The sequence below is a fragment of the Aristolochia californica genome, unplaced genomic scaffold, assembly GCF_029961685.1.
Source record: "Aristolochia californica isolate CCGP_79_NKW_82.1479 unplaced genomic scaffold, dmAriCali1.0.hap1 SCAF_13, whole genome shotgun sequence".
NCBI classification, from domain to species: Eukaryota; Viridiplantae; Streptophyta; class Magnoliopsida; order Piperales; family Aristolochiaceae; genus Aristolochia; species Aristolochia californica.
In genome coordinates, this window is record NW_027181804.1 from 7,413,986 (window position 1) to 7,484,339 (window position 70,354).

The window sequence follows — 70,354 nt, forward strand, 5'->3', positions numbered from 1 at the left end:
AACAACCGCTCTGTTCGGTATCGAGAGGAGGATGAAGGCACTGTTGAAGAATTAAATGTTTTCCTAAGTTAGGGAACATTTAATCGGCTCACTGGTTCTGCCGATCGACCCTGTTCTGTTCCATCGGGTTAACCCAACGGGCGGGCACTAGACTCAATCTGTTCCGATTAGGTTAACCCAGTGGGTTGGGCCATCTCGGATCGAGTCAACCCAGTCTGGATCAACTCGTCTGTGTCAACCCGACTGGGCGCACTTATTTTTTTGCCTAGGTATATGTGTTTGGGTCCCAAATTTTATACATATTTCTTTCACGACTCGGCTATATTGGTGATACATAACTCGGCACGACTCGTTTTTCTTTATCTCCGATTGGAGTATCGTTTTTCTTTAGTCAGTATTATTTGGTGCTGATATTCGCATCAGGTTATTTAATGGGTCCTTTTACAAGGATTTTTATTTTGGTTCATGTTATAAGGGCACATGCCCATTTTAGCTACCACTATTATGTCTCTTTGGGTGAGACATTATTATTGAAGGACTTCACAGTTGCTGATTTTTATCAGCATTGGCTATTCTGATGTATGACGAAAGCCAAGATGGCCCCAAAATATTATCTTTCGGATAATTACCTGTTACCCCCCCTTAATTGCCATTTATTACTCCTACCACTTGAGAGTTGATGTCTAGGGTTTAGACACGGTGATGGAGGAATTTTATTAGACTTCTGAGCATTGCATATAAACCCACTACCTACAGAAGATTGGTGTGTGGCTTACATCCAGTATGGGTTATAACTGGAGTATGAAGCAATGTCATACGGCTTAGAGTGACTTTACTCTCACTTATCGTATGTCAGTTGGGCCTCATGGAAGAGACCACTAGCGTGAGGGGGAGTGTTGGAAGATATGGAGGACTACTATTTTATACAAGAAGATCCTATACGTCATTTGCAGCAAGTTGGGAGTTCATGATGTTCTCTCACCCCTTGCTTGAAGGGGAGTGTTATGCCCATACGATATGGAACCACTATGATCACACGAGCTGGTGGGACCTACCATGATCACGTGAGGTGGCATGATGAGTCATCACACGAGCTGGAATCCTTATCACATGAGTTGGAAGATTTAGCACGATTTGGAATCCTTTTCACATGAGTTGGAGGATTTGTCAAATCTTCCTAGATTAATATAATTGATTTATCTTCCCTTGATTTTCAGGACTCCATGGATTTAGCTCATGGAGAAAAAGAGAAAAACACCCATTAGGAGAAAAACAACAAGAAGAAGAGGGTATGGACTGATCTCCTAACTCTTCTCCTGAAGCTCTATTTATAGATTAATCAAACTATAGTATTACAATTATGCCCCTGGAACTTAAACCTAATTACCTCAATCATGATTATCCAAATCTACATAAATCAAGGGAAGATAAATCAAATACATTAATCTAGGAAGATTTGAAAAATCTTCCAACTCATGTGATAAGGATTCCAAATCGTGTTAAATCTTCTATTATGGTTTTGGGTTAAGTACCTATGTCTTCCGCTCCTAACAGGCCGGTCTTTTGGGTAGTATTGGCTAGGTGCTTAACATTTGGTATCAGATCGGGCTTCCACGTCACGAGTTCGAATCTCGGAGGGGGTGACCTAGAGGCCAGATTAAATTTACTGGTAGGCTGTAGGAACTTAACCCGGGTCCGGCCAGTGTCGCTAGAGTGGGTCGTCGCTAGAGTAGGTCGTCGCTAGAGTGGGTCACCGTGGTCATCGGCTCGCGAAGGTGGGGTGTGATATTATGGTCCTGGGTTAAGTACCTATGTCTCCCGCTCCTAACAGGCCGGTCTTTTGGGTAGTATTGGCTAGGTGGTTAACATCTTCCAACTCAAACATATCTCCTCACAAGGGCAAGTTGCAGAAATTCTCACCAAACCAGTCACTCATAAGATCTTGTCCACCATCTACAGCAACTTGGGCATTTATGAAGTTTTCTCACCTCCAACTTGAGGGGGAAGTATTACAAGGTGGAACCAAACCCACCATGACCACACGAGCTGGCATGATGAGTCACCATATGAGGTGGGATGATGAGTCATCACACGAGTTGGAATCCTCATCACATGAGTTGGAAGATTTGGCAATCTTCCTTGATTAATGTAATTGATTTATCTTCCCTTGATTGATGTAATTTTGTTAATCATGATTGATGTAATTATGGATATTAGGGATCCTAATTGATTGAGGAGTTTCCCTAAATATGTAATGAAAATAGTATAAATAGGGGTCTTGGTTAAAGGATTTAATCAACCTCTCCTCTTCTCAACATTGGATCACCAATTCCAGCGTGATGTGGAGTCTTCTTCAACATCTGAGATTAATCTCTCTCCTCCGACCAACCACTAACCCGTGGAGACTAATCAACTCTTTTCCATCTTCTCCTGTTGTATTTGGCCCACCATATGACACCAGACCAATTGCCCTTTATAGATAACCTTGGACCACCGCTCCTAGACACCATCTAACTCTTATGCCATTGGTAACTACATTTCCACAGACCGTCTATTAGAATCTTGTGTTTCATTCTTTCCTACAATGTTGTCCTCCTCCATTCCTAATACATATTATGAGGCATTACTTGATCCAAGAAGGAAAGTTGCCATGGATGAGGAGAAACGATCTAAGGACTTGACAACCTTACTTGAGATTTGACTTCCCATCCAAAATGATATACATGAGTACATAAGAATAAAGAGAAAATTTATATTATTTTAATCATTAGTTGTCAATCTAATTGATATACATAGATTGTTATGACATTTTTTTGTAACTTTTGTGTAGTTTCATTATTTATCATTTTCTATTCCTAGCCCATGTACTTAACCTAAATTTGTTCCTGCAATAGTTTGTCATGAGGTGGGAATGAGGTTGGATTTTCAACCTTATGATGGGTTTTGATAAGCAGGTTTTAAGATCAGGTTCATAGGGTCTTCGTAATCAAATTTTTATACCATGAATGAGTGAATGAAGAAGTGCAGAAATGAGAGAGTTTCAACGCATTCAAGACTAAGGGAGAGAGCCAAAGTCAAGGGGACAAATTTTTTATTTACTTAATGAATGAATATAGAAGAGTTACAAGTAGGGGTGGCATCGAGCCGAGCCAAGTCAAGTCCGAACCTGCCTATGTTCGAGTCAAGCCTATCCTCGAGCCTAAAATTGTTATCGAGCTCGAGCCCAATAATTTTAACCGAGTTTGAGCCGAGTTCAAGCTTCAACATTCATTTAAAACTTTTCAAAAATTACATGTCTTGATACATTTAAAACTTTTCAAAAAATGTATGTTAAATAAATTGTATATAAAATTATACATACATTTTACTTAAAAATTGGGCATACATTTTACATAAAATTGGGCATGACCTCTACTTAAAATTAAGCATAAGGGTAACATCGGATCCAGCTGAGTCTAAACCTTCTTATGTTCGAGCCGAGCTTGATTTAAAGATTTTGAACTCGAGCTCGAGCCGACCTAGCCTTGAGCCTAAAATTGTAATCGAGCTCGAGCCTAATAATTTTAACCGAGTTCAAGCTCGAGCTCTAGCCGAGTTCAAAGTTAACCTACATTTAATACTCTACATAAAATATATGTCAAATAAATTATCTATAAAATTATGCGTACATTTTTAAAAAAAGAATGATAGGGGAGGTTCGGGATTGAATATCGATAATAGATTAGAACCTACCAATATTAATCTTTTTAACCCCAAATGTTGTCTAGATTATTTTGTAACTTTTGAATCTGGCCATAAATTTACTATGGCCTCCGTAGTGCCCTGATTGAAAATTTATATTCTAAGAAAAACTAAAAATATTTTTCCTAGGATACACATTTCCAAAAAACTTTTAAATAAAATCCTATTACTATTAGAGACTTACTAGAAAATTACAAGGTTTAAAAATTTCTTAGGAAAATTAAATGGACATCTTATTGCCACTTATAGGGAATTAAATAAAAATTAATAATCAATCTAATATATTACTATATTTATCGATAAATTTTTAATCAAATAAAATGTCAAACACAAAATTGCTATGAAACTATTATAGCATCAACTGTTAAATACTTATTCAAAATTTTCTATACGGTTTTCTAGCCCATCTTGGCAAGAAAATCTTACTTAGAAAATTATATGATTTTTTAATAAAAATTTCTAATTAAAACAATGTTTCCAAAAAACCTGAGGCACTAATGGTCCCTATATTTCTACTAAAAAAAATTTCAACATTTATTGAAAAAACCACTAATAGTCTCTAGAAACATATTTCTACTAAAATGTCATTTCAATTTCTTAAAGAGCCAAGAGGAAGAGATATAGAGTTTTTTTTTACTTGTTTATAATCTCGCACGTGTGACTTTCACACGTGCAAAATCGACTTCACGCAGGGGTGGGAGAAATTATTTTCTCCAAACTTAGGTATCTCTCTGTACTCTGGTTTTTTGCCGAGAAGATGCAGAGCTAAGGCGCGGTGCCAGCGAGGACCTGTCGTCGGCAACAGAGGCAATGGCGGCGATGGAAATAGTGGAGGTAAAGAAATCAGAGGAAGAGGAAGAAATCGAAGGGAAGGGGATGTAGCGGCTAGCGAGGAGTTGTCGACGGAGACAGAGGCGGCCAGAGCAGTGGACGAGAGGGGCACGGTGTCCCCCCCCCCCCCCCCCCCCAGCTCAAGAGATATTGAATCGAACCGAGCCGACACTGAGTCGAACTCAAGCCGGTTCGGTTTGAAGCCACCCCTAGTTACAAGGGTTTATATAGGTTTTGTCAAACCCTTAATTGAGAAATAAATTTTCAAGGTCATCCTCTAGCTAGGTGACATCTAGGTATCTTGACAAAATTACATAAATCAATACAAGTCAATGTTTAATCATTCATTTATTCTCCCATTAATTTTGGATCTTAATTTCTTTCACGTACTTGATTTATTTGGCTTTGATCTTCTTCCTTTGATTGAGTGATTTTGAGATAATTTGTCTCTTTGATTGATGTGGGTAGATTGGCCATGATTTATAGGAGATCCTTAAGTAGTATCGGAAGGTTGTAGTAAGACTCGTATATGAGTGTTCATAGGGATGAATTTGTCTAGAACCATGCATGGAGGCGTCGTCTTTGCATGGATGAAGTGGACTTCACCCTTGCAAGGTTTTGCATGGGCGATGTGTCCCATTTTGCTTCTTATGCCACCTTTGTTTGATCTTGGTGTTCCATTGTATTTATGGTTTTTTATGTAGCTTGGAATTATATATTCTCTCATGCATGTCTTTGCGTTGGTATGTCTTTGTTGCTTATCTGTGATAGGTTTTCGTAAGCAGGTTATAAGATCATGTTCAAAGGGTGGGAATGAATGTCGAAAAACCTGACTTAAACCTAACCCACACTTATCCAAACCCGATTTCATTTTCATTACTTCAATAAAGTTTTTCTAAGCTTAAAAATGTTATGAAGATTGATGTTAAAGCTAATTTCGGTACTAGCCCAATCACTGTTGCAATGTTTCAATAAAAAGCAAGGACGAGATAACAAGATTTGGTTGAGACAAATCAAGGATATAAAGATTTGGTAAGGATGGAATGGAAAGTATTTGTGGCTAAGTGAAAAATAGTGTTGAAAATCCAAGCTCATCATATGTTTTTACATAGACTAGTTTTAAAACCTGGTTCAATATGAAAAATCAGATTTTTGAAAACCTGATGAGAACATTAGATCTACTTAGTCCATATATACTAACATTTGTCAAGCCTCCTCCAACCATATAGAGAGGATGAAGACTTATGTTCATTACAACTCCACTCATTGCAAATACATGTAAAAGCAAATCACAACTCCACTCATGCATATTATTCCTCGCCAATCACCATCGTGTTCATGACTTGGGTCGACCCAGACGCTTACCGGCCCAGTCCGCTCTCATAAAGAAATCGGAATCGCAGGCAAGTTCAAGCATCGTCGCTCGCCAACCTTACGTGAGTCTCTCACAGACCTCTCTTATTTTAACCAATTCGACATCGCTTTTCTCAGTTGTTTAACGTCGTTGCCTTCCTTTTTTATTTCCGATCAGTCCTTCTTTTTCCGCACAACCCCAGATATTAACGTCTGGAATTTGTACCTCACAGTTTGAAATTTATCTTTTCCTGCGTTGAAAACTACGTGGTTCTGACTCTTTGCTTTCTTCGAATCGATCATTCGGCAATGTTGATTTTTTTTGAGGTTTGATCAGGGCTGTAACAGCATAGAAGAAGAAGACCCATAAATAGAAACGAAGAGGAAGTTTTTGGTTTTAACAGTATCGTCTCTTTCTCCTTGACTGGCGGAAGTCTTTGTCGTCTTCGGGGCTTCTGGGCTTCTGGTTAACCTAAAGTGTTTGTTCCCTTCTCCTTCGGAAAAAGAAAAAAGAGTTTACAAGAGCAACCGGAGAAGCTAACGTCCTTTTCTTTATAACATCTGCGGAAATAATCTTCTCTACGTTGATACTAAAGATGTCATCTTTGATTTCATTTTTTATGGAAGAATAATTAAACCAAGAAACGAACAGTGGATTTACGTACTCGCCCTTCAGTTACAGTTGAAGCTTCATGAGCAATTTCGTGACTTTTGTCATCATCGGATGAGTCTTCCTCACGTCCGAAACAAGGACTCAGAAGCCCAGCTCTGCGGAGAATCATCCGTAACCTGGCGAGCTCCATCATCGAGTCAGCCTTCATACCAGACATCCCTCATCCAATTACAGGGGTGCCACCCGTCTTTTCTCTTCGTCCGTCTTTTCGGCAACCTTCCACTCTCTTGGAATCTAATTAAATAGATAGAAATTTTGAATTTCTCTTATTCTTTCTTCTTCTTCTTCTTCTTCTTCTTCTTGTTTCTTTTGTTTGTTTGTTTTTTTTTCTTTTCTTGTTCATTTGTGAATCAGTGGTTCACCAACCGTAGAACCAGAGAGGAAGAATTCTCATAAGAAGGTACAAATTTAAACAAGGCAAAGAATGAACCTTGCCCAACGAAACTGCATAGGTTTTGTAGGATTAAAAAAAACGACAAGAGATAAAAACCCACAAAGGAGGGAAGCTTTAAAAACATTCTCTCCCACCATCGCTACTGTACGATCGATTCTTTGTAACAAAGACATGGTTCCGTTATCTTTTTCCTCTGTCATCCCTCTCTTCTTAATATCTGTCTCAGTGTTTTTCGGGGTCAGTCTTCCCGCCAGAACTGCACCGATGGAGAAGAACACGCAAACGGCAGCCATCTCCCAGGTGGAGATTAGCACCACGTGGGGTGATCAATTCAAACAGTTGATAGACACAGAGCGTGGGAAGGAAGTCACCGGCATCGCCGAGCTGAAGAAGTATCTCAACCGATTCGGATACATCCGGCCGCTTCCGGGGACGAATTTCACAGACGCGTTCGACGACCGATTATTGTCCGCGGTGAGCAAATACCAATCCAACTTCGGGCTACCCGTCAATGGCCGTCTTGACTCCGAAACGATATCGTCTATAACCACCCCGCGGTGCGGCGTGAACGATTTCTCTTTGGCTGGCCCACTCCATACCACACGTCGATACCACTTCTTCCCGGGACAACCACGATGGACCCACTCGAAGCTTACGTACTCCTTTTCCCCGACGAACACGATCGACTATCTTGACACCTCCGACATCCGGAACGCCTTCCGGCGTGCGTTCTTCCGGTGGGCCGACGCCATCCCGGTCACATTCGTGGAGACGCCAGACTACCTTTCGTCCGACATCAAGATCGGGTTCTACAAGGGTGACCACGGGGACGGTGAGCCGTTCGATGGCGTTCTGGGGGTGCTGGCGCACGCGTTCTCTCCGGAGAACGGGCGGTTTCACCTGGACGCGGCGGAGAAGTGGACGCTGGACTTTGGGACGGAGAAGTCCAAGTCGGCCGTCGACTTGGAGTCCGTAGCGACGCACGAGATCGGGCACGTGCTGGGACTGGCCCATACGCCTGTCAAGGAAGCCATCATGTACGCCAGTTTGAGTCCTCGGACGAAAAAAGTCGATCTAACGGTGGATGACGTGGAGGGGGCGCAGTTTCTGTACGGCTCGAACCCCTACTTCAAACTCTTCTCCCTGGCAGCGCCCGATACATCGAATGCCGGTGTATACATGGTCGCCGTTGCAAGAATCTTGTCAGCTGTTTTGATGCTGGTATTTTGCACGGCAACGTAAGGAAGCAAGCAAGCAGTGATTCTTTAATTTATTTCTGGTTTTCACTTTTCATTGACATACACTGAAGCTTGATGTATAATACATTCACGATCAAATGACCACAAAACTTGTCAAAGCGCAGAGTAAGTGGCGAGTGAAAATAAATTACCTAGTGATTACAGTTTCACTCGTTTTGTTTAGTAAAATCACTTTTTAAGGCTAATGAATTCATTTTCATTACTCTTATTAATTTGTTCATTATGCCCTTTCACTCTTGCATTTGGATATTATAAAAGTAAATATTAGTTTAAGTGTTTTATTTTATATATTTAATTAAATAAATAATTTAATTTAATTTTAAAATTTATTTATTAATTCAAACAAGTTAAATTTTATCTTAGTTTATTAATATAATAATTAAATAATATTATCTAATAAAATCTAAATCTATCAAAATAATTTTATATAATAAAATACCCTCATGCCTATTTATATAAATTTATAATTTTAAAATTATATTTGATTACTAATTTAAGAGTAAGAATTTAGATTTTGTAAAAGTAACAGTTCGATTAAGTGCTTGGATATTATAAAATTAAGTATTTTTAATCATTTTTTTATATATCTAATTAAATAAATAATCTTATTTTATTTTAAAATTACTTATTAATTTAAAAAAATTAAATCTATCTTAGTTTAGTCAAATAAAACTATCTTATGAAACTTAAATATATCAAAGTAATTTTATATAATAAAATATCTTTTTTTATTTATATAAATTCAAGATTTTTAATATTATATTTAATTACTATTTTAAGAGTGAGAATTTAGATATTGTAAATGTAACAATTTGATTAAGTATTTAAATATTATAAAAATAAACATGTTGACATGTCTTTGTTCATTCCAATATACCGGTTTTCAATTAGTAAGGACTAGAGCATGGTTCTGAGTTCATTCCAATGGCTTAGAGAGGATGATGGAGTTACTTCCCCCTAGTAACTGGTTGGGACTAACTTGTGTTCATATACTAAAAACTCTACCTTTAACTCTTGTAGGCATAAGATCATTTGAAAGTACTTTATACACCACTCAAAAGTAATATTAGTTTTAAAGGTTAACCAAATTCTATTATGTGAGGGTGGTAACATCGTCTTGAGATACTAGTTTGTAACTCTAGTCACTTGTCTTAAGGTTCTTATATCCCATTATTTGGGTCCCTACATGAATGGATGGCTTTGATTTGATGTTATACTAATTTTTTTAACTCACTTTAATTTACATTAATTTGGAGATTTATTCCCCCCATATTTAATCTGGTTAGGTGCATGGGAGCGAGGGAGAGAGGATTGGATCATGGGTGAGTCAGGGTGTCTAGGGTATTATGGCCCTTTTTTTCCAAGAAAGGGATGATAATAGGGTCAATGTGGTAAAAGTTGGGCTGGAGGGAGCCCCTGTTCCCGACCAATTGACCACCCAGCCGGTAAGGGTATGTTTGGAACCCCTAGAAAAGAAAAGAAAAAAAAAGAAGTAAATCATAATTATTTCCAAAAATATTTAGTGAAAATGAGATAATGATCAAATTCACTTTTTCACTAACTATTTTTGTGAATAATAACGGTCTAATTCTCTTTTTTATTTCTTTTTCATGGGTTCCAAACAGAGAAAGCATCAGAGTCAGACAGTTTGGGACGTATCTCCCGATTCAACATCACAAGCCTACCCTTTGCCTTTTATTTACCAAATTGCCACCCACTAACAACTTGATATGGGATTCGGTATTTTGTCCTCCTTTATCCGAGTGGCGAACCGATCGAGTCACTTAAGAAGTTGGATTGATGATATATGGGAAATGGACCAGGTCTAACTTAGATCAAGATGGGGTTAGACACAGGGTTAATTCAGTTCTTTCCAACTTGAATAAGATCAAGAGCCAAACTTTCAATTTTGGCAACCCTATATCACTAGAGAGTTTGTGGATATCAAATCATTTTGATATAGGGTCACAAAAACCATGATTTTATTCTCTCTCTAGTCTCCACCCAAGAAGTCAAAAACCCAAGAAGCAAAGTGGAACTGATTCCACTCAATTAACAGCTCCATCAAGAACCATCTAACTTAGCTTCTCATCATACATAAACCTTAATTTTTTATCCTTAATTGCATTAATTTGTTTTTTTTACCTAATAAAATTACATATACATGACCTCCAAAGGTTTTGATTGTTAGTATGTATATGGATATATTGGTGATAAACAAATGGTAATGGAAAATCTTTCCCTATTTTATATGGAATAAATATCATGATAGGTGTAAAATGAATGGAATAGGTAATAAAATCTATGTTACCTTGTTACACCCCTATTAATGCCATTGAAATAAAAAAACATATTTTAAATTTTAACTTTCATTTTTATGTTTATTAAATCTAACAATACATTAAAAAAGTAAAATAAAAATGTAGATATTTCTCTTATGTAAAAAAAAAAAAGTAGATGCACAATAACCTGGAATTTAAATACAAGTCACTTTTAAAAACAGGGTGTAATATGTTTTACATAAAATGAGTAACCCTAGTTTGGAAGTATAAAGCTCCTAGACTTTGATAGTATTAAGGACATGGAAGAGTTTTCACTGGGTAGTTTTATTTTTTTGCATTAGGAGAATTAACCAATGGAAGTGTGATGAAAAGGCAACAAAAAGGGAGTAAAAGGGACTTAATTAGCTCTAATGAGTAACCCCTAAAAAACATAATTGATCCAATACGAAAAGTCATTTGATGCAAAACATGCGAAACAGCTATCTTAGTTGTTTGATCATGATTGGACTGTTGAGATAGTCGTTGACCAGACGGTTGTAATAGCCATTTATCGGACGGTTGAGATAGTCATTGATCATGATCAAATGGCTGACATAGTATTTCGTATATTTCACACCAAATTATTTTTCGTATTGGATCAGCCATCTCCTAAAACCCCATAAAAGTTCCTAAAGAAAAGCTAAGCCAACAAAAAAGAAAAGTCCAGTTTAACTTAACCTAATTATTTCATATTAATACTACAATTATTAGATGTCGTAAACTACAATAAGAAATAAACAAAAACTGCACATAGAATAAGCACTTAATTTAATTTGATGGATCTGATCAAATTTTCAATCTAGATACTTTAACATTTGAATCTAAAGCAATATTTGCTGGGTCTATTAATCAAATTTCAATTATATGGCCAAAGATGATGAACATACAAACTACAACATGCCTCTGACTAGAGGGGTTTCATATGTAGCTTCTCTTTTAAAGGGTGGGAATGGGTTTTTTAATGGAGGTAACTTATGAGGTATGTATTATCTATATGAATATTTCTTTTGTAGTTCCTAATTTTATTTTAAAAAGATATCTATATATAAAAGATAGTATCAATCAATTGAAGAATTCATATTCAACTTTAATAAAACATTATATATATATATATATATATATATATATATATACATAAAATACGAAGGTGACCCAATTAGATCCAATCCAACCAATGATTGAATTCGGTCTTAACCCAATTGGATCAAAACCAATCATCCTACCAAAATATATATATATATATATATATAAATAAAATATGAAGGTGACCCAATTAGACCTAGTCCAACCAATGATTGAATTCGGTCTTAACCCCATTAGATCAACACCAGTCATCCTACCGGTTTGATAGTTGGTTCAGTTTAATAATATTACTTTTAGATTATTAATAAAGTTATATATGTTTTTATTTAATATTTTCATTAATTTTTATTACTATATTAAACTTGATATTTAAGTCTGGTAAATAAAATATAGTTAAAGTATGCATTTGATTAATTAATTAATTTTAATTTTGTCAAAATATATTATTAATTAATACCATGTAAAAATTCCATCTTATGTTATTAATAAGATACTTTTTTATTTATTAATCATATTTATTTTTTTAATTACTCTATTGTATTAGTGATTTAATAATGGTAATTAAAATATTGTTAACTCAAGCACTTGGTTTAATTAACTAATTTTTATAATTAATAAAATCAATGGTTTTAAATTTAACTGAAAAATATTATTAATTAATAATATGTAAAAATATATAGTGTGTTAAAGTTAGCATTTGATAAATTTTTTCTGTATAATCATGACTTTTTTATGTTAAAGAGTACCATATATTATCAATAAATTAATAACTAAATGTATTAAATTCGTTTATAACGTTATTTTTTTATAATTAATCATGTGCACAATTAATTGACTCGCGTAATTATTGTATTAATGTACAATAAACGGTAATCATTAACTAATATAATATATAATTCAATTATTTAGTATATTAATATATTTTAGTTATACATTAAATTAGTTATTCGTGTAGTAATAACGTTTGTTTTACCTAATTTAATGTTTAAATATTATATTTTAATTAAATATACTAGTACAAGTTACTAATTCTCTAATTTTCCGCATTTTTCTCATTTGGGGGCACTAACACAGGAAACTGTTTTCCAGTGCATATGAACTCGTCCACACTAACACCCATTTCAAATATGAAGTTCATGTAGATGAATGAAATGAAGATGAACTTCAAATATTATGTTTGTTGGCTAACCCCTTTATATATTTTTAATTTACTTAAAACTTACTCAATTAGGATGGAATCTAATTAAATTGCCTTGTTAAAAGTGTTTATTAAAGATTATTAAAACCATGGAGGCCCGAAAAAATTTCTCACCAGACCCATACAGGAGAATTCCATCTGTTTGGAGGAGTTGTAGCAGAGCACTCACTTCACCAATGGGATGGGATTACAGGAAATGCAGGTAAACAAAAACTAGAGACCTACTGTGGAGTCGTTATAGCAGAGGTAAGGTTGAAAATGGAAGGCTCAAGGTTCAACAAGATTGTCATCTCTTTCACCAGATTGTGGACAAAATTGTAGCATTTGGGTTTAGGAGAAATTTTGAATCTTCTGCCAATGATCACAAAGAGTTGATTATGCAGCTTCTTGATAACAAGGAACTCCTGCAAGTTTTCTGAGGTCAAAAATGTGAACTAAAAGACATATTTGTTCAAGTCCTTGAAAAACAAAAACTATCAATGTCGTGGTGCTCAAACTAATATACATGCATGAGCTCACTCAGTGAACCATCGATTAAAGCACTAGGAAGAAATTCTACCAGAAGCCCAAGTCCCCCTCTAACGTAACAAGAAAATGTCGGTCTGTAGTTATTTCTGTCAAATGATTTGAGAAATTTCTGTAGGATGAGGATATTACCAAGGATCATTACATATAAGAAAGTAGCACCTGATTATATGGATAAGGAGATGAGGAGAAAAATCTTGGTGTGCAGCCAGAAGAGTCATTTGAGGCTGCAACATAAGAGTAAGCATGGCATAGCTTCAAACCCAACGACACATACCAAATCTCCTGTGGATTTATCAGTTTACAGTAAACCAACCTAGAGATATAATGCAATTGTATTCACAAGGTCTAAATCTGATGTTTAGTGAGCTGATGCATTGCACAATTCAACAAACCAATGTGAGTATGAAATTTATTCAAGTGAAAGCCTATGACTTCTATACGGCCTTCCAGTGGAATAGAGTTAATACTTCCGAGTCTGTATGGATAATATGCCTTGGGCATCAGTCATGCCACAACATGGGTTCCTCCAATCATTAAGTGGAATGTTATAAACCAAAGTTAAGAGCAGAACTCTTTAATATGCAAGGGATGGCTTCAAACACGACGAAGTTCATCTCAAAGCTATAGGAGTAAAAAATGGTGCCCAAAGAGTAGGATTTGCTGAAATCTCTCCACAGATTTATATTGCTCTTCCTCCTCCAATAAGAAAGCCAGACAGGGGGTTGTTCCACTAATGAAATCATGTTATTACAAATGGACAGTTGCAACTGGGTCGGACTCGGAGCAACACTCCTTACAAGCCCTGGTAGTTTGACAGGACATTGCAGTAATGGGGTCTATATAATGGTTTAGTAAAAAAGAAAAACACTAACCTCCATGGCAAACCCCATCGGTCGTTCGGGATATTAAGCAGCTGTTAGACATTCTAGAGTAATTCTCAATCAACAAAGCAGGGGTATGCAGGCCACCCCTGCCAGCAATACAGGGAGATGACTCATATCCAGTTGGGCTTGCTGCAGCTCCAACTACAAAAGAGAGTTTGCTCAGATCGGAAACTGGAGCATAATAGATGATATTCTCCACTTGTACCCCTGTAATCATAAATTCAGCTTTGAGATTATACAATACAGTTCAGTTAAACAAATATAATTCTAATGGAACCATGTAGACAGTGTGAATTTGGATGGAACCATAGAAAGATGGAAAATTTCAACACTTGCAGTTACTTTTCAGGCTACATACTAATGTTAATTCTGGTAAAAACAAACAGATACAAGTAAATGTCCTACTGTATTATATTACCTAGAGATTTTATCCATCTACACAGTACAGTGCTTGGTGCATCCAAAACATGTAAAGAAAATGAACAATAGATCACGGGGAGGTTCTTTACCAAAACTCTAGTATTTCATTCTTTCCAGTTATGTGGTGCACGATCAACTACCAAATAGTCGTCTCGGATGTCCTTCACAACTCGAATTTCATTATCAAGATAGACAGTTTCAAACCTACAGAAACAAAAGACATTTCATGGAGCAGGAGACAGCACGATATGCAGTTATTAGAAGGATGCCAGCATCCGAATGCCTAGGTAGTACTGATTAGAAGAAAGTGAAGAAACCAGAAAAGAGTCAATTTATTCCAGGAAAGACTACAGATGTCAGAACCTTGAAGCCTCTTACCATCCCTGTCCGTAGGGCGGCAAAGGGAATTCCCAATTCTTTCCTCGCAGAACAGCACTAGTGAACCTGCCACCACATCATTAACCAGACATCGTGAAAATCTCAACGAATAAATCGAACTTCAGTCCAATTGTCCAAATGATAAAATGAAACCTAAAATTCACTCTCTGTCGCGACGCAATGTCAATGGTCGAGCGCACAAAGAAAACACCATCAGGCGGAAACGTGATCACATTATTCAGAAGGCGTCTTTCAACATCGATGACCTGCAAAACATCGCCCGTTTCGGTCCCGAAAAACTTGGCATTCTTTATAATAAAAAGCTGTTCTTTCTCTGTAGTCCAGAGCAATCTCCACGTAGCAGAAAGCAAAGAATCCGTAGTGACCATGTCTTTCCCGAGAACCGCCAAAGCATCGATGGCTTTAATGATTTGCGATCGCTTCAAAGGATCGGTTTCCGTCTTCACTCCTCTTTCTTGGTCTGAGATCAAAGATAGGAGATGAGATTTGGCGAGGAGGGTCTCATCAGTGGTCGCTGAGAAGGCGATGCTGGATTTTCTTCTGCGGAAAGGGCGTCGAGACTGGGAAGAGGAGAGGAAAGTGCAGGTGCCCGGGCTGTGAAGTAAGGTATCCATGGCTGTTTTGGTCTTTCAATGGGTTCGAGATGGATGTTCTGTTGTAGACTTGTAAGCAAACTGATCTCGGACATGAAGGGATTCGGACCTGTGGTGAGCAGCGATCGCCTCTCGATTACAGATAATGTTTGTCTCACTCTGGATCGTCCACGCGGAGTCCCGAGCTGATAAAACGGAACTGCGGCGGAGTGATGCCGCAAGGAATCCGTTAAAATTTCAGACATTAATTGGTCAAAATAACTTAAAAAATAGAAAATATAAATAAAATAAAAAAATATTTTTTTGGAATACGTAATTAGATTTATTAATAAGTGAAAATGAAAATATAAAATTAGAGCTTATTATTGGAAAACAAAAAATTGAACATAATAATAAACGAATACTGAAGGTAAAAATTAATGGTGTTTGAAATACAAAAAAACAAATTGAAAAAATTATATTGAAGCTAAAAAATAAACCAAAATAAGCATTTATGGTGTTTCAAATAAAAAAATGATAGAGTTTTAAGTAAATAATAAATAACTTTAACCTTGAATAAGTTTATAAATAAACCATAAATAACAAAATTTAAAATTAAAATTATTAAATCATTTCAAAAAACATAAAAATAAAATAAAATATAAAGGAATTGTCGACGTATAAATGAGTTGGTCTGCAAAATGGCATGATCGAGAGGGCAACAATAAACAAGAATTATAAATTTTCAAGTGACATGAGGTTTAACCTTCGATATAATCCTCTTATCCAATCGAACTTGACATCAATCTTACTTAATCTAACAAATAAAATAGAACTTCCTTAGTTGACTAGCCTCGATTTATAGTTAATCTTCGCTTGATGATAAGATTTGACCTTGTATTGCATGTAATAGCTTTACAGGAAATGATAAAGTAGCAGCAAAGAAGATTACTTGTTGCTATGAATCTGATAGGGCTTCAAGCTAATTTGAGAGTTAAGGAGTTGGGATCACAAACAAGCATTACTTTTCTCGCGAGCAGAGTTTCGATGCACTTGAAATATGGAGAAATTTTTTTGATGATTTATCTCAAAGATCTTCCGAAAAGGTAATCTCTAAGTATATAATAGACTTCTATTTATAGGGTGGTTCAACTATTTATCTTTTTCTTTCCTAATCTTTTCACTCCCCCTTTATTAAGTATAAAAACAAGGGACAAATGCCACATAACAAAACCCTTTTTTTACTCCATGAAAATGTGACTTCACCTTATCCTTTACCATCTTTACTTTAGGTGGAGTCTTCCCACGATGTCATATGTCACACATGTGACACTTCTTTTGCTTTGCTAGAGTTGTCTTGTGATGTCCATTGCGACCTTTTACACTAACTCATCGCTTATGTGGTACTTAGGTGGTGTTTTTTTTAATCTTTGTCATGGTCCCACATAATCCACTTTATCTTGATTGTTGATCGAGCTCTAATCTCAATAATCAACTCTGATTTTGTCCATTGATCAACTCTTTGACTAAATCTCCATGATTTGACTTTTGAGAAGTTTGATTTTGACTATCGATCAACTAGTGATCAACTAGCTTTTTTCAACGAGCTTCAACATACATTTAATTTTTTTAAAAAAATACATGTCATTTAATTTTTTTTAAAAAATACATGTCATTTAATTTGTATATAAAATTATGCATACATTTTACATAAAATTGGGTATGACCTCTACATAAAATTGGACATGACCTCTACTTAAAATTGGACATAAGGGTGGCATCGAATCGAGCCAAGCCTAAACCTTCCTATGTTCGAACCGAGCTTGATTTAAATATTTCGAACTCGAGCTCAAGCCGACCCTAGCCTCGAGTCTAAAATTGTAATTGAGCTTGAGCCTAATAATTTTAACCGAGTTCGAGCTTCAACCTATTAGAACACACCAATATTAATCTTTTTTACCCCAAATGTTGTCTAGTTTGTTTTGTAATTTCTGAATCTGGCCATAAATTTACTATGGTCTCCTTAGTGCCCCTGGTTGAAAATTTATATTCTAGGAAAAACTAGAAATGTTTTTTTCTATAATATATATTTCAAAAAAAACTTTAAATAAAATCCTATTACTATAAGTGACTTATTAGGAAATTACAACAAATATTTTAATTTTTTTAGGAAAGTTAAATAGACCTCTTATTGTGTCTTCCAGGGAAATAAATAAGAATTAATAATCAATCTAATATATTACTATATTTATCAATAAAATTTTAATCAAATAAAATATCAAACACAAAATTGCTATGAAAATTGCCTCATGCTAAAAATAATACAGCATCAACTGTCAAATACTTATTCAAAAAATTTCTATACGGTTTTCTAGCTCATCTTGGAAGGAAAATCTTACTTAGAAAATTATATAATTTTTTAATAAGAATTTCCAATTAGAAAAATATTTCCAAAAAATATGAAACACTAATAGTCCCTAGAAACATATTTCTACTAAAATGTCTTTTCAACATTTCCTGAAAAAACCACTAATATGGCTTCGTTTTTAATAAATTTTTATTACCAATACTATAAATTATTTTGTAGTCATGAAATTTATCTTTGTGTTGAGTCAATTAAATTGAAAGGATATTTTAGACGAGTCTTGTTTACTTGACAATCCATATTAATAATTGAGTCTCAATTAATAGGATCAAGTCCATATCCTTTACCTACTCCCTACTTTCGTCTGGTTTCAACCTTTCGACCCTCGCAAAGACTTGAAATACACTCCAAGTTATGAACAAGAGAAACTTTCAAACTGAGAACAAGATTTAAGTACAATGATTTAAGTACATGGCTCAGTTGTACAAGAAGATATTAAAAAAATATTTCTCATGTATAATTTTTTTTATAAAATAGTTTATATTTATTTCCTCAATTTTCATTTTAATTATATTTTTAATTCATTTTAAAATTTTAAATATATATTAAAAAAATTTCCTCCACTCTTCTCCTCTTCTTGCTATTTGTTTCCTTTTCCTTTTTTCCTTCAATTCTTATTTATTTATTTTCTTTTTTTTCTTCCATTATTTTTTCTTTATCCCCTTCATTTTCCTTTTCTTTTTTCCTCCCCCTTTTCACTAGAGGCTTATAAGTCCCACATAGGTAACAAGAAGAGAATTGCATGAGAGGAGGGCTTACAAAACTCTAGAAAAAAGGATGGCAAAACGCACATACCTAGGCGGGGTGAATTGGTGATGAGTTTCGACTCTATGAGTGGAAACTCGAAGACATCTAGTCTCGCTCCCGTCTCACGCCTTTTGGGTCTTGTTAAGTTAACGAGCCGGCTCACGAGCTTTCAAACTGAATCATGGTTCGGTCGAGCTCGACTTGTTAATTAAAACGAAATCCAAAAAAATCGAATCAAATAGAGCCGGAACCAATCCGATCTCGAGCAGCTCGCGAACTAGCTTGATTCCGCATAATTCATTGATGACCTTGTGGGAACAAAAAGGGAAAGTCGAAAGCAGGATTTGGGGAAAAAAGTAGGCTTTCTGGAAACCCAATTTTTTCATCTATAAATACCCTATTAATACCTATGTTTTAAAGAAAGAAACATAGGATTATTTTAAAAAATAGAATATTAGAGTTCATTAAAAAGTCACTGATATAAATAATTTCATAAAAACCCAGATAATGTTATTATATCATGTGACTTTATTAATTACCAATTCATCATTTAAACTAAGTAAGGACTTAATAAATATAAACCTTGTGGGTCGGGTTTGGCGAAACCCGAACCCGATTCCCCGAGTTTTTTGGGTGGAGGCAGGTCAAGTTCCCCACGGAACCCTAGCTAAGTTAGGTCTATTGAAAAAGAGCCCAAACAATACAGGCTAGAAAGTGCACCATTCGAACAACCCAAAAACATTCGTTTGACCAGATATGAGAAATAAAATCTCAAGTAGCAACCTTTTAGACTAGCATTTGAATAGCCAAACGATTGTCTAGTGTAGAAGGAAATGGAAAGGTCATTTGTTAGACAAGTGAGAGAATGGTCAAAGGGCCAGTTCAAAGAAGGTTGAACGAGAAATGAAGGAAACAAGGCTCACCCATGAAAATCGTTCGGTTGGGTAGGGATCATTTTAATGAACAAGGAAAGAGAAGGAAGGGCCTTTGCAAGTAACCCGTCCAGCCAACTATCCAAAGCGTTTAAGCAATGAAAAGAGGTGTTTTATGACAATTCAAATCACGTAGGACTGGTTGGATTAATTTTGTGTTTTAATTACTGTAATACCTGTCTATTTAAGAGGCTTTTATGTTACAGTTATAAATTAAGTAATCTCTGTATTTTTAAATCAATCAATTATATTACATTTGTAAATCAACTTGAATAAGATGATTGATTGTTGAAAACTCCTTATGTGGTTCTAGGTGTTTGTACATAGTTGTTGCTAATTATAAGACCTTGTGTGGGCATACTCTAATTTAGACATTTGTGGTCTACTGTTGTAAATGCCGTTTGATTGTTAAATATAATGAACTAACTCCAAGGGTGCATGTTGAATTTATGATCCCATAACAAGGTCCTCAACCAAGGTAGTGAAAGAGGAGATGAAGAAAAGAAAGAGAAGAGGGAACTCAGTTAGAGAGATGGAGAGAGAGAGGTTGGGAGAGTAGAATATTTTTAGGGACGAATTTGAGAGAGAAAAGGGGAGACTTAACAATCTATCCCTTGCTTTGAGCTTCTATTTATAGTTGTGGAATGATGTTTACAATGACTACAATGCCCTTAGGGTTACAAGTTTTGTAAAAGAAAAGACACAAGTAGACATACATAATTTTCTTTAATTACACCATTGTGTCATCCTTATGAGAAACCTTTTAATTACCTCATTTGCCACCTCCTTGACGTGGGGGAGGTATTTATTTTTATGCCACTTTTAGATGTCTTCCAAAAGTGCAAAAACCTTGGAACTGGACTAACAATTTAAAATAGAATTATAAACCACTATTGTGTATTTGTGATTGCATGTTTTAATTGTTTGGTTGATATATGATTGTGTGTTTAGGAGATTTTTAGAGCCAAAATTTTAAAATCAGCCATTTAAATTTGATGAGCTTGTTCACTCCCTCTATGACCTAATTGTTGAATTTATGAAAAAGAGAAATACTTCATTGACTTATTTTAATCAGAGTACATGAACCTCTATTTATAATAGAAGGTAGTACAGTCCAATTACAATAAAACTACCTTTGTCCCAATTACACCCAAACTCTAACACTTAAAGATAAGTCCTAGCATAATTAAATAACTCAATATAGATAAAAGACAAACATAACTCAAACTAGAACTCTTCTAGGACGTGACCATAAGATAAAAATGTTTTTGTGAGTCTTTCTTGATCTTCCAACTTATGTGATAAGGATGCCAACTTGGGGTAATCATGGTGGGTCCTACTTCTTATGTGTTCGAGCACATCTTGTGGGTCTTCCTTGGTCGTGTGACTCATCTTATAATACTCTTAGATATGTGAGACTTCCTTGGTCGTGTGGACTTGGGCCTATCTTCCAACACTCCCCCTTAAACTGGGGGTGAGAGAACAACATGAACTCCCAACTTGCTACAAATGATGTATAAAATCTTTTTGTATAAAATGGCACATCTTCCAATATGCCTATCTTCCAACACTCCCCCTCACGTTGTTGCATCCTTCCATGAGGCCCTGCTGGCATAATATAAGTGAGAGTAAAAATCACTCCAAGCCGGTAAGACATTGCTCTATACTCCAGTCCTAATGCTGGATGTAGGGTACACTCCGTCTTCTGTAGGTAGTGCGTCTATTGGCATTGCTCTGAAGTGTCCACCACCATGTCCCTCCACAGGACAACGACTCTCAAGTGGTAAAAAACCATTACAGGAGGGGGGGTGCATGGGTTTATTTATAATGGTGTCCCAATCCAGACACAGACTCTCATGGTATCCCAACCGTGATATTTTTTAGAGTTAAATTTATCATGGTGTCCCAATCCAGGCACCAACTCTCATGTTGTCCCAACCATGGTTTTTTTGGAGAGTCAAATTAATTATGGTATGAGAAAAGGAACTGAGGTCACCTCTTATTCAATAATAATGTCCCCAAAGAGATATAATAGCTGCAGGTGAATATAACACGACCATCTTCCAACTCATATAACACAAACCAAAATAATAAACATTGTAGAAGGACCCATGAAATAATCACAATCCAATATAAATATTTTTTCTTAGATGCATAAGCTTCATCTTTTGTGCTCCCCCTTTTTTGAATATTTCGGTCACATAAACTTATCCACAACATATGGAATAAAATACCTCTTTTTTGTACTTCTTCTACTTCTCCCCCTCAAACTGGGAGGTAATGGTAGTGATCCCAGCTTAAACCAAATATCATAGATGCAACAATAAGCCCAAATAACATAGATGTAGTAATAAGCCCTTAAACCAGGGAGAAGTGAGATATTTTCCAGATATAGCAACTCAAACAGTGACGCCAAACAAATGGCATAAATTCGGATTTTTCAATTCAACAGAATACTAGCATGACCTTTGATTCTTCCAATGCGAATATATTTTTAAATATATAGATCAGATTGGCATGATACTTTCTCCTTATGAAACTAGAATTAAATACCTTTCATCAAAGTATAACTAATCTTCATAAAATATAATTATAAGAAGATAAATAATCTGATAGATTTCGGTCTCTGTCAACTGGCTAAACTAAGTATTGTTTCTCCTTTTTTGTATAATGACCATTGAATCTTCCAAGATCAATATCTCCTTATAAAAAAATCGTACTGAGAATTGGTTGAATAGGTAAGAAAATAGACTTACATATCTTTCTTTTGATATATAGTTCTCAATATAAAGTCTCTTTCTTGATAGCATAAACTAACTCTGAAGTTTAAGATTTCTGCAACTGCTTGAACCTCTTTTGCAATCTGACCTTTATCGTTTCAAATATCGATTTCTCTTTGTAGATAACTCAGATAAAAAATTGGTTGAATAGGTAAAAGAATAGACTTTAAGATATTTTTTTGGATATATATTTCTCCATATAAAATCTAGTTCTTGATAGCTCGTAAGCGGAAGCTTGCTGCTGCTACTCAAACCTTTTTGCAATTTGACCTTTGCTCATTAAAATGTTATATCTTTTTATAGAGAACTTCGATTGGAAAAAAATCATTTTTCTTTGGAAAGTATGCTCAAATATCTTTCCTTCGATATATAATTTTCAATACTAAAAGCTCAGTATAGAGGTGAAAACGCAAAGAAAACTTTGGGTATATGGACTGAAAAAAATAACTACGAACCTAGACTTAGGGTTTGGGGTTTAGAGTAAAGGATCTCACTATCTCTGTGGGTTGATCAAGTCAACTCACAAAACCTGCTCTGATACCATGTTGAATTTATGAAAAAGTGAAATATTTTATTGACTTATTTTAATCAGAGTACATAAACCACTATTTATAATAGAAGGTAGTAAAGTCCAATTACAATAAAACTACCTTTGTCCTAATTACACCCAAACTCTAACACTTAAAGATAAGCCCTAGCATAATTAAATAACTCAATATAGATAAAAGACAAACATAACTCAAACTATAACTCTTCTAGGATGTGACCTTAAGATAAAAATGCTTTTGTGAGTCCTTCTTGATCTTCTAACTTATGTGATAAGGATGTCAGCTTATAGTAATCATGGTGGGTCCTACTTCTTATGTGTTTGGGCCCATCTTGTGGGTTTTTCTTGGTCGTGTGACCTATCTTATAATACTCTTAGATATGTGGGCCTTCATTAGTCGTGTGGGCTTGGGCCTCTCTTCCAAGACTAACAAATAATAGAAAAAAAATATAGATGAAAATTAATTTGTTTAGCGAAATTTTGTTGGTATTTATATTAGGTTCCGAGGATATGAAAAAATTTCACCCCACTTTTCCTCGTTATAAAAAAATTTAAAGATAGGAAAATGAGGCTCTGTTTGGAACCCCTATAAAAGAAAAAAAAAAAGGATTTGACCATTATTATTCCCAAAAATAGTTAGTGAAAATGAGATAATGATCAAATTCTCCTTTTCACGAACTATTTTTGGGAATAATAATGGTCAAATTCTTATTTTTTCTTTTCCACAGAGTTCCAAACATACCCTTCATGCTCAAAAATTAATGAAAAATGAATAGAAAACATTAAACTAGTCTTTGTCCTCTCACCCCTCACATCCACCTAGTTTATTTTTATTTTTTTAAAACTGCACATAAGCAAAAAATATTTTTTCTTTGTCATTTTTATAGTGGAAAAATGTAATAAAAGTAGTCAAAGAAAATATATCTATTAAAATTTATTAAAATTTATTAAAATAAAAAATAGTAAAAAAATATTTTCCATTTATTTTATATTTATTTAATAATACAAAATGGTCCATTAAACTCATGGTGATATGGAGTGGGGAAAGAGTATTTCCACCTCGACCCAAAATTTGACAAAAAAGAAGGAAACCCGGGGTTTAAAAAATGGTGATATGGGGTGGGTTTAAAAAATCTGAATGAACCCGACCAACTCCGACCGACCCCGAGTTCCGGTAGGACAGGCAGGGGATCCGGCTTTTATAAAAAGAGAAACCGCAAAAACCCTTCCTCTGCTTATGTTCCAAAGTTTTGAAGCTTCGAGAGTGCGCAATTGTCCCTCACTCGCCCTTCCCTCTTTCCTTTCCGCCTTTTTAACTGTAGCGAAGGAGTTCAGAAACATCATTCTGCGCCTAAGACGGATCTAAAGTTTTTCCCATAACCTAGAAACCCCTTCTTCCTTCTACCCTTTCCCACTCAACCTCTCTTCCGTCTAGGATGGCATTCTCAGTCGCAACTCCGGATATTCCTGGAGAACGCCAGGCGGGGCAAGACGTCCGAACCCAAAATGGTAACTTATTCAAACGTTTTCTTTGTCTTGAAGTGTGATAAGCTGTTGTTGGTTTATCAGTCCTTGAAATGTGGTCCGTGGATGGTGTGTTCGAAGTTCCTTATGTTATTTTGGAGGGATAGTTTTGATAGACGTCTTAAGTTAAGCTCACTTGTTGTTGAAAGTTTGATTTTGAATGCTGCAGTTGTTGCCTGTCAAGCTGTTGCTAACATCGTCAAGTCTTCACTTGGACCTGTTGGCCTGGACAAGGTTTGCTTTCTGTCTTGTAATTTTTTCGATTCGTTTATTGCCTTCATTACTCTTTGATCAAATAACAGTATCATCATTAAAACACGTATTACGTGTTTTTCCTTGATCCGTGCTTTTGTATCCATTAGCTGTCAACTTCATTCACTTTTGTATCCATTAGCTGTCAACTTCATTCACTTTTGTTCCGAGTAATATGATCAGTATGATGAAACCATTTCGCGTTCGTGCATTCTTGATTGCATTTCCGTGGAATCAAAAGTTGAACATTTTGTTGTAACTAAAGAGTTACTAGGCTACTAACAGCTGCAGTTTCTTGGTTGCTCTACTAAATTAAGAGAATCGTCTCACGTTAAACACCAAAGTTTCACTGTCAAAGATTAATAGAAGTGTCTTTGTCACATATTCTATTTGACTGATAGAGCAATGAAGTGAATCACTTATTTGCTGAAACTTAGAAAGCATAGGCGCTTCCATCTTTGTACTGCAAGGATGTCTGGATTTCTTGAGCTGAAAACCTGGCATTATAATCTAGCTGAATTCTATTTTTATTTTCCGAAAGGGAGGCCTTTTCCCCCATAAATCTTAATTTTTTTCTTTTTGCGTAATGTATGTGGATTCCTGGTTAAGGTTGTCGGTCTTTCCAGTTGCTTGCTTGTGGCTGTGAATCAAATAAGTTTTTCAAATAAGGTGCTCTTGGGATAGAATTATTAACTGCCGATTTTTGTCCAGGAATGCTTATGTTGGCTTGTACTTTTCGTTTTTTAAGATTTTAAATCTGGGAAGTTTCATTTTCACTAAAAAACAAACTTCTGTTGTAATTTCATATGCCAGCTTTGGCTGCTGGTTTTTCATATTTTCCATCAGTCTTTGTCATTTTAAACGGGATTCTTTTTGAAGAGCTATTTCATGATTTTCCTTTGAACAAGAAAATGTTATGTTCTCCAGCTTTTTTCTTAAGGCATACAACAGAGATCTTATGTTCGCTTGTCATCATGTCTTTCTGCTCATGTGGATGCTTGTAGATTCCAATTTATCAAACCTGATAGCGTTACTATTACTATGGGTTGATTTGTCTATTGGATCATTTCAGTTGTTCATAACTGAATACCAACTGCTCATCTTTAAACTCACCAAAATTAGTGCATGCTTTAAGGTGTCTGGGCCCATGAAGTATTTATATTGTTCCCATCCTATACTTTATACTTGTTTGACTGTCTTTTCTGAAATTTTGGTATTACTTGTTGACTTTATTTGCCACTTGATATCTTTGTTTGAAATTTTATGGTGCGAACTGTCCTGCCTTAAGTTATTACATTTTGTAGGATTAAATGTCTCTATGTCTCAGCTGTAAATATGAACCAAAAAATAAGGTTTCATTGATAACTTATTTTTTTAATAGAAAAAAATTGTTTGCCCATATTTCAGATGCTTAGTGCATGGGATGTGCAAAATGATAGATCGGTTCTGCTTGTGCTGAAGTTTTGCATGGAAGAAATTGGAATTGCATTGTGTAAGAGGGGAGTCATTAAAGATAGTGATGGTGAAGTGGGAGAGCAAATGGATTGGATAAGGCCAAAATGAACTAATTACACTAAAGGCATGGACAGTGATAATATTTTTTAATGTAATTTTTTTGAGAAATATATTTTAATATAATGAGCAAATGATTATGTTAAAGATGATGAAGGATGCATAGGACTTACTGAAGTGTAAGATGTACAGAAATCACATAAAAACAAAAAAATCAATCTAATCATTTGAATGAGTATTAGTTAAATGGGAAGCAGCATTCCTAGTTAAGAAATCAGCAAGGAAATCTGTGCTACTGGGGTTAGATATGTCATCAATCTCATAAAAATCTGCTGGAAGCAACCAAGGAGTTATTTCCTGAAGCTCTGTCTATGATAACTGTGAAACGAAAGTAGTAGGATGTACCAAAACAATATTATTTAAAGGTGCTTGCCTCTGTACCTGTTAGTCCAAGAGTACATCTGGGATGAGTTACTTTGACCAGAATAAAACCAAATTGTGTGCTAAATTTATAGAAAAAAGCAAAGTATCCTTGAACATTAAACAAAGCATATCATTAAAAAAATGCACTAAAATATAAAAAAATATTTTGAGAAATCATGGAAAAGGAGATACTTATATAGTGAAGTATCTTCCATGCTCATATAGTTCTGATTTGAAACATAACAATTCCTCTCCAAAGGAATAGGTTTGGAGACTATTTTCTTTGATAAGTATATAGAAACTAGGGTTTAGAGAAAAGGTTAAGAGTTTGGAAGGTCTGTCACCAATTTGCTCTTAACTACAAAACCAAATTATTTAATGTTTAAAGAAGAAAAATAACAGAAATTATGTTTATAGGAGAAAAACTCTGAAAGTAGATAAATAGGGCTGAAGAGAAAAATAAAAAAAGATACCCTAAAATTTATGGTTCATATCACAATAGGTTTACTATAGTAGGTGCTATAGTAATTAGCTACATGAGCTATAGGCCTGTACTATGTTGTCAAGATATAGTAATGAGCTCTGGTCATATTGGGAGTGTTTTTTTTTTTTTTTTGGGATGAATTTTGTGAAGTAAAAGAAAATAAGAACTTGGTGGAGATGAAAGAGTAAATGATAAGAAAAAAATAGAAGCAAAAGAAAGAGGAAACATTGTATTTGAATTTCACTTTTGACAGCATCACACTGAATGCTGAAGGCAGTTATCCATAAATTGTTTTATGACAAGATTATAGTGGCACTATATGACCACTAAGCTTTAAACTCAATGCCCAGATCATAACATCAAAAGAAACCAAGAAACTAGGGCCAAGATTAAAACTTATAAAGAAAACCTAATGGGTATAAGAGCTTCCAAATAAGGCCTAATTGAACATAGCCTAAACAATAAATAATCCAATTGGAATAAAAAAAGAACATCTAATAAAACCTTGTCTAACTGTTAACATCCTAGTTCATAAATTTACTAAAATTGCATAAACTCAAATTATGGGCTCTTGATTGAGCCAAATGGACAAGCTTTTTTGATATGTCATATAGTGAAGTATTTCTTTGAATAAACTTTAAAAATCTTGAATCTGTTATGTTGAGAATTTAATATCGACCGGGCGCATCCCTCTTATATTTATCTTGCGCCTTCACTAAAGCCTCGAGGTTTTAAGCGTAACTGGTTTCAATATGGTTTCAGAACAAGATAGGTCCCGAGTTCGAGTCTCGCTCCCACCTGTTTCCACGAGCCACAAATGGCAACGTGCGGGGGAGTGTTGAGAATTTAATATCGACCGGGCCCATCCTTCTTATATTCATCTTGCGCCTTCTCTACGGTTTCAACATGTTATATAGGACAGTCAGTAATAAATTTAGTTCTTTCATAAAATAAAAACTATCAGTGCAATTTTAACTATTTCATGACCCACACTTTCAGGGATGCCCATCATTTGCATTCCTTGGGCAGATATGAGTGAATCTGCAATGTCTTTCACTGTCATTTCATTGATTGCTTGTATTTACGTATTTTTCATTTATTTTCTCCCTTTTGGGCTGCTCTTTTATTTCTTCTTCCATGATCAAATCCCTTTCTCACTGTTCTAGAAATTATATGGTGCTTCTCGAGCTTGGATTTTCATCCATCTTTCTGTTTTTGGTTCTCTGGTTGTTTTTCTCAGATGCTCGTGGATGATATTGGAGATGTCACAATTACTAATGATGGAGCTACAATACTCAAAATGTTAGAAGTTGAACATCCAGCTGCCAAGGTATTTAACTTCATACTTTAGCACTTCTGTTTATAGTACTATGTCTGTTTCATCTAACTATCTTTCTCTTTATGTTGAGGATTATTAGGTACTTGTAGAGTTGGCTGAACTGCAAGATCGAGAAGTTGGAGATGGGACAACTTCAGTCGTTATTGTTGCTGCAGAACTGCTGAAGGCAAGTTTGTACATTATATTGTGAATTAGTATGGTGTAAGTATTATATATTGTACTCTGAATGCTATCTTGAGTGACTGAGGGTGTTGATTGTTTTATATGTTTTTATGTGACAGAGAGCCAATGACCTTGTGAGGAATAAGATTCATCCCACATCTATAATCAGTGGGTACAGAGTGAGTTTCAAACTGAAAACCTTCGTAGATGTTTTATTTTGAATCATTCTCTCTAAAAGGACCTGTCTTTAGTGTAATTATGGATGAACACCTATTATCTACAAACATGTAATCCAATTTTAAATTTTGGACAGCTTGCTATGCGAGAAGCGTGCAAGTATGTTGATGAAAAATTAGCAGTGAAGGTATGATAGTTGTCCTTGGATTCATAATTTGGTAATTTGGCTTTCCGTGTAGTGATGAGCACATTCATGTCCTTTTTACTTGGTCTATGGAAACCACATTTTCCATAGCCTGTTGTGTGACTAATCCAACTTTGATATCACTTGCATAGGTTGAAAAGCTTGGAAAAGATTCTCTTGTGAATTGTGCCAAGACCAGCATGTCTTCAAAATTGATCTCCGGTGATAGTGACTTCTTTGCCAACTTGGTAAGCTTAAGTTCTTGATTATATTATTTAAATGCAACTCTTACATAAGTGTCCTGGCAATCAAAACTAAATATTAAACTTGAGTTTTTGTCCATATTAAAAATGGGGTTGTAATGTTTTTTTCTTTTATGACAATTTGATGCCATTACAACCCCATTTTTAACATACTTAATCCCATTACAATAAATACATAATGCAATCATCTTTTGGTCCCAGTTTCTTGTTATAGAAGGAAATATGTGCACCTACTGAACATAATTGGGTTCTAGGTTGTAGATGCAGTTCAGGCAGTAAAAAGTACTAATGCAAGGGGAGAGGTTAAATATCCAATCAAGGTCAGTTGATGCAGTCCTATTTTTTTCCCTTTGGCTGCTCTACTTTTTTTTTAAAAAATGTAATTTTAGCCTAACAGGACCTTGTCTGTGTTTCAGGGCATCAATATTTTGAAAGCTCATGGGAAAAGTGCTAGGGAGAGCTATTTGTTGAATGGTTATGCTCTAAATACAGGTCGTGCTGCACAAGGAATGCCGACTAGAGTTGCTCCTGCAAGGATTGCTTGCCTGGATTTCAATCTTCAAAAAACTAAAATGCAGATGGGCGTCCAAGTCTTAGTGAGTGATCCGAGGGAACTCGAAAAAATTCGTCGAAGGTGATTCCTACTATATACTGCACTGAATTTGAAACTTAATATATTTCACAAATGATATGCTGAGGACTGTGGAATCATAATGGAAAGATATTACGATAAAGTCATTTATAAATATTAGTAAAAAAATATCTTTTGCACAAATTAGAAAACTTGCAGCCAGATTACTGAAAAAAATGTAGGACATGATTCTCGTTCCTTATTTCACATTGAGCTATATTATTTAGTAACATTTTTGTACAAAACATGGAGAAGGGACAAATTTCTCTCTCATGCATGGGATGAGAGATATCTGGTGGCTCTCTCATTATGGATAGAAATAAAAGGCCCTTTATGGACTTGACTGAACTTTGTGCAGTGTTGCTCAGAGTTTTTTACTCCATGTAATATGACGAGTTTTATTAAAAGTTCTTACATACCCAAGTGGGAGCCAAATAAGTCGGTTTCTTAATTGATCCAGGTTGGCTCAGCCTGAGTTAACCCCAGTTTATATGTTTGTGGATATGATGGAATCTTCCCTGGGTAACCATACTAGCATGATCTTATGTTTTGGCATTTTTTGTTTTATGAGAATTTCATATGTAGAAATAGATAGTTTGACCTTAGTTCTCTTCGCCAGTTTTTATATCAATAAAATACTAGGCATTTTCTTGTAGAATTAAGGGCACGTGTGAGGGGTAAATTTGTAAGGATTTGCATAAAAATACGAAGATGCAAACATCTGAATGATTTGATCTTATATATTTAATTGAAAATACTGCAATAGGCTCAGACCTGTGATGCACAGGGATTGTAAGTTTAGCTGTAACATTTGTTTTCACAGGGAGGCTGACATTACAAAAGAAAGAATTGAAAAGCTTCTGAAAGCTGGAGCGAATGTTGTATTAACAACTAAGGGCATTGATGATATGTCCCTTAAGGTATGTGTTGAATTTCACGCATTTACAAACTTAATCGTATCAGCATTTCTGACTTGATGTTATAAGCAAATTTATGCATGAAAGTTTTATTTCTACTCAATTGCGATTATGGAAGATGTTTCACTACAACTTCTCTGTCCTTGTCATCTGCAGTATTTTGTAGAAGCTGGGGCTATTGCTGTGAGACGAGTTAGAAAAGAGGATCTGCGACATGTTGCCAAGGCAACTGGTGCAACTGTGGTAATTTAATGCTTCTCATTTGAAACATATTAAGCACAGTATGTGTGCAGCATCTAATTCCAATTTTATTATGTTCAGTGGCTTACATTTAGTGTATGTGAAAGTTTATTAGGGGTTGCTTTGTTACTTGTATCATGCTGACTGTGTCATACATCAATCGGCAAAAAATTCACTTGTTTGCTCTGTTCTGTTGTCCTATGATGTCTTAACTTCTTCATTTCAGATGGCTGTCATAAACTCTGTTGTCTCACCTCTGGTATATTTGAGGAAGAGGAGGTTGGACTCAAGTCTAGCCAACTTTAGATGCAGCTAACATTTTGTTCTTTAGACAAGTCATGTTATTTTCAAAAGTGCCATTTATTTTAATATTTGTATTTACATTATTACAATACTCTTCATTATGTCACTAGAAACTAGTATGAATATTAACAACTAAATTAAACATAAATCATAGATACATAGTGTTAGAAGATGGGCTCAAGCCCACACGACCAAGGAGGGCCCACATGTCCTAGAGAGGTGGCATGATGGTAAATAAGAAGTTATCTCATAAAGATGACACAAATGTAATTATTTTATGTTTTTTGTCTCTTCTTCACTCTTATAGGGTGAAGGGCATAATTGTAATATTGTACCTTTTATCTTTATAAATAGATTTTCAAGGGGAGGGTTTGGAAACAAGTCCATAAGCAGTATGATGATGATCTTCAAGGCGTTTCATCAAGACGTGATAAGCAGAATCTCTAGTATATCCATCTCTTCTTTGCTACACGTTAAATCGCATGCAGCAACACAGTTCTATCTCCGCTCACGACCAGGAAGCTTCCGGCCTTCAAGTTTTTTTTCTGGGCACTTAATGCTGAAATCAAATGGAGAATGATGATGATCCCGAGCGGAAGGATCACACTTGGTGAAAGACCTAAATGATGTCCCTAGGAAGAGTATGATGATGAGGATGGTGATAAGCCATTATGGATAAGCCAGTATGGAAATACCACACGTAAGGCGATACTGATGGTGATCCCGAGCATAAGCATGGGCTGAAAGAGCAAAACCAAATCCTAGTCTAAGATAGGAACGTCCTTTGATGGATGAGGCACTCGAAGATTGAACCAAACTGATGATATCGAAGCATCCATTATCATACATTTTGAAAAAGTGGTGGCAGATTTGGTGTCGAAGCCAAAGATGAGATTGAGCATCGGAACGGAAATCATTTGTATCGGAACGATACAAGGACGACAGCATAACGGAAACGAAAGCACGATTGCTGGTTTCTTCTGCTTTGTGATTCTGTTCGGCTTGTTTTTGCCGTCAATCTGGAAAATTATTCCACATTAATGATGGTTCATTGTTGTTCTTCTGCTGACAGGAGTTTATCACCGGTCATAAAGTTTCCTTTGCTATTTTTCTTCGTTGCTGCTTTTCCAGGATCTCTGATTCAGTTGTTGCTAGTTTCAGAAATTCGTCTCCGCTGGTTCCACTGTCTATCGATTATTATTGGCGACTATTCTGATAGCATCACCATACTGCCGATAATCTCTCTATTGCCTCTGTCATCTAGGTCATTATATGCTTATGGAAATATCGTTTGGAAAATAATCCGAGATTGCGTTGTTGATGAAAGTTTCGCTCATTCAAGTTTGACTTTGCGGATTGATTTCCGGAAATTTGATCTTGGTTTGATCTTGTTACTAGTTTTTCGGAAATCTCCTCTGGTCGTCTCTTCACATGCACTTCCTTCACTAGCTCATCTCATTGCGAGCATTACATCCTGGTGCTGCCTTAGCGTCTTTCCTTTTCTGTTCGTTAGATTATTTCCTCCGCCTCAGAAACAGGTTTTTGCTGAGAAGAGAGGTGTTGTTTCGTTGAGGAAGTCGCACGGTGATATTATGGTATCGTTGCATTGGGAGACGACGATATTGTTTTGTTTAATTCAAATTATCGATAACTTATCTCTCTGTTGATTTAATCTGCCGAGCGACCCGAATCAATGAATTAGCAACCCAAGCATTGCTTCCTCTGTTCTGCTTGGGTTAACCTAGCAAGTCGGGTCAACTTGGCCTCGACTCAGCTCAACTCGGGCCGGGTTAATTTGACAAGGTCCACTTGCTTCCTGCCTTTGTTATACGGGTTCGGGTCCCGGTCCCGAGTTCTATATTAGACTGATACTTGACTCGGCTTGATTCGGTTACTTGCCTTCGTCTGACTCGATCCATTGGCTCTGGCTTGATTATTATCTTGGATTTTTGGTAGCTTATTACTCGGTTCCTTATTCAAGGATGGACTCTCTGCAGATCATTTCATGTGTCCTTATTAAAAACTATCACTATTTGGTATGTGTTATTTGGGCTTGGCCCATATCTGTTGTTGCTATTGTGTCTCTTTGACTAAGACATTATTATTGAAGGACTCCTCGGTTGCTGACTGTTATCGGCATTGGCGCATATGATGGAGATTTGAATAAAGCACATGGTGGCCCCAACATCTTATCTTCCTTTGATTCCCATGACCCTCCTTATTTGGCAACTTTTCTCCTACTGTCCTTTATTTCCTTTATTTATATGAGTGTTTAAGTCCTTTGAGACTTTTTATTGGTACCCCTGGGTCTTTTATCGCCGTCTTGTGGATGACAGGCATTACCCACTTTAGTGATTATTATCACTATATTTGGTTCAAATCCTTTAAAGTTGGTTTTGTCTTATATTTTATCACCTATTACTACCCTTTGAGAGTCGGTGCCTAGTTCGTACTCATACTTGGGACACCATGATGGAGGAACTTATTACTGCATCTTATTATTTGTTAAAATCACTTCCGAGCAATGCCTATAGACCCACTATTAACAAGTATAGGAGTGTGCCCAACATCCAACTTGAGTCAAGTCTATTATTCACCCAAGAGGTGTTTTTTGAGTTACCCTTAGAAAGTGAGTAGTCTCTTTGTTGTGCCCTTCAATTGGGCTACTTTTCCATCTTTGAAATTGAGCGAAGAGTGTTTCAGACTATGGAGTACGGATCTTTGTCATACGGCTAGGAGTGATTTTTCTTCTCTCACTATTATATTATGTCAATTGGGTCTCTTGGTAAAGAACAAAGAGATCACCAATTTGAGGGGTGTTGGAAGATATGATGTAATTGAGGTGGACTACCATTTGCAACAAGTTGGGTATTTATGATGTTCTCTTACCCCAACTTGAGGGGGAGTGTTAGAAAATGGGCTCAAGCCTACTACTAAGGAAGGCCCACACGTCCAAGAGAGGTGTGTTAGAAGATGGGCTCAAGCCCACACGACCAAGAGAGGTGGCATGATGGTAAATAAGAAGTCATTTCATAAAGATGACACTGATGTAATGAGTTTATGTTTCTTGTCTCTTTTTCATTCTTTCAAAGTGAAGGGCATAATTGTAATATCGTACATTTTTATCATTTATAAATAGAGTTTCATGGGGAGGGTTTGGAAACAAGTCCATAACCTCATTTTTCCTCTTGTTTTCTCTCCAACATGCCTTTTCTCCTTTTCTCCATGAGCTAATCCATGGAGTCTTGAAAATCAACACATAGGATTAGGAATAAAAATAAAATAAAATGAAACAAAATTTTAAGTCATCTAATTCAAATTATAATGTTTAGTTAAAATCGGCATTTATGTGAACTTAGGTCCATATTTCTATTTTCCTTAATAAATCTGCATTTATTATCAAAAGAAGATAAATAAATTTGCATTATGACAATCTGCAGGTTACCACCTTTGCGGATATGGAAGGAGAGGAAACATTTGATTCATCCTTTTTGGGATATGCAGATGAAGTTGTGGAGGAAAGGATTGCTGATGATGACGTTATTTTGGTGAAAGGAACCAAAACTAATAGTGCGGTAGGTGGTGACATATTTCTATTACTTACAGACTTATGGGAATTTGGTGATTATTTTGATAGATTAGTATCTTATGATCCTTCTTATTTCTTTTGGCAAAAAGCAGGTCTCGCTAATACTTAGAGGTGCAAATGATTACATGCTTGATGAGATGGAGCGATCTTTGCATGATGCTTTGTGCATTGTCAAGAGAACTCTGGAGTCCAATGTGGTAATCCCCTGCTTCTATTTAATGAACTACTCCAATCTATAACATCCAGCATCTTCTCTTTGCAATGTTCCAGTGCATAGTAAGGATGGTTATGCTTCCATTTGAAGATGATAAATTTTTCTTGTTTTTGATTGTGCTGAAAATAGGTAGTGGCCGGTGGTGGAGCAGTAGAATCTGCTTTATCAGTATTCTTGGAATATCTTGCTACTACACTGGGATCCAGGGAACAGTTGGCTATAGCTGAGTTTGCTGAATCTCTATTAATCATACCAAAGGTGTTTCAGAGTGCTTTTGCTGAATGAATATATTTCCTTTGGAGAGGTTTTTCCTCGTTCTATTTAAATACTAAAAACTTGCAACTGATGTTGTAGGTTCTTGCTGTGAATGCTGCTAAGGATGCGACTGAGTTGGTTGCAAAACTTCGGGCGTATCACCATACAGCACAGACAAAGGCAGATAAGCAGCATCTTTCAAGGTATGATTATACACCAAACCCCACCCCCTGCTCTCTCTCTCTCTCTCTCTCTCTCACAGACACATCTTTGTTTGCTTTTTTGCAGCATGGGGCTTGACCTTTTGAAAGGAACAATTCGCAACAATCTTGAAGCTGGAGTAATTGAACCTGCAATGAGCAAGGTGAAGATAATACAGGTATGATTCGAAGGGAAAATATAAGTAGGACAACTACTAGATATGGAATCAGTTTGTGTTTGTAGAATAGTCCATTGATGGCTGGCTAGCCATATTATCTTGATTCTTGTTGCCCTGTCCTCCTTGTCCGTTTTTACTAAAATCACCATATTTTTGTTTAGTTCCATTGATGAAACTTCAAAATCTTCTTTTACCAGTTTGCTACAGAGGCAGCTATTACCATTCTTCGGATTGACGACATGATCAAGCTTGTTAAAGAAGATCAGAACGAAGAAGAGTAGTGGAGCAGTCTAATACAATTAGTAGAAACTTGAGTTACAAGTTTTGGACTTTGTTGTAACATGAAATACGTTCTTAGTCTTTTCTGTCATCAGTGTGAAAATTCCTTTCCTGTACTCCCCATTTATTTTAATCGGAATGTTGGAAAGTGGCGGAGCAGGGGCGGAGGGCGGGGAAGATTCTTAAACGGTATGATTTGCATTTCTGAGTTTGATTAATTTTGCCATGGATATATATGCCTCTGCCACGGGGTTTGTTTTGTTGAAACGGCTAGTGAAGCATGAAATTGATCCCAAAAAGAGAATTTATTAAAGGAGTCTACAGTAGGCAGATATTAATTCTTAAATTTCCAATATCTTCATTGCTCCTATCAAGAATATTTCCTGCAAGTTTAAGCAAAAAATAAGTGTTTGATAAGCCAAATCACTGAGCATGAATCTGAAGCAACAAAAGTCATAGAGAGCGAAAAATTATATTTAACCAATAATTTCTGCCCAAGATCCGAATGAGTTTCAAATCTGGAATAGGTCTGACTTTCGAGACTCCGGATACTACTCTTCAAATCAGGTCCGACAAATGGTCGGTCACCTTGGAGCTTGGCTACTGGTTTGCTAAAAAAAATCACAATGGGTTCTCGCAGGAGTACTTAGACTGTGAAGCATCCACGCATTTCTTCCTTGTTCACTGGAGCAGATCTCCACGGTGGAGCTATGGCGCCCAAACCTATGCTTTCGCTCTCCTTTTCACTCTCCTTAATCCCTCCTACACACAATCTCAATAACTATAGTGTCCCCATTAAAGCTTCCCCCTCGAAATTCAGTCCAATCCTCTGCACGGCGAGTCCACAGGCACCTCTTCAGGGTACTGGCGCTGCCGCTCCGACTCGTGGCGATGTCTTCCTTCAGCACCAAAAGAATGTGGCGGTTGAGGTCGCATGGAGGCAGAAGGATAAGAAGAAGAAAAGGAAGTCGGAAACCAGCGCGAAGGTTTCTTCCGCCGTCGTTTGTTGCTATGGCTGTGGAGCCCCGTTACAGACCCAAGAACTAGAAGCGCCAGGTTACATCGACCCCGGCGTTTACGAGTTGGTACACGGTTATTTCTCTTAAAATTATGTTAGAAATTTTTTATTTTTTTTCCTTGAAGAGTACTATACTACTAAGACTAACACTAAATTGAACTGAATGGTAGGCATCCAGTAGGAAATTCAGTTAACTACCGGACCCCAATAGTTGAAAAGAACCGGATTGACTATTAGATTCCTAACAGTTAATCCAATTCAGTGATGATTACAATCTATTTGATTGGCTGCAGAAGAAGAGACACCGGCAGCTTAGGACCCTCATTTGTGGGAGATGTAAGCTCCTATCACATGGACATATGATCACTGCTGTTGGTGGAAATGGAGGCTACTCTGGTGGGAAACTGTTTATTTCAGCTGAGGACCTTCGCGATAAGCTCTCACACCTAAGACATGAAAAAGTACTGATAGTTAAACTGGTGAGTAACTAATATTTTATGAGGTAGACATTCAATTTAACCTTGAGGGGGAAAAAATAGATGAGAAACAATAATCATAATTTTCCAGGTTGACATTGTGGATTTCAATGGTAGTTTTTTGGCGCGTATCCGTGATCTTGCTGGGGCAAATCCAATTATATTGGTTGTGACAAAGGTAAGTTTTCCCATATTCTGAGTGTCGTCTTGCATATCCAGGTGTGGGCTATAACAAATGGATCTTATTCTTTATCTACTTCAGGTTGATCTACTTCCAAAAGGCACCGATTTGAATTGCATAGCTGATTGGGTAGTAGAGGGCACCATCAAGAAGAAGCTCAAGTATGTTTATGCACTTCGTGTTTCCACTGTTTGGTATTCTTACTGTACATCTATGGAGACCAGGCTTGCCATGTTTATCTTATTTAACTAATTTTCTTATTCTAAGCTGTGAAATCCTGTTGTTTCCTTCTTTTTCTTTGTGCTCTCTTTACATGAGTATGAAGTGCAAAACTACCGATTTTATTTCCTAGGTGACTTAAGATAATCTGTTCATTTTATTCAGTGTTCTGAGCATTCACTTGACTAGTTCAAAGTCACTGGTGGGCATTTCTGGTGTAATATCAGAGATCCAAAAAGAGAAAAAGGTCTGTTATTAAGTCTGATTCATCACATTCATTTGAGTCAATCTTCTGTGGCAGATATTTTTCCAGATTTTCTTATTATTTTATTTGCAGATATTTGGTGTACTATAGGTTTTTTTTGTGCATGGTTCAAATGGCTATATTGACACTTCAATGTTTCTTTGTGCAGGGCCGCGATGTATACATTCTGGTTAGTAAACTTGAAGCTGCCATCCACCATTCATGCCATGAATGCCCGTTTTCTTTGTTTGACTTAATCACATCAGTTCATATAACTCTTATAAGCAATTTATGCACTTCCCGATTCTCAACTGTCCATTGTGGTCTTCCACTCTTTTAGAATTCGGACTCTGCTTAAATGCTTCTAAATTCTCTACACGATTTACAGTTTTGCTGAAGCCAATATCCCCCATTCTTTGTCATGGATGCTTGTTTTCTTTCAAACCGGCTTCTCTTTAATTTGGTATTATATAATTTTGTTACTTAAATGACATTCAAATCTTCATCGGCAACTTATAAACTTTTGCCTTCTTACTTATGCCAATGGCCTTCAACTCTGGTGGACTCTTTATATTCTTTGAATTGATTTTCTGCTCCGAAATTTACTGATCTTTTCTGTCTATCCCTTGACGTTGGTCTTTGGTTGTGCTTTTAATGTACTCCTGCCCTGTTCGTTTTTAGTTTTGTTTTTTCCCTTTTCTTCTTCTTTAAATTATTTGAACTATGGCTAGGTTTGTCTTACCAGAGGATACATGAATTACTTTGATGGTTGCAGGGCTCTGCAAATGTTGGAAAATCTGCATTTATAAATGCTATGCTGAGTAAGCACCTTCCGTTATTTTTTCTTCTTGTCACCTCTGTGTAGGGAGGCATTTTTTTTTTTTTTTTTTTTGGGTTCTCGTTTTCTTGTGGGGTAGATGAAGGTATACTGAAAATGATTCATATTTGTTTATTTCTTTTCCAACCTTAGAAATGATGGCACAAAAGGATCCAGTAGCAGCAGCTGCACAAAAATACAAACCAATTCAGTCTGCCGTTCCTGGAACCACCCTTGGTCCCATCCAAATTGAAGCTTTTCAAGGGGGTGGTGTAAGTTCTTCTATAGTAATCTTTTCTGTTATGGCCTCGGTACTTGTTGTTATGGATATCCGGAAATATCAAGCTATGGGGAAATGAAGTATAAAGAATAGATCAAGCCAGAATTCAAAACGAACTTTTACAGCTGGTGGAGATACAGATCCTTTTTCATGCCTTTTTCGTTTTCTATGATAACATTGAATTTTTACATTCAATATCTTTCATTTCTTAAAAATGTCAAAATTCTTGGTTACTCATTCCAAGGAAGCTTTAGATGTTAATCAATCTTTATATTATTAATTTTGGTATCATTTGCAACTAAATCCATGATAATTTTCCTAATGAGCTGCAGAAACTATTTGACACACCTGGCGTGCATCTGCACCACAGGCAAGCAGCAGTTGTTCATGCTGTAGATCTTCCTTCACTTGCTCCACAAAATCGCCTGAGAGGCATTTCATTTCCTGTATGTTTTTGTTCAACAGATCTCCTTGTTAATTTGACTGATTCAGAACTCTTATCATAGTTTCATTTTCATAGGTTTCTCAGACTGTTTCAAATAAGAGAACACAAGATGAAACAAACTCGGTAGGCCTGAATGGACTTTCTATATTCTGGGGAGGTCTTGTCAGGATAGATGTTGTCAAGGTTTCTCTCTACTTCTTCTACTTCGTGGTTGGTATTATTCGACACAATGGATCTATTGGTCAACTTACTTCTCCTTCAAACAACAGGTTCTTCCACAAACATGCTTGACATTCTATGGACCTCGTCAGTTGCCAAAAGTTTCTGTTCCCACTGTTGAAGCAGATGAATTTTACCAAGTAGTGCTACTTTCTGGAGCTTTTTTACAATTATTGATGTCATTTGCTTGGTCCGATTCTTTGTTGGAACCTGAAGTTTTAATTTGGTGGTTGCAGAAGGAGGTTGGAGCCACCCTGACACCTCCATCTGGAAAACAGAAGGCAGACTGGTTGGGACTTCAAATATTTAGACAGTTGCAGATAAAATATGAAGATATAAGGAGGTAAATTATGCACCCTTTGCTCCACAATTCAGTGGATTTCATAAATTACAAAGTAGAAAATTTGAATGCAAAGGTTTGAAACTTTTGTGATGTTTGTGTAAGAAAATTTCTGTATACTGATTCTTTTACTGGTTTCTCTTGGTATGCCTTTCTTCAACAGACCTGCGTGTGACATAGCTATATCTGGCTTAGGATGGATTAGGGTAGAACCTGTTAGCAGCCAGTCTGGTAGTTCTGATTCAAGTGAAGGAATTTCTGGGGAATTGCACTTTAGAGTTCATGTCCCGAAGCCAGTCGAGGTTTTCATTCGGCCTCCGCTCCCTGTTGGTAAGACAGGAGGAGAATTGTATCAGTACCGGGAATTAACAGAGAAAGAAGAAGAGTCAAGACCGAAATGGTACATTTGACAGATGAGTTCTTGGCTTCTTACCTCCATGATGTGGAGATGCAACAGCAATGGAGGCTTAGAAGAAATCTGGGTGCTTTTGTGGAGAATTTTGGAATAAGAAAAAGCACTTGCTGCAGAGAAACCCGTTTTACAGATTGCAACAATCAATTTTGAACTGATAGCCGATAGGTAAATTCAGTAGAAAACTGAATTTGTTATTGGATAGTAATATTGAATTCAAAATTGATAAAATCCTCTCAATTGCTGAGTTATTTTTGTTAAGATAAAAAATTTCAATTTTTTCCCTATAGATGTCACACATTGTCGCCATATTCGATTATTGAAACTTAGGATTTTATGATATAATAATCACGAGATTAAGGGGTAAAAAGAAGAAGAGTTGTAGAGAGAAGGTTTTAGGAGGAAGAGGAAGAATGACGAATTTGAAAGAGGAAAAATAGGGTTTTTGTAGGGATCAATAATTAAAAATTTTAAATATAATTTATACAATTTGGATTAATTTAGAGAATATGTAAATAGCACAAAATATAAAAGGTGAAAAAAATTCATTAAATATATAATTTAATTATCATTAAGCAAAGCTTCTAAAATTATTTATGAGTAATTAAATAATAAAAAATAAATTAATATCCACGTAATAACCGCTGAGAGTTGAAGGCTTGTAATACGCACCAACCCTGCCGCCGGACCTCGACGTCTCAACCCAACCTTAAACCCTAAAGTCCTAAACCTCTCATATCCAAGTCACTGCCCGTTCTCCTGATCCAAGTCGTTTTTTCGCTCACCTCTCTCATGGCTTCCTCCTGCAATCGATTCATTAGCAGAACGGCTCTGTCCTCTCTAAAGTCTGCCATTAAGTCGACGACGCGAAGTCCATCTGTCGACGGATTTGCTACCTCCTCGTCCTCAAGAATTCCTTCCTCAGGCAAAGCCGCACCTTCATCTCCTCTTCGCCGCTTTTCGTCACTTTCCAGGTTAGTTAGTTTCAGTAAATATAGAGCTATTTTTCCTTTTCCTTTTCCTTATCAGTATATATGGTTTCTGAGTTTTATTTTCGTTTTGTACCCGAAGATCTCCTTCTGAGCTGGGATGCGCCCAGTCTCTCATTCCTCTACACAGTGCTGTGGCTGCTGCGAGGTTAACGTCATGCTTGAGCTCGGGCGCGGGAAATTGCCGCGCTCTTTCACAGGGTAGCGTCGCCTATCCTGGAAGCTAATGTTTGTTATTTTGAGTGAGTGGCTTTTTTCTCCTATCATGTTTATATATCAAAGTTTCATATTCGTTTGAAATGAATTGGCATCATTTTTTGTCTTTTCTTTTGCCAAGAAATTTCGGTTACGTTGACTGATTTCTCGTCTGCGTCTTACATCTGCATTCTCGACGCATTGTCAAAGTAACTGAGTATTGTGGTGATTTGGTTAAATAGAAAAAGATAGTCCTTAGTGTCAAGTGTCCACTAGTTGTGGTTCGTCAATGGGCAATTTTTTTCATGTCGAAGAAGTTTGACAGACTGCTTCTCGAGAACGCGGATACAACTCAAAATGTTGGAACTCTTTGTGCAAGGAGTTCTGAAATGTCATGAAGACATCTACCTTCCATTTAAGCAGTACTGATTGGCCATTGCTCTGGACAAGAGATGTGTAGACGGGCTCGGTGTTTGTTGTCATTGATTAAATAACAGATAATCTCTGTTGGTAATAAGTAGTTCTATGGCCATCCTAGCTCAAAAAATTACTCGGGAGTTCTCTATCTGGGGCATATCAATATACATTGGCGACAAGTTGGTTCTTCTGTTAATCATTTGTGAAAAACACATGTTGATAAATGATAATGTCGCTGGTTACAAGCTAATATTTCCAGGTCGTGTTATCAAATCCTTTTGCATGATACTCTTGCTTGTCTATTCTTTGTTTGTTTCTTTGAAAAATGAATTTTCACTCGGGTGCCTATTGTATATGAGTGTAATGCATTGCTGGCTTTTGACCATAGCCTGTATGAAGGAGAGATCCAAATGTATGACAAGAAAGAAAGATGTCAGCGGAGATGAAAGATGATTATTTGCCTTGATGCCTCTTTATCTTCAATTTATTTTCCGTACTTGTTCCATGTATACTAGTTTGTAAGGATTTTATCATGTATTGAGCAGTTTTAGACTAATCTCATCAAGCAGAAACTAATGTTAAGATTTTTTTTTAGGGTAATCTCAAAATTTAAACTTTGAAACATACATAAAAGTTAAGTTCTGATATGTTTTATCACGTCAGGCAGTGTTTCCTATTATATTCCAAAACCATAAAAGCTATGTCAGAGCAGTGGGATCATGTGTGCTTACCACTTGACATAAGCTCAATGTTATCTTAGATATCTAATAAGGGAGATTCTGGTCCTGCTTCTTCTTTTATTAAAATATGATGGTTGACAGTATTCATATGCATTTATGTAACATGCTCATTTCATTTGCAAAATACTGACTATTCCTCTCTTGGGACCAACATAGGGCCTCCAGTTCCTGCAGGCACATGATCCTTTCAATGCTTGAAAGAAATAAACATGCTTTATGGGACCTGGAAATTTTGGTTCACAGCTTCACTGCCAAGTATGCACACTTCTAATATAGATGATACCAATCAGTTGTTTGCATTTTAATCTAAGAGAAATAAAGGACTACTGCAGTTTGGCACGTATTTCTTAGTCAGTCGATGAGTGTTATTGTCTAAAGAAGCTAAGTAACAGTTGACTAGAGTGCATAAGATTTATTATTTCATTTTTTTTTATTCTTCACCATGAATGTTATTTAACAATGTGCAAGTTTAGATAGTCAAATGGATATTTTTGTTCTCTTTGTGGTCATAGCTTCTTATTTGAAATGTTAATGACATTTCTTGGGGTGGACTTGTAGATATTGATTCTCTGAGAGGACTTCTTGCCATTGCTGATAGATCTAATGTTTAAATGGGTTAAGCTAAAAACCACTCAACATGTTTTTTGCTGACCATAAATTTTCAAAATCTAAAGTTGTTTAAGTTTAATTCTAGAATTTCCTATTCTATACTGACTTCCCCCAGTACTTCACCTGAAAAGGTCACTGGAGCCCTCAATATGTGGAGTGCAAGAGCTTCTCTTTGCCAGAGCTTACAGATGCATAATAACTCAGACCTCTACAAATTAAAATTTATATTGGTGCTACAAAATAAAATACGAAGTAATATAATCCTGAGGTTGTATACAAAAAAAATAAAAAATGCTGCCCTGAGGTTAGCTTTAGAAGTTTCTTTCTAAAATGGTGCAAGGTGACTTGTAAGGATGAGTATTTGAGCTTCACTGAAACTCTGGCAATCCGCTAGTTGCAAACCTAGGTAGGATATTGTTTGCTTTATGAAGCTGGCAAATCTGGATAATAATGATCTTGACAAGAATCTACAACATCAAAAATCTTCTACAAAAAGAGTTTTGTAGTTTACAGTGGATATCAACATTCTCGACCGGTTTGTAATTTGTCAGCTTGCCAGCTAAGTGTGTCATTCTTCATACTTTGTGTAAGGGTGCCTATGTCCATAAGTATGTACCATCTCTAATGCGGTTGTTTAGACTACTCAGTCATGTTTTTGCTTGATCCTGATTATCAAAGATGGATAAAGCATTTCCCTCCAACATCTTGTTGTGGAGGACAGCCTTTCTAGATAAGAATTGTATTTTCTCTCTCTTCTTAGTAATATATTCACACTTTTCATCTAAAAAAAAAAAAGATGGATAAAGCATGCTCTGGGCAGTTTGTTTCTTGCATTTGGATTTTCATAGTGGTGTTTGGAATAGCAGCCATTTGGTGAACTTCTCAAGTTGCCTGTTTATTGGCATGGTATTCCATGGCTGGATATCATTACTGTGAGATGATTGCGAGACAGCTAGATTTGGTTTCAGTTTGTTTTGGGGAATGACAGTCAAGTCTTCTCATGGGTCAACAAAATGGTTAGGATATTTCAATATTTATAGACCAAAAACTGATATAGAAATTTCTTACACATTCATACATATTTAGAGTTTAACATGAAATCAAATTCTGCCTTTCCCAGATGGAATTGATGGTACGTGATACTTCCAATCATTTGCCTGTTTTTGAAGGTGGGCTCCTCTGATATGCTTAGAGCAATTTAATGGAAATGAGATCTTCATTTCTTCAAAGCACCTGCTGTTAATCAGTAATAAGCAGAAATCTTCATTTAATATTTGTGCAGTGTCCAAATTATATGTAGAACCTAGCTATTGATGATTGGATTTCCCTTCTAAACATGTGAAATAATTAATTTGCTATCAAATAATTGGAATTAAATTATTAATCAAATTGCCTTAGTTAGTGCACAATGGGAGGGCTTTCTTGTTAATTCATTTTCCCATCAAAACATGTGAAAAAATTACCTTGCTATCTGATAACCGTAGTTGAACAACTGGCAAATCTAATGTTAGTTTCATCAATTATTTAGTTCCTATTTTTGAATCCTAGGCTGATGGGATTTTATTTTTTCTCTTCTGCTAGAGCTCGGGTTATCAGTTCCAAGGTGACAAAGTAAGCAGAAAGGATGCAACTTACTTTAGCTTCCGGGACTTGGAAAGATAATTCCCCTTGTATTTGTCATTATCCTTCTAAACCTGTCCGTATACAATGTTTTCAATGGCAGGAAGCGGGAGATGTTATTTCAATTATTCCTGGACAAATTATTGAACCTCAATTGGAGAAAAAAAAAGAATAATCTGAAGAGCTTGATTAGTTTATTTTCTTTAGCATACTTGCAGTGAATCCTGCCCTCTTTTTCTGAATGCCGATCCAATACGAAAAGTCATTTGGTGTGAAACAAGAGAAATACTATCTTAACCGTCAGTCAGATAGCTGAGATAGTGTCTTGTATGTTTTGCACTAAATGGTTTTTCGTATTGGATAAAATATGTTTCCTTTTCCTTTTAGTGTGTTTTACCTATTTGATTACTGAAAATGTTATCTTGTTCACTGAAAATTCTCACCCTCCCATTTTTGTCAGTAAGACCCTCCGAGGGGTGGCCCTCCCAGCCTGTATTTGTAAGAGAGGGGTCAGGGGAGGTCTACCCTGCTATCCCTGGAGGATTAATGTGCCCACAACCCTCTCTTCCTTAATGGTGTAAGCTGAGAAGAGTTGTTTTTATTTCTTATGGAATATTCTCAGTCAAGTGATCTAGCTGTGTTTTTCTAATCTTAATTCAACTTGATTGGACTAAATCAAGAGCTTTCACGTGAAAGAAAGATATCCCACATAGATTACTCTTTCTACAGAAGAAATTAATTTCAAAACATGTCAACGGTGGGTGGAGGAAGAGAATCCTAACATGGTTCCTCTGCAGGTCATGGCTAAAGTTTCAGTCATTCACTGAGGACTGTCGATGCTTGGGATTAAATATATTGGCCAAAGCTAGGTGACTCTTCAGGTTTACCCACGTGACACCACCTCCACTCTCCGCAATCTCTGCTTAAACTATGCTTGGCTTTTTCTATATCTTCTTTTTATGAGCCATTTTCTTAATTAACTTCGAGTTATGAAGAAATCTCAGGTGAAGCAATTAGATTCACTAGTTCTTATTCAACTCGGACAAACCCACTCAGGTTGTTGAGTGAGTGCTTGAGTCGGTTACCGAGTCAAGGTCCGAAAGGTTTGATATTTGATAGTCAATTTTATATTTTTAATTAATTATCTAAATCAATAAAATTGAGACATATTATCTAAATCAATTTATCGGAATCACTATTGAATATTTCTTATTATCATATTTAATAATATTAATTTATTTAAAATTAAATATAGCCTTATAGGAGGCCGGAGGGACAGGACTTTATTGAGGGAGACGGGCCAGCCGGTCCGGAGCTGGCCCATCCCCAGCCGTGACGCAACCCATGTGCAGCTTACCCGTTATTAACCGACATGTGTCTACCACCTGGACATGAGACCGACGAAGCTGTTCCTTTTAACCAGGAGTTTACTTTGTACTTTAACTAGGGTTAAGAACACCCTTAATCGTTAATCGTCTTTTTTAAGTTTAAAACAAAAGGAAAGTGAAAACGGTATGCACGTGCAGAGAACTCTTTTCGGGATCAGAAACCTCCACCAGTCACGTGATTCGAGACCCTGGCGTTCCGGCCCTCCTCGACGTCACCATAATACGATGGACTACCTAAGTCAACCTCACTTTCAAAAGACAAAAATATCCCTACTTATTATCAAAATTGACTAATCAATCCAAAATAACCAACAATTCTATAAATTTATACAAGTCTCCCTCAAATTGCTCTCTCTTAGTACTTCTAACAAGTGCGTCCTCTTTTAATTACATAATGCATACATAATATTGGCAGGAGCTCTTTTATAACATGGGAATTATATAATATGATATTTCCATATGGCAAAAAATTCTACTATGCTTCCTATAATCAATCAAAAGAAACATCTTAAACAGATAAAATTGTGAGATTCTTCGATGAAATGGCTCTATAAAAATTTTGTATGTAGTGTTTATAATCATGTGGAAGCTTCTATGGGGTAGAAACCCATTATCAAAATATTATATTAAAATAATAATTTAATATTAAAAAATATTTATTTTTTTCCTAAATAATAACCATAAGATATTTTTATAAGAATTTTTTACGACATAAAATTTAAATAAGATTTTTTTTCTTAAATATATAATATGTTTTATTCTACATTTATTCAGCCTAAAGATAAAGGAGTCCATGAGGATAAACAAAGGACATTACCGTCATTTTATATAAGAATGACGTTGTGCGGGCTACGTTCACATGTACCTCATACGGAGAGTATGAGACGGCTGCCATGCCAGCCGGAAAGTACTTGTTGTTACGCAAAAAATGGTGACAACAGCCGCCAAGCTAGATACAACTATTGGGTAGTTGGAACTCATTTGTAGGTGAAAATAAAAAAAAGGGCATAATAGGCTCAAGTTCTAGCTCAACACTATGGTGCCCACCTCTTTCGGCCATAGCAGGTCTCTGCCACTTGGGGTGGCATCGAACCAAGCCGGTTCTCAAGTAGTTCGACTCTGTTCCGGCTCGATAAAACCCGAACTCGAACTGACTTTGAGTTCAGGTTTGGGCTCATTTAAGTAAACGAGCCGAACTCTAGCGAACTATGGGTCGGTTCAGCAGCTTGTTACTTAACGAGCAATTTCAATTTTTGGGGAATCGAATAAGGCTCTATCTTCAGCGATTTTGACTCTTCCTCTTTGGGCTCGATTTCGACAGTCGACTTTTTGTCTTCAGTTTCGATTTTGTGGAATTAACGAAAAAATCGGAAGGAAATGGAAAGGAAATCAATGATGGTGATGAGAAGTTCACTCAATCGGATCTTCCCAAAGTCTAAACAGAGAAAGAAGAGGTATGCAATCTAGCCCTTTAGGTTAGTTTTCATTTTTATTTGATTTCTACCTCTATTTCTATGATTTTTTCCTCAATCTATTTGTTCTTCATCTTCAATCGATTTTTTTTGTAACCAAGGATTATAGAGGAACAATCTCTTCGTTCTTCGTCTTCACAACGATTAACAAATCACAGAGGTGAACAGAGCCTGTTGAAAAGTTACGCAAGAGAAGGAAGTTCATTTGCCCCTCTCTCCCTTTTCTCTCTCTCGGCTAGAGGTGCTTCCGTCCAACAGGAAATTGTTCTGGCTTTAAACTAGTTCAGCCAACAAAAAGCTATTCTGGGCAGGTTCATCCCGCAGATCAGATCAGTCCACCCCTTATTTTTTTTCTTAGAATTATTGCCAGTTTTTTAGTTTTAATGGTGGTTTTAGAGTTCTATTTCTGTTTTTTTAGAGATTGCTTAATAAAGTGTTTATAATCTATTGAAATGGCCATTTGCAATAGATCTCAACTATAACAGAATCCATTTGTGAAAAGTAGAGTAAGTGAAAAACATATCAAATTTTGAACCACTGATAAAAAAAAAAAGAGGCTAAATGCTTGGGGAATAAAATAGGCCTTTTATTGGGGATAGAGGGACTTGAACCATCACAATTTCACATTTTGTTTCTCCTCTTCGAAGAAAGATTTTGTCCTTTGGATGGTAAAAATCAAGAGTACCCTTGATATGATGATGAAGACCATAAGGTAAATGGTGTATGTCTTCCAAAACTTTTAAAGAGGAGAAACATAAGAGAATCTTTTAATAATCAAGAGTAGCCTTCAAGGATGAATAAGAGAGAGAGAGAGAGAGAGAGAGAGAGAGAGAGAGTAAAAGTGAGTTAATTACAACTCATATTTCAAATAGTTTCCACCATGCGTTGTATCTCTACCATTGTTGCCACTGCAGTTGAGACTTTGGTGAAGTTTGGCGTCCCGACTTCCCATTGTTGAAGGAAATCAATAAAACATACCATCCATGCGAATAGAAAAGTCTTGCTCCAATGGACTAGAAGATTGGTTTAAAGCCTACCAACAACTTGATTTGTCATCTTTTTCTGTTATCTAAGTCTTGCTCCAGTTACTTTTTTAAAGTCTAGTTGGGGATAATGCTACCATTTACTTGATTTTTCATCTTTTTCTCATCGTAGTAATTTTAACATTTTTCACTACATTAAGTAACTAATAGTGGAAGAGTATTTTTTATCTAACAATAATAAGTTTTATTTTTTTGTTTTTGTCATAGGTAGAGATTTTGCTCATGTAGGGACTTAGTTTATTATTTTCTAGCATGAAGAGAAAGAGTTATAGTTTATAAATTTATATTGGATTTATAATTTTTATTTGGATGATTGTAAATTGATATTGATATTTTATTTAATTTTGTTGTGTTTGATTATATTGTATATAGTTTATTCATAATATTATGCAGTGTTTATGAATAATTTTATGTAAAGTGTATAGACAATTTTATGCACGTATTATGTACATAGGTCATGCCCAATTTTATGTAAAATGTATAGATAATTTTATATACAATTTATTTGACATATATTTTTTGAAAAAAATTAAATGTATTTTCAAGCTTGAACTCCAGTTCGATCTCAATTACAACTTTAAGCTCGAAGCTGGGCTAAGTTCGAACTTAAATTTTAAATACTTAAATCAAACATGGTTTGAACAAAGGCAGGTTCGGGCTTGCTCGGTTCTACTCCTATCTGCACATGTAATTACACTAACGTGGACACGGAGGGTAATTTCTTTATCTATTGCGGAGGTGATCTTCATTGATATGGCTGGAGAATACTCTCACGAAGGAGGAATTGGCATCTCGAGAAAGAGATATGACGTGTCCAGGGGAAATTCTTACAAAAGTAAAAAAAATTCTAGGTCTGTGTTCGTGGTCGGGAGTTATTTTAATGGAGGGAGGGGTGGTGGCGGAGGTGGTGGTGGATGACCCATGTTACTTCCTACGAAAGGTCGGAAGCAGGATAAGTATGTCTCGTGAACCTGTGACGACTTGGATTATTTAATAGATAAAAGAAGATTTAAAAAAATAAAATTAGAAAAAAATAGGGGAAAAAGAGTAATTAAATGGGATTGGACTGGACTGCATGGGCACTCCCTGCACGTTGCTTCTCTCTTTGAAATGAATGACTGAACGAAACCCCTCTCTCCTTTTACTCGTCTTCTCTGTCTCTCTGTATTCGCACTAACTGCTCTCTTCTTGGTTTTCCTTCTGTTGCTGCGAAAAACCCAGCCTTGGTTTGCTTTGGATTGTGTTTGGAGGTGGGAGGAGGCCGTTGAGCTTGTTTGAGTTCACGATGTCATCCGAGAGAGAAACGGGGATAGACTGTTTTTACGGGCACCCCTCTGATTTCTTACGCATTGATGGACTTCTCGACTTCTCCAATGTTGAGATTTCTGATCCGGATGTGCCTTACTCATCGGCGGTTCCGTTGCCGGAGTCTTGTAAATGGAATAGGAAGGATGTGCAACATGGGGATGGGAATAATCCCCTCTGTGGTAGCTTCTCCGACGAATTTTGCCTTCCGGTCTGTTGTTTTTTTTTTTTAGTTTTTGTCTTTGCTGTTTTTTTTTTTTTTTTACTGGGATGTTAATGGTTTGTTCTCTTTCCTCTTCCTCTTAGAGCGAGGATGTCGCTGAGCTTGAATGGTTATCCAAGTTTGTGGACGATTCGTTTTCAGACCTGCCGTTATGTGCAGTAACCGGGAACGAGACAGGAGCGAACGCGAACTTCTGGCCGGACACTGGAGTTCCCGGCCGCGCGAGGAGCAAGCGGTCAAGAGCAGCCGCAACCACTCGGAGCTGGATTTCCTTTCCTTCCACGGCGGAGTCAGAAACGCCGGCGCTGGTAACTGACCCAGAATCAAGCATAGCAAAAGCAGCTTCGAGAAAGAAGGAAAATTCCCCTTCCGGGTCTGTTCCCACCGAGGGAGTACTACGTAAGTGCACGCACTGCGCAACGGAGAAGACGCCGCAATGGAGGACCGGACCCATGGGCCCCAAGTCGCTATGTAACGCTTGTGGCGTCCGTTACAAATCCGGCCGCCTCGTGCCGGAGTATCGCCCGGCGGCGAGCCCCTCGTTCGTTTTAACTCAGCACTCCAACTCTCACCGGAAAGTGATGGAGCTCCGTCGGCAGAAGGAGCTCCTCAAGCAGGAGAAGTTCCTTCAGGACTTCAAGGTCTGCTCACTTTAGAAATTACTGGCAAATTGAAATCGAAGTATTCTCTCAATATGAAATACGTATTGCTGTTTCTTTCCTCTGTTATTCTTTCTTCTTTCTCCAAAAGGCCAATGGAAGCTTCAACAAAAAGGTGAAGTTTGTGTGATCGAGACGCGTTTCCTGTGATGGCCCCGAGGGTCGCCATGAATGTTACTGTATTTCACACAAGCCTACGTAAGAAAATATACATTCATGCCGTCCAAGTGAATGAGACGAATGATATTTGATTACAGAAAGGAGAGAGAAACCCAGAACAAGTAAATTAACTGAACGAATATCAATTCCATTGGGCATACACTGCAACAAAAAAAGAGTAAATTAGTGGAGATTGGGTTCTGGGAAAGTGACAGAGTATGCCCAAGACGGGTAAAACCATAAAGAGAGAGAGGCAGCTGCAGATGTACAGAAGACGGATTCACCTCTTCTTGTTTGAAAATTGGTGAGAATTGGGCTGAACGGTAGAAAGAGGAAGCAGGTCTTCGAGTACATTAATGGAGTTATGACTCATGATCGTCTTGAATATATGAAAGGAGAGTAGTAGAAAGAGGGACCTCACCGTTTCCAGCGAGATGGAGGAGCAGCCAGGCATGTGGTCATAAAGTCAGGTTCAGGAACCAATGGGATGGGCTGATTTCAATCTCACTCGTCTGAATGACTTCCCACTTCCCAATGGAGTCAATGGAAAGGAGAGATACTAAGGACGAATGCTCATGGTAAAGGGTCACAATTAGCGTACCAATTATTTGCTTAAATTACTGAACGACGATTTGGACCTCAACGCTGCTGCAGCCTGCTCGTTTTCTCACTCCTTTCTCTCTCATCAGCGCTCTTACTCGACTAACATCACTCCACCTTTTCTGAGAAGCGTACATGTTTGATAATAGAATGTAAACGAACTCGTCGTCCCCTTCCAATTCGATCACTTTCGAGGCGGCAACCTCTGCAACTCGCAAGTCTCCACGAGCTTTACTAGCGCCAAGTAGTGCCCTCCATACTAATCCGCAAGTCTCCAACCCCAAGTCGTGGATCATCATCTCCGCCTTTTCGATGGCCCCCTTTTGTCCCAACAGACTGATCATGCAAGAACAGAGCTCGGCAGAGGGAACTATGCCATACTCACAGGTCATCGACTCGAAGTAACGCACTCCGTCGTTCAACAGTTGTGAATCTTGAGCACAGGCAGACAAGAGGCTTGTGAACGTGATTCCATTGGGTTTTAACGTTCTCTCTGTCTTCATCTGTTCAAAAAGTCGAACCACTTCTTTTGATTTCCAGTTGTGAGCATAACCTGAAAGCATTGCGTTCCAGGACACCAGATTTCTTCTTGGTAACAACCCAAAGATAGTCTCAGCGGCCTTTACATCCGCGCATTTGGAATACATGTCGATGAGGGCGCTTCCCACGATGACGCAGGAATCAAAACCAGACTTGATCGAGCAAGAGTGCATCAGAGCGCCCCAGTTTAAAGCAGATAAACTGGCAGCACCCTTCAAGATGCTGGAAAATGTAAACTGGTCTTTCAGAACGTCTTGTGAGTGCATCTCTCTGAAGAGTTCCATTGCTTCTGGTGCTCGATTTCGTTTAACATACCCTGCTATTATTGAATTCCAAGAAGACGAGTTTGGATTTGGCATGTCTGATAAAATTCTCTTAGCAACCTCCATGTCACCGAATTGGGCTATGCTGCTAATGAGTTCATTGTATGAGATGGCATCTGGGTCTGGCATCTGAAGCAACAAATCTACAGCCACATTAATGTATTGATTTCTGGCTGCAGCACCTATGACAGAATTCCAGGAAATTACATCCTTCTTCTCCATCTCTTGAAATGCTTGAATTGCTTCGTTAACAAATCCGCACTTTCCATACATGTCTATCAAGCAGTTACCGACTACGTTATTGAACTCAACACCAACTATTATAATCGCACAGTGAACAGAGCGGCCTAAATTCGAAAAAGACAATTGAGCACAAGCAGTTAATGCGGCGGAGAATGTGAAAGTGTCCGGTCGCAAACCTGATCGACCCAACTTCAATACCAAGCTGACGGCTTTTAAATACTCCCCACGTTGCACGAACCCAGAAATCAGTGAATTCCAAGAAACAATATTGCGGTGAGGCATTTCATCGAACACTTCATCTGCTTCATTGCGATGACCTAATTTCACGTAAACGTTGACAAGGGAAGTGGAGATGAAGACGTTGGACTGAAACCCGGATTTTAAGACGTAAGAGTGTACCTGGTGGGCACAACACAGCGAGTTTACATGGGTTGAAGCAACGATCAGCTGAACAAAGGCATAGGCATCAAGCAGGTCGCCTGCATTATGCCTGTTAACTAAATCATTGAACAATGAGCAAAAATGGCTAAATCGCCTCGCCCCCTGCACCAATTTGATCGAAGCTTCTCGCAACGCAAAACATCTTTGCATCGAGGGATAGAGCAAGTGAAACTCTGATTATGTCCAGAGTTTCACAATCATAGAGCGAGATTTCTGGAGACAAGATAGCTCGCCCCAGCAATCAACGAATGCGATTCAGACACCTAAAGACATGTTATTTAATGCACTTGAATGCAGGCTCTAAAAATGGCCAAGATCCTTAAAAAGCTTTGCCGTTCACAAGTACCTTCTGAGTGACAAAATTTGTGCGTTCCAACCTCAGTAGAGCTTACTCTCCGCCAAGAGTCTATGACGTCTTACAGAAAGAAAAACTATTCTGTAGAGGCTTCTGGAAAACAAGCACAAACACCATAACAAAAAGGAAAAGATCTCCTTATATGTTCATCAAGTAGAATTGAAATGAAATAAACTAGAAATCTAAGCTTAGCAAATAAAAAATAGCCTCTGAGATAGGGAAGATTAGTTTCTTACAGAATCATGTGGAATTCAACAACCTCCTCAATTATAATTTCACTACACAACGGAAGCATCCAAATATTTGATATTTTAGAGAAAACTTTTTGGCTTTAACAGCTAAAAAAAATCATACCTGTGACAGGAATTGAGATGCTTCTCTGCGAGAGAGCTCTCCATGAATTCTTTCAAGCCCCCATGTAACAAAAAGTATGATGTCGATTGCACTATAGCTTGTTATCAAATTCTACAATGATGAATAGCCAAAACTTTTTAAGCAGACGAAACAAAAATAATCTCCTATAGACATCCAAGTATATGATGCAGCATATCAGGTTTCCACCAACTCTTGCATGAAATACACATAATTTTTGCTTTTTGACATTTTAACCTTTCAAACATCAGCTAGTGTCCATCATGATGAAATATGATTGAGCAAATAATTATTTTCATTTACAGCTACCAAAAGCAATTAAGAATAAAGTCTCATTAATACTACTCATGTCCTCTCACCACCTCTTAAACTAGGAGGAAATCCAAGCAAAAAAAATTGGAGATACTTACAGGGCTTATGAAAAAATCCCAAGACTCCTCAGAATCAACTTTCACAACCCTGGACTTAACAATCTGTTCTTGGCCTTCCATATCTTTCATATTCCACTCTTCTTTTTTCCTGCACGTTAAGTTTAAATGTAGACTTTTTAAAGCATGAGAATTTTTCTCTAAGTGTTCTAACATGTTTCTAAATGATGTTTATTATTGGAAGACATCTCAAAGTAGCATCAATGTAAATTTTTCTCTCACGTCAAAGAGATGGCAAATGAGGTAAGTAAAAGGTCTCTCATATGAATGACACAAGGGTATATTTAAGGAAGATGATGTATGTCATCTAAAGTTATATAAGGAATCAAGTCATTCAAATATATGCAATAAAATCATAAAATATATGACAATATCCATATTCTCATAGAGACCTCTCTTTTTAATATAATTTCAATAACTTCGATAAAATTTGATACTTATAAAATTTGTAATCCAATTTTAATCTCCAAATCATTAATAGAAGCTGAAGAGTTTTTTTCTTGTTCTAAAGCCAATAACACTTGGAACAAGGTTCAAAGACATTGAAAATTGAAAAAGCACATAACTTCCAAAAGAAAAAGTATTAAGTAACCAAGTTATAATCCATAACAGCCCAATTAGCAAGCATATTTATATAATATGCATGCAGAGTGCAAAGTATATAAATCCCCACCAAGCCAACTGGACTGATCAACTGGTCTAGTAATTTATTAAAACATATAGAAACATAAGGTCCAAAAGAAATATTGAACACACCTAAAGACATCAAAGAAAACAACCATGGATAAAAAAATCCAAATCACTTCCATAATCTCATGAAGTATTTGAAATTATACAACTTGCTGCTGGGAAGAACTTGTAAAATCTATAAACTCCCAATGAATTTCAATTTGATTTCACAGTAAAATTTAAATGTGTGTTTGTGTTTATTACTCCCAAATGTGATTTGATTAGTTATGATTGACAAACATGAATGCACATTTTCGGTTATATAACATGATAATATATAGAATTTGAACTGTTTTCCTTTCCCAATAGTAGTTTTTTTTATTTAGCTGCCTTTATAGAATGTGCTAACATTTCATTAGGTCCTTCACCCAACAAGTCTAGCAACTACACAAGAATGTTAATGGAAAACATATGCAATCCTCAGGATAATTTAAAAAATAATTTATTTATGGCCATTAAAAAAATATGTTAAGAAAACCAGCGTGTGTAGGGGTGGTATGGCTAATAAATAAGGAGAATTTTTTATAGAGATAGCATAGAATTATAATTATGCAAGGTAGTGTATGTCCTCTTATGTCTTTTTTCTTTTGAATCTTGTAGCCCTAAGGGCATTGTAGTCATTGTAAACATCTTCCCATAACTATAAATACAACCTCAAGGTTTGAGGTAGAGCATTCAATCCTCTTACTCTTCACTCAAATTCGTCTTTACACCTCTCTCTCTCTTTTCCTCTTCTTTCACTACCTTGGTTTCCTCTCTCCTCTCTGCTCTCTCAAAAGCTAGAGTTACTCTCTTCTCTTATTCCCTTGAGATCTCTTGTGTTTAACTCTTGGTCTTAGAAATCAACATGGTATCAGAGTGGGCAAAGATTTGACATGGAAAAAGAGAAGACGGGGAGGAAGAAAAAGAAAAGGAAAAAAGAGAAATTTCTCATTTTTTCTTTAGTCTCCTTTCCCAATTCTTGTTTTTCATTGGATTTTTCACTCTCTTAATGTATGTTTCATGTTAAAGATCATGCCTTACGAGACACTGATTGAAGATAATTACCCTGTTTAGGGCCTTCCTTACAAAAGGAATTTAGTCCTCCATTACAGGAGCTAATCAAGCTCCATTATTCCTTTCCTATAAAATCAGATTAATTGTAATCAATTGTAAATCCCTATAATTATGATACAACTGTTATAAATTAATGAAAGACCTCACCCCAATTAGTGTGGTGAATTTTGAAATTACTTTCATGGTATCAGAGCTTTATCCGGATTAAAATCTCGTGATCCTCATGGCCTTCAATTTTTCTTCTGATCTCCTCCCCTTCAACACCTTGATTCATATGGTCAACATCAAGCTTTCGTCCTCAAATTATCTTCTATGGAAGAGTCAATTTCTTCCCCTTCTTGATAGCCAAGGATTGTTGGGTCACGTTGATGGCACCCTTATGCCACCACCTCTGTTTGAGCCTCCCTCCTCTCAGACACCAAATCCCAAATTTCAGGCATGAAAGGCGACATACCAGCGCCTCCTCAACCTTCTGCTGTCATCTCTTTCCTCCTCAACCTTCTGCTGTCATCTCTTTCTGAAGAGGCCATGGCGGAAGCAATTGGCCTGACCATCTCGTGAGGTGTGGATTGCTCTCGAAAATTCCTTCAGCCACCGATCGAAAGCCTGTGAAATTTGTCTCAAAGATGCCCTCCAATTGATGAAGCGCAACACCTATGCTTGTGCGTTCAAAGCATTGTGCGACCAACTCTATGCCATCGGTCGTCCCGTTGATGACACCGACAAGGCTCATTAGTTCCTCTGAGGTCTCGACCCGGAGTTCTCCGGCTTCTCCTCCGCCCAAATGGCCCAAAATCCCCTCCCCTGTTTTTTCGATATTGTGTCCTGCGCCGAACGCATTGAAATCTTCCAGAAATCCCTAGAGCCTTTGGTGACGGCGACTTCCACGATGGCCTTTACAACAAATCGAGCTCCCTCCCAGCGTTCCGGTGGCTCTTCTCGCTAGAATCGTGGCCGAGGAAACCACCATGGCAGTCATTCCAGTCACGGGCAGAGCCACTTCTCCAACCACGACCACGGCTAGGGCCCGAGCTGCGATTCCGACCACGACCAAGGTCATTCCACCACCAGTCGCCGACCACCACGATGCCAGATCTGTCGCCAGGAAGGGCACTATGCCAGTCGTTGTCGGTAACGATACTCTCGGAACGACAATATGGCGCATCTTGCTGAATCATTTAATTCAACATGCTCAATGTCCGAAAATTCATCTTCGGACTGGTTCGTCGACACCGGTGCCTCGGCCACATGACCCCGGCCCACACCTCCCTGCATCATTCTGTCACCTACACGGGTAAGGATCATGTAATTTTTTGAAATGGTCCGTCTCTCTCTATTACTCATACCGGTCATCTTTCTCCTTCATCAGATCTTAAATTATTAGATGTTTTGGTTGTTCCCCATCTTACTAAAAATATTGTGTCCATTAGTAAATTAACGCACGATTTTCCTTTATCTGGTACATTTACTAATGATTTTTTCACTATTCAAAATCGTCAAACGGGAAAGGTGGTGGCAACAGGTAAACGTGATGGAGGTTTATATGTTCTAGAGCGTGGCAATTCAGCTTTTCTTTCTGTTTTGAAAAATAAATCTTTGCATGCTTCATATGACTTATGGCATGCTCGTTTAGGACATGTTCATCATTCAATAATTTCTTTCTTGAATAAAAATGGCCAATTTCATCTTTCTTCTTTATTACCATCTCCAAAATTATGTGATACATGTCAACTTTTTAAAAGTCATCGTTTACCTTATTTTTGCAAAGAAAAAAGGTCATCTCATGTGTTAAATTTAATTCATTGTGATATATGGGGTCCTTGACCCATCACATCAAATTTGGGGTTTATCTACTATGTTTTGTTTATTGATGATCATTCTCGCTTTACTTGGCTTTATCCGTTCAAATTGAAATCTGACTTCTACGAAATCTTTCTTCAATTTCAAAAATTTGTGGAAAACCAACATTCTGCTCGTATCAAAAAATTTCTAAGCGATGGTGGTGCCGAATTTACTAGTAATCGTTTTCAACACCACCTTCGTACTTCTGGAATTCATCATCAGCTATTATGTCTATATACCCCTGCTCAAAATGGTCGCACCGAACACAAACACCGTCATGTAACTGAAATTGGTTTGACTCTGCTCTTCCATTCCCACATGTCTCCTCGCTTCTGGGTTAACGCCTTTAGCACTGCTGCCTACATCATCAACCGCTTGCCCACACCACTTCTCTGAGGTAAGTTCCCTTTTGAAATTCTTTATGGTCTTTCTCCAAATTATGCCAATTTTCATCCTTTTGGTTGTCGTGTTTATCCATGTTTACGTGATTATATGCCTAATAAATTTTCTCTGCGAAGTCTTCCTTGCCTCTTTTTGGGATATAGCTCCTCGTACAAGGATTTTCGCTGTCTTGATCCCATCACCTCTAGGATATATATCACTGGACATGCTTAGTTTGATGAAACTCATTTCCCATCCTTAGCCTCTTCCCAAACACAACCCCTGTCTTCTCTCCAATTTTCCAATTTTATGGAACATAGTTCTGCTTCTCCTGACATGCCCCCATCTCTTCCGGCGCCCCATTCCCGGCATATTACTCCATCCGGCTCTCGTTCGTGTGTTATTTGTACTGATCCCGTGAATGAGTTTTTGCAAGCCACTAATCCTTCTACAAGATCGCCTCTACCGATTCACTGCTCCACTTCCTCCTACTCCTGTTGTTGATATTCCACTGAGCTCCCATCCCACAGTCACACGCGCCAAGGCTGGTATTTTTAAACCCCGTCATGCGATTGATATTGCCTTCTCTGTTTCTTTTGATCTTCTATTTGCGCTTCTGACATCCACTATGCCTAAAAGTTTCAAATCTGCTGCCAAGAATCCTGCCTGGCTTGCTGCTATGGATGACGAAGTTCGAGCTCTGCGGCAAAATCATACCTGGATTTTGGTCCCTCGACTGGATGACAGCAATATTGTGGGTTCTAAATGGGTATTTCGAACCAAATATTTGCCTGATGAGTCTTTTGAACGTCTCAAAGCTCGTCTTGTGGCTAAGGGTTTAACACAAGTTCCAGGACTTGACTACACTGACACTTTTAGCCCTGTCATCAAAGCTACCACTGTCCATGTTGTGTTCTCACTTGTTGTTACTTATCGTTGGCCTATTCGTCAATTGGATGTTAAGAATGTCTTCCTCAATGGTCATCTTACTGAACAAGTTTATATGGAACAACCTCCAGGGTATATTGATCCTCGCTTCCCTACTCATGTTTGCAAGCTTCAGAAAGCTCTCTATGGCCTCAAGCAAGCACCCCGTGCCTAGTTCAACGCTTCAACTCCTCCCTTATTCAGCTTGGTTTTTACTGCAGTCGTGTTGACACTTCACTTTTTGTCTTTCACAGGCACTCTGACATCATTTATTTGCTTCTTTATGTTGACGATATTATTATTACGGGCAACAACGCCTCTCTTCTTGAAAGCTTTATTTCCAAGCTTCATTCAGAGTTTGCTACCAAGGATTTGGGGTTCCTCAGTTATTTTCTTGGACTTGAAGCTACATCAACCACTGATGGTCTATTTCTCAGCCAGCTGAAATATGCGCATGATATTCTTGCTCGGGCTCAATTACTTGACAGCAAGTTGTTCATACTCCTATGGTTGTTGCTCAGCATCTATCATCTGATGGTCAACCCTTTTCGGATCCTACACTTTACTGGTCTCTTGTTGGTGCTCTTCAGTATCTGACCATCATGTGCCCTGATATTGCGCTTGCTGTCAACTTCGTCAGGTAATTTCTACATTTGCTCACCGTTCATCACTTTCTTGCTGTCAAGCGCATTCTTCGGTATGTCAAGGGTACTCTCCATTTTGGCCTACCCTTCCATCCATCTGCTGCACCTGGAACTTTAGTTGCTTATTCTGATGCTGACTGGGTCAGTTGTCCTGACACTCGTCGCTCTACTTTTGGTTACTCTATTTACCTTGGCGACAACTAAATTTTTTGGAGTGCCAAAAAGCAACCTACTGTTTCTCGTTCCAGTTGTGAATTGGAATATCGTGCTCTTGCTCTCACTGCCACTGAAATTATTTGGCTCACGCATCTTCTTCGTGACCCAAGAGTTTCTATTCCTCAACAGCCTCTTCTATTATGTGACAACAAAGTGCCATCTTTTTAAGTTCCAATCCAGTTGTTCACAAGCGGGCCAAGCACGTTGAGTTAGACATCCACTTTCTTCGTGAACTTGTGGTTGTTGGCAAACTTCGCACTCAATATGTGCCCTCTCACTTACAGGTTGCTGATATATTCACCAAAAGCGTCTCTCGGCCTCTCTTTCAATTTTTTCGATTCAAGCTACACGTCTATCCTAATCCGACGCTTAGCTTGCGGGGGGACTATTGAGGATCAAGCCTTAAGAGACACTGATTGAAGATAATTGCCCTGTTTAGGGCCTTCCTTACAAAGGAATTTATTCCTCCATTACAGGAGCTGATCAAGCTCCATTATTCCTTTCCTGTAAAATTAGATCAAATGTAATCAATTGTAAACCCCTGTAATTATGATACAACTGTTATAAATTAATGAAAGACCTCACCCCGATTAGTGTGGTGAATTTTGAAATTACTTTCATTTCATATAGAAAATTATATAGGAGAGATAATTGAGTCTAGTTTACAAATCAAAAAGAATCATTGAAATCAATTTTTTCTAGAAAGATAAATCAAAATCTAAAGCAGCAAAGGTCAAACAGCAAAAAACTTTCATGTAACAACAAAAAACTTCTACTTTTTTATTGGTTTGTACCAACATGACTAAGAATTTTTTTGATTTCTAGGGACATGACATACACCCAAGAGATCTCAAGCGAAGGAGAGAAGAAAAGAATTCTAACTTATGGGAGAGAGGAGAGAAGGAAGAGAAAAAGAGAGAAAGGTGTATGGACAAATTTGAGCCAAGAGGAAGAGCCTTGAATGATCTACCCCATGACTTGAGGCTATATTTATAATTGTGTGAAGGTGTTTACAATGATTACATTGCCTTTAAGGTTACATGCTTAAAAAGGAAAAAGACATAAGAGAACATACATTAACTTGCATAATTATAACTCTATGCCATCTCTAAGGAAATTCTCCTTAATTACTAGTCATGCCATCCCTACATACGTGGGTGTCTCTTAACACTCCCCCTCATGCTGGTGTTTGTAACTTTACTTGCAACTAATCATGGTCAAGAAACTTGTGTGCTTGAAAAAGAAATTTTGGTTAACTTGCTTTGACTCATTTTGTTCTTGTTCACATCTTGCTTGTAATCTTCTTCTTGTTCTCATCTTGTCCCCCCTTTGGATATTCTAGCCACATAAAACTTGGTTACCACAATAAATGGAATTCTTCATTGTTGGTTACCTCTTTTTTGTACTTCTTCTTCTACTACTTCTCCCCCTCCAGTTGGGGATTTTTTTTTTTAATTACCAAGAGACCCAAAAATCACTCCTAGCCGTATGACAAAGCTCCATACACTAGTTAAAATGGTTATAGTCTTAAACACACTCCACTCAATTTTTAAGGCAGAAAAAACTACCATACTTTAGGGCACAACAAAGAGAGTACACACTTTTTAAGGGTAGCTCAAAAACAAAACAAAAAACACCTCTTGGGTGAAGAATAAAAAGACTTGATTCAAGTTGGATGTTGGGCACTCTTACAATTTCTATGTAGTGGGACTATATGCATTGTTTTGAAGTGATTTAAAAAAAAATTGAAGAAAGTGCTTTGAGGAATTAAAGGTGTGAATAAAAAGATAGCATCTTTTATACTTCGAAAGGAAGGAGGCGAACAATGTATCTCTTCATACTTCCAAGTAAGAATGAGATGCTTTTAGACTAATAGATGGATAAAAAGTGACCAGGACTTACTGAAGAGGGAGATAAAAAATAATTCATATATTAACATGATAGTCAAAGAAACTTAAAACAAAAAAACTCAATAAGAAAGTTTTGAGATGAAACATAATAAAGGAAACATTCTGAAAATAAACTTCTCAAATAAGGCAATTAATTTTTAATACAACTTGACCAATTTACAAAGAAATATTAAAAAGATAAATTTAGGAATAAGGGAAATTTAGGACACTTATTTGGAATCTAGAATTAGGGATAAAAAATTTCAGACTTTGTCAAAAAAGAAAGTAAACTCATAATGGGAAGGACTTCTTTGAAGGACTCTAATGTGATGTGAGATAAAACAAAATAAACTTTTAAGGAATGAAAGATACTCAAGTTGGTAAAATATTGACTAGAATTTGAAAACAAATAGAAAACTCAACCAACATTAGCAACTCAAAAAGTGAAGCAAAAAATTTGGCTTAAATTCGGATATTCTCATGCAACAGGTTACCTCTCTCTAGAAAGATCAGATTGAGAAATGGTTTGTTGGGATAGAAAATAGACTCACATAGATTTCGTTGAGATATATATATATATATATATATCTGAATATAAATTCTCAAAAATGTTGGTATAAACTATTCAGGAAGCTGAGGCATTTTGCTGCTGCACGAAACTTTTCTATTGCTTGACCTTTACTGTTTCAAATGTCGATTTATTTTTCTAAAATTTTTTATTTCAAAGATTATTTTTGAGGTGGAAACTAGACTCAAAGACATTTCCAATGGTATATAATTTTCTATAGGAAACATATGTTAAGAGGGTAAAAAATCTAATGTAAAATAGGAATTGGGAAATAATGACTCAAGGAAATACGAGATATTCCTCTCTTTTTTTTTCTTCTCCTTCCTCTTCCTCTCTTCATTTAACATATTCCTCTCTTTTTCCAGCTTAGATCTTTGCCTACTCTGATACTATATTGATTTCTAGGGACATGACAAAAACACAAGAGATCTCACGGGAAGGACAGAAGAGATGAATTTTAGCTCATAGGAGAAAGGAGAGAAGAAACCAAGGGAGAAAAGGAAGCAGAAAAGAGAGAGAGGTGTATGGATGAATTTGAGCCAAGAGGAAGAGACTTGAATGCTCTACCCCATGCCTTAAGGCTATATTTATAGTTTTGTGAAAGTGTTTACAATGACTATAATGCCCTTAGGGCTACATACTTCAAAAGGAAAAAGACATAAGAGGACATACACCAGTTTGCATAATTATAATTTTATGCCATCTCTAAGGAATTTATCCTTATTTATTAGCCATGCCACCCTTACATTTGTGGGTGTCTCTTAAGAAACTTATATTAAGAATTATATCTCAAAAGAAAGCTATGTGAGTCTACACTCTATCCCATGAAACCATTTTCAATCTGATCTTTCTAGAGAGAGATATCCACATTAGAAGAATCAAAGGTCATGTTAGTATCCTGATGGATGCAAAAATATGAATTTAAGTCAAATATTTTGCTTCACTTTTTTAGTTGTTAATGTTGGTTAACTTTCTTATTTGTTTTCAAACTCTAATCAAAATTTTACTAACTTGAGTATCTTTCCTTCGTTAAAAGTTTTCTTTATTTGATCTCACATAAAATTTTCCTTAAGAGAAATCTTTCCCAAATGAGTTTTTTTTTTTTTTTTTTGACAAAGTCTAAAAATTTTGAATTAGAAAGTCTTGTTTGCTCATTCTAAATTCCCAATATTAGTGTTTTAAATCTCCCTTATTCTAAAAATTATCTCTTGAATATTTTCATTGCGAATTAGTCAAGTTGTGTTAAAAAGTAATTGCCTTATATGAGAAGTCTATTTTTAGAAAGTTTTCATTATTATATTCCATCTAAAACTTTCTTATTGGAGATTTTTATTAAGTTTTTTCAATCATCATGTTCATAGAGGAATTTTTTTATCTCCTTCTTGGGTCATATTTGGTCAAATTTTTTAAGTTATTTCAATATTACTATTACTATCTCTTTCTTATTACAGTGGTGGTTATTTTTTCTTCCTTTAATCTCCCATTAATCTTTTACATGGTTGTCTCTCTCCATCCTTTTTTAATCTCATTTATCCTCTTAGGCCAACCCCCTAATGGCTTTGGTTGCTCCTCTGTTTTTATATATGGGTGTTTTTAAGTCCATTGAGACTTTTTTGTTGGTACCCTTTGGGTTTTTATCGTTGTCCTTTGAGTGATATGCATTACCCTGTTTCATGATTATTATCACTATTTTATTCGAAATGCTTTGAGGTTAGTTTCGACTCCTGCTTTATCACTCATATTTTTTACTTTTTGAGAGTCTATATCTGATTGAGCACTTATCCTTGGGACACTTTGCTGGAGGAGAAAATTACTATTTGAATTTTTTATTTCAAATTGGGATCACTACCATTACCTCCTACCTTGAGGGGCGAATAAAAGGATAAATATGAAGGATGGGATTGGAAGTTGAGTGTTGCAGTGGTTGGGCCTCCTTTCAAATTGAAATATGGGTATTGCTATCATTTGAGAAGAAGAAAATAATTTACAATGAAGAATTTTATGTATTGTACTTAGAATATCTATGTAAAGGGGAGAACCATATGAGAACAAGACGAAGACTTCAAGCAAGATGTGAACAAGAACAAGATTAATCAAAGCTAGGCAATCAAATTTTTTTTTTCAAACACACAAGTTTCTGGACCAAGATTATTTGCAAAGAGGAGTTACACACACTAGTTTGAGGGAGAGTGTTAAGAGATACCCGCATGTATAAGGGTGGCATGGCCAGTAAATAAGGAGAACTTTTATAGAGATGGCATAAAATTATAATTAGGGAAGTTGGTGTCTGTCCTCTTATGTCTTTTTCCTTTTGAATCCTATAGCTCTAAGAGCATTGTAGTCATTGTAAATAGTTTCCTACAACTATAAATACAACCTCAAGGAATGGGGTAGAGTATTCAAGCTTCTTACTCTCGGCTCAAATTTGTCTTTACACCTCTCTCTCTTGTCCTCTTCTTTCTGTCCCTTCGTTTCCTTTCTTTTCTCTCCCAAAAGATATAGTTTGTCCCTTCTCGTCTTCCCTTGAGATATCTTGTGCTTATGTCTTATCCCTAGAAATCAGCAGGATTAAACCATGGTGATCTCCACAAGACAATCCACATATTGGGCAAGTTGTTTCAGAATTAGGCTGCCCAAGACAAGACGCAGTACAAAGGCGGGCAATCGTGTGATAAACTGATAACCCAATTAATGTTCCTATAAAGTTCAGTACAATCAACAAGCATTTCACATTTGAAAGTGATATTTTCAATCATGAAAAGTTGGTCACTAGTAATCCAACAACAAAAGGTATCTATTTTCCTCTGAATTTTACCTTCCTTTGCTAGGGTACCCTTACCCACATTTGCGCCACATGGGTGATGAGATCAATTACCATGAGGTGGTAAGAGCAGTAGCTTCTCCTCCATTAAATTTCAACACACATACACTAACTTATCTAATGAAATCTTTGAAATACTTACTCATTCACAAAAAATCTTCTGGTGTTGTAGTATAAGAAACGTCATAGCCCAGAAAGAACAATTGATCAAGAAATAAAAGTTAGACACATTCATAACTATAGCATTTGTTTGGTGAAATCAAGAGTACCATATATTGACCAGGAGTGTTGAGAAGATGACAATGAGGCTTGTTAAAAGATGTAATTTGTGTTTACTCAGCTCTAGGAAAGTACTTTCTTATAGAAAATTAATTCTAAAAGTGTAAAGGGAGCATAGGTATTTTTGTCTTTTATTTGTGGTGTTATAAATAGGTGAAAAGAGGGAATTCTAATTATCTGCTTCTAGAATTTCAACTTGAATTACTCTTTTCCAGCTCTCTCTCCTCACACATTTCTTCTCTTTTTCCTCTAATATCATGAAATTTCACATGCTATCAGAGCAGCTACTATCTTGACACGGAGAAGAAAAAGATGATGATGAAGAAGAAGAAGAAGAAGAAGAAGAAGAAGGTGAAGAAGAAGAAAAAACAAAGTTATTTTCCTTGAGTTCATATTCTTGTATCCGTTTTTCCTTAAGAGTTTGTACTATCATACCAGAATTTTCATATTGAAATTACATATTGGCAGAAAGATTTATGAGTCTAGTTTTCAATGAAAACTGAATTTTGGAAATTAAGTTTTCTACAAAGAGAAAACGATATCTAAAGCAACAAAGGTCAGACAGTAGGAAGGTTTCGAGTATCATCAGAAAGCTTCAATTTTCTAGACAATTTGAAACATGTTAAATGTGGGACCCACCATGGTGCTCGAGCTGGTAGGACCCACCATGAGGACGTAGGTCATCAAGAAGAGTCTTAGAGGATTTGGGACACTAAGAAGAGTCATCATCTAAAATAAGCAAGAGTTAAGGAAGCAAGAAGCACAAGCTAAATTGATTTAGAAGACTTGAAGATCTAGTGGGACCCACAAAGATCTCACGAGCTGGCACTCTTATCAAGGTGCACTAGGAGATCATAAGGGGCCCACAAGGATAAGGCTACGAGTTGGCTTATCCATTATATTCACGTGAATAATGAAGGACTCCTAGTTCTACTCAAGTTAGTCTTCTAGTAGTTTAGTTTGAATAGACTTACTTATATTGAAGAGTTAGAGTTGGAATGTAATTAAGATTGAAGGACAAGTTGTATAAGGACTCTACCTCCTCCTCTACTATAAAGAGAGGTGTTGTAATTCGGAATTAATCAAGTCATACATTCAATCCTGAGTTGGTTCTCTCTCTCCCTCTCCTTGCTTTGTGAAACCTCCTCTTCTCCTTTTATTTTTTTCTTCTCTGTACCCGAGAGTTTTCCTTCCCTTTTCTCTTTTTTCTTTCTTCTTTCTCTTGTTCGTGATCATGGAAAAGGGATCCTAAATTCAATAAAACATAGAAGATGAGATTTTACATAAAAACTTATTTGACAAAAGAAAGATCTCTGACTCTATTTTCTAACCCATTAAACCATTACTCAATCCTAATTTTCTAGAGAGAGATATCAATATTGGAAGAGTGAATAGTCATACTGGAATTATCTTTTTCCCTAGGCCGAACAAAGAAAGAGTATTTCCATGTCTGAAATCTGATATTTCAAGTAAATTTCATGTCAATATGATCTCTCTATGGGGGAGGGGGGTTAGTCAACATTGAAGTTGAAATTGAAGTTAGACTTCAAATTCAAGGCAATGATTTGATTCAACTTCAACTCTACCATGGGTGTTAGTGTTGACAAATTCCAATGTTAGTGCCCCAAAATGAAAAATATGATGTAAACAAGAGAATGAGTAATTTTTTATAATATGTTTAAATAGAACATATACCTAAACAGATAATTAACCAAAATAAACATGGTTACTACACTAATAAGTGATTTAATGTATTATTAAAATATATTAATATACTAATAAATGAAATATATATTATATTAATTAATTATTACAGTTTATTATAAAATAATATAATAATTAGTGTGACTATAATAAATTATAAAAATAAAAAATAGAAGTAAAAAACTAACACAAGCAAATATAATAAATTAATTTATTTACTAAAAAAATAAAATATGTTTTAACATTAAAAATCTCTAATTTGATATAGTAATAAAAAATATTATTTTTATCAATAACACAATATATATTTTTTACATATTATTAATTAATAATATATTACTAAAAAATTTAAAACCATTTGTTTAATTAATTATAACAATGGGATAATTAAACCAAAATAATTGATCAAATGTTTACTTTAAAAATATTTTAATTATGACTATTTAATCACTAATTTAATAAAGTAATTACAAATTGAATATATTGAATAAATAAAATGCTTATTTTATTAATAACAGAAGATGAATTTTTTTAGTACTATTAATTAATAATATATTTTTACAAATTTTAAAATGATTAGTTTAATTAATTATAAAAATGGGATAATTAAACCAAAATAATTGATCAAATGCTCTCTTTAAAAATATTTTATTTACCATGATATATTATAAATAACATATAACAAATAAATAAATAAATTATTTTATTAATAAACTAGGATAGATTATAAATAACATATATATATGCAACTAAAACTTTAAAAATATGCTTGAAAATTAACCGAGTTACTTGTAATAGTCCATAATTTACAGCATAAAAGTAAACGTTTATGCCAATGAGTTCGTGCATTTAATATTAAAATCATCAAGTTACTAGTTTGGTACATATGAACGACAAAATATATGTTAAAAAGCAATAAGATACAACCATCAATGATCATTCCACATGTTAATCCATATACACCTCATGCTTCCAAAACTCATTGGGCAACTTGTTCCCCATATTAACCTGCTCAACCAAGAGATCGAGCATTTTGCTGTCATCCTCGAAGGTCCAAATGTCATATGATTGAGGAGTTTACTGTTTTTTTCCAGTGATTTATAATCTAAATCCGTGATAGTCCTCATGGAAAAAAATTTATTAGATAACCTTTACCCGTCATAGTAAATAGGGACACATGGAAACACAAATAAGAACTTAAAAAGTAATCACGTGGTGGATATTTATAAGTCATCTGAATCTCCTCACCACATGGCAAGATCATTCCATAGCACTTCAAAATTATTCAACGAAATTCTATAACATTTAAAAATTAATCAAACTAATTTCATTGCAGATGACTAGAACAATGCAAAAAATACATTCATCAAGTCCAAATTCACCGAACACCCCTGGTAAAGCCCCATATGACTTCACAGTCACTATCAACCATACCTCATCAATGATGGGGGTCGGGTTTCATCGGGTAATGGACACCCGTGTAGGTGACTCAACGTAGTTTGAACTGGACTCAACCCACCCATTAGCCCCATAAACCCTAAACCCACCCTCCATTAGCCCCTAAACACTAAACCATAAACCTTAACTTCACTAGCCCCTAAACCCTAACCCTAATTCCATAACCTAAACCATAAACCTTAACTTCACTAGCCCCTAAACCCTAACCCTAATTCCATAACCTAAACCATAAACTTTTTACACTAAACCCCCTAAAAGCCCCAACCCTAAACCCTATAACCCCAAACTCTAAACCCCTAAACCCTAACTTCTATTAACCCTACCTTGACAGCACTTAAAAAAAAAAAAAAACTCTAACCCTAAACCCTACCTTAACCATACTCTAAATACCCTAAACCCGAAATTATATCCTACCGTAACTCTAACTCTAAATACCCTAAACCCTAAACCATAAAGACAAAATTGAACGCTAAATACCATAAATCCTAAACCTATATCCCGAAATTATGTAGAAACTAAACAATACATACAAATACCACACACATAAATTAAGATTAAATCAAATACAACAGTAAATTAATAAAAAAAATTAGGGTTTAGGGTACCTTCTGAAATTTGGGGAAAATCGAAACCCAATGTGGAAATCAAAGCCAAATGGGGAAATCAAGGGAAATCAAAGAAATTGATTCTGAAATGGAAAAATCATAATCAAAATGGGTTAAATCGAAGAAATTGACTCTGAAATGGGGAAATCATAAGCAAAATGGGTTAAATCGAAGGAAATCGGGAGGATTTTTAGGGGAAAAGAGAAGAGCGAGAGGGAAAAGGGAGAGCGAGGTTGAGAGTGAGAAGAG

At 36.4% G+C, this 70,354-nt stretch overlaps 7 protein-coding genes across 13 annotated transcripts; 5 read left to right on the forward strand and 2 right to left on the reverse strand.

Annotated features, from left to right (window-relative positions):
- The first annotated feature begins 7,256 nt into the window (after positions 1-7,256).
- LOC137947595 (metalloendoproteinase 1-MMP-like) lies at positions 7,257-8,234 on the forward strand. The gene has a single exon (XM_068793403.1). The coding sequence runs from the start codon at positions 7,257-7,259 to the stop codon at positions 8,232-8,234; it is 978 nt and encodes a 325-aa protein (XP_068649504.1).
- Positions 8,235-13,965: 5,731 nt separating this feature from the next.
- LOC137948809 (probable plastid-lipid-associated protein 11, chloroplastic) lies at positions 13,966-15,775 on the reverse strand. Of its 2 annotated transcripts, XM_068794981.1 has the most exons (4): positions 15,217-15,775; positions 15,064-15,129; positions 14,775-14,889; positions 14,385-14,472 (listed from the first exon to the last, which is right to left on the reverse strand). In XM_068794981.1, exons 1-3 carry the CDS (start codon positions 15,696-15,698, stop codon positions 14,790-14,792), a joined length of 648 nt encoding a protein of 215 aa, XP_068651082.1. In that variant the 5' UTR covers positions 15,699-15,775; the 3' UTR covers positions 14,385-14,472; positions 14,775-14,789. The 2 variants fall into 2 exon arrangements, with proteins under 2 accessions (XP_068651083.1, XP_068651082.1); XM_068794982.1 differs by lacking the exon at positions 14,775-14,889 and having other exon boundaries at positions 13,966-14,472.
- Positions 15,776-24,334: 8,559 nt separating this feature from the next.
- On the forward strand, positions 24,335-36,551 carry LOC137948560 (T-complex protein 1 subunit alpha). Its single transcript, XM_068794647.1, has 17 exons — positions 24,335-24,596; positions 24,781-24,845; positions 28,523-28,612; positions 28,701-28,787; positions 28,903-28,962; positions 29,097-29,147; positions 29,297-29,392; positions 29,662-29,727; positions 29,824-30,041; positions 30,862-30,958; positions 31,112-31,198; positions 34,939-35,073; positions 35,180-35,284; positions 35,431-35,559; positions 35,656-35,759; positions 35,845-35,935; positions 36,133-36,551. The coding sequence occupies exons 1-17, from the start codon at positions 24,524-24,526 to the stop codon at positions 36,214-36,216; spliced, it is 1,638 nt and encodes a 545-aa protein (XP_068650748.1). The 5' UTR covers positions 24,335-24,523; the 3' UTR covers positions 36,217-36,551.
- A 260-nt stretch (positions 36,552-36,811) lies between these two features.
- Positions 36,812-41,120, forward strand: LOC137948411 (putative nitric oxide synthase). Its single transcript, XM_068794500.1, has 13 exons — positions 36,812-37,299; positions 37,526-37,711; positions 37,800-37,886; positions 37,971-38,050; positions 38,274-38,355; positions 38,522-38,542; positions 39,128-39,173; positions 39,323-39,441; positions 39,782-39,895; positions 39,970-40,077; positions 40,164-40,253; positions 40,350-40,456; positions 40,617-41,120. The coding sequence occupies exons 1-13, from the start codon at positions 36,925-36,927 to the stop codon at positions 40,861-40,863; spliced, it is 1,662 nt and encodes a 553-aa protein (XP_068650601.1). The 5' UTR covers positions 36,812-36,924; the 3' UTR covers positions 40,864-41,120.
- Positions 41,121-41,562: 442 nt separating this feature from the next.
- Positions 41,563-45,641, forward strand: LOC137948772 (protein NONRESPONDING TO OXYLIPINS 2, mitochondrial-like). 6 transcript variants are annotated; one of them, XR_011111661.1, is made up of 4 exons: positions 41,563-41,839; positions 41,937-42,055; positions 43,363-43,461; positions 45,397-45,641. XR_011111661.1 is itself a non-coding variant. In XM_068794939.1 (4 exons), the coding sequence occupies exons 1-3, from the start codon at positions 41,658-41,660 to the stop codon at positions 44,953-44,955; spliced, it is 321 nt and encodes a 106-aa protein (XP_068651040.1). In that variant the 5' UTR covers positions 41,563-41,657; the 3' UTR covers positions 44,956-44,984; positions 45,397-45,641. The 6 variants fall into 6 exon arrangements, 3 of the variants coding, with proteins under 3 accessions (XP_068651040.1, XP_068651038.1, XP_068651039.1); XR_011111660.1 differs by lacking the exon at positions 43,363-43,461 and adding an exon at positions 44,936-44,984 and having other exon boundaries at positions 41,937-42,096; positions 45,397-45,429; XR_011111659.1 differs by lacking the exon at positions 45,397-45,641 and adding an exon at positions 44,936-44,984 and having other exon boundaries at positions 41,937-42,096.
- Positions 45,642-50,623: 4,982 nt separating this feature from the next.
- Positions 50,624-51,522, forward strand: LOC137947596 (GATA transcription factor 4-like). Its single transcript, XM_068793404.1, has 2 exons — positions 50,624-50,854; positions 50,950-51,522. Exons 1-2 carry the CDS (start codon positions 50,624-50,626, stop codon positions 51,520-51,522), a joined length of 804 nt encoding a protein of 267 aa, XP_068649505.1.
- A 230-nt stretch (positions 51,523-51,752) lies between these two features.
- LOC137947597 (putative pentatricopeptide repeat-containing protein At5g47460) lies at positions 51,753-57,949 on the reverse strand. The gene is made up of 4 exons (XM_068793405.1): positions 57,672-57,949; positions 54,969-55,077; positions 54,541-54,651; positions 51,753-53,933 (listed from the first exon to the last, which is right to left on the reverse strand). The coding sequence occupies exons 1-4, from the start codon at positions 57,947-57,949 to the stop codon at positions 52,302-52,304; spliced, it is 2,130 nt and encodes a 709-aa protein (XP_068649506.1). The 3' UTR covers positions 51,753-52,301.
- Positions 57,950-70,354: the final 12,405 nt, after the last annotated feature.

Bases quoted from the DNA above. Each gene is read 5' to 3' on its own strand.
- LOC137947595 (XM_068793403.1), top strand. From the start codon at position 7,257: ATGGAGAAGAACACGCAAACGGCAGCCATCTCCCAGGTGGAGATTAGC.
- LOC137948809 (XM_068794981.1), bottom strand. From the start codon at position 15,698: ATGGATACCTTACTTCACAGCCCGGGCACCTGCACTTTCCTCTCCTCT. The intron at 15,130-15,216 runs GTTTCATTTTAT...ATGTGGTGGCAG, and splicing joins CGACAGAGAGTGAATTTTAG to GTTCACTAGTGCTGTTCTGC. The intron at 14,890-15,063 runs GTAAGAGGCTTC...TTGTTTCTGTAG, and splicing joins CCGCCCTACGGACAGGGATG to GTTTGAAACTGTCTATCTTG.
- LOC137948560 (XM_068794647.1), top strand. From the start codon at position 24,524: ATGGCATTCTCAGTCGCAACTCCGGATATTCCTGGAGAACGCCAGGCG. The intron at 24,846-28,522 runs GTTTGCTTTCTG...TGTTTTTCTCAG, and splicing joins GACCTGTTGGCCTGGACAAG to ATGCTCGTGGATGATATTGG. The intron at 35,285-35,430 runs GTAATCCCCTGC...TGCTGAAAATAG, and splicing joins GAACTCTGGAGTCCAATGTG to GTAGTGGCCGGTGGTGGAGC.
- LOC137948411 (XM_068794500.1), top strand. From the start codon at position 36,925: ATGGCGCCCAAACCTATGCTTTCGCTCTCCTTTTCACTCTCCTTAATC. The intron at 37,712-37,799 runs GTGAGTAACTAA...ATAATTTTCCAG, and splicing joins AAGTACTGATAGTTAAACTG to GTTGACATTGTGGATTTCAA. The intron at 38,051-38,273 runs GTATGTTTATGC...CATTTTATTCAG, and splicing joins ACCATCAAGAAGAAGCTCAA to TGTTCTGAGCATTCACTTGA.
- LOC137948772 (XM_068794937.1), top strand. From the start codon at position 41,658: ATGGCTTCCTCCTGCAATCGATTCATTAGCAGAACGGCTCTGTCCTCT. The intron at 41,840-41,936 runs GTTAGTTAGTTT...TTGTACCCGAAG, and splicing joins CGCTTTTCGTCACTTTCCAG to ATCTCCTTCTGAGCTGGGAT.
- LOC137947596 (XM_068793404.1), top strand. From the start codon at position 50,624: ATGTCATCCGAGAGAGAAACGGGGATAGACTGTTTTTACGGGCACCCC. The intron at 50,855-50,949 runs GTCTGTTGTTTT...TCTTCCTCTTAG, and splicing joins CCGACGAATTTTGCCTTCCG to AGCGAGGATGTCGCTGAGCT.
- LOC137947597 (XM_068793405.1), bottom strand. From the start codon at position 57,949: ATGATTCAGCAAGATGCGCCATATTGTCGTTCCGAGAGTATCGTTACC. The intron at 54,652-54,968 runs GTAAGTATCTCC...TCATCATTGTAG, and splicing joins GGGATTTTTTCATAAGCCCT to AATTTGATAACAAGCTATAG. The intron at 53,934-54,540 runs GTATGATTTTTT...AAATTGGTGCAG, and splicing joins CATCTCAATTCCTGTCACAG to GGGGCGAGGCGATTTAGCCA.